The 55,886-nt window shown below is 44.6% G+C and overlaps 1 protein-coding gene across 1 annotated transcript; it reads left to right on the forward strand.

The window, feature by feature from the left end:
- Positions 1 to 6,679: 6,679 nt before the first annotated feature.
- Positions 6,680 to 43,396, forward strand: CCN4 (cellular communication network factor 4). Its single transcript, XM_026113605.2, has 5 exons — positions 6,680 to 7,059; positions 35,110 to 35,389; positions 40,626 to 40,883; positions 42,233 to 42,426; positions 43,019 to 43,396. The coding sequence occupies exons 1-5, from the start codon at positions 7,012 to 7,014 to the stop codon at positions 43,316 to 43,318; spliced, it is 1,080 nt and encodes a 359-aa protein (XP_025969390.2). The 5' UTR covers positions 6,680 to 7,011; the 3' UTR covers positions 43,319 to 43,396.
- Positions 43,397 to 55,886: the final 12,490 nt, after the last annotated feature.

A 55,886-nucleotide genomic window follows, 5' to 3' on the forward strand; every position in this document is an offset into this window, starting at 1 on the left:
GGAAACCTGTGTGTGTTCCCCTTACTCCAGGGGAGTGTGGAAAGCCTTCAGTCTCAGGTTGCAATACTCTGTTCCCTTTCTTCACTTAGGATTATACCTCCTGGCTTGGTACACTACAGTGCTCCAAATGAAATCGCAGAACAAAATCAAAATGCTCACAATCTTCTGTGAAACTGATAACAAATGCCTTGTGCTCAGCACCCTCCAGGGCATAAAGTAGTAGTCTGTTATCTTCATTTTCTGCTTATTGAAATGCTTCTGATGCACATATTTGTGGTAATAAACACAAGTATATCCAGAATGCTTTCCGTATGTCTCTTCTGCTGGCATCTCTTCTAAAACAAGCCTAAGACCCACATTATTACTGTCCATATGAATTCACCTTCCTGAGGCAGAACCAATATTCGTCCATGGGAAGGTGACTCCATCTTTGCACTTTGAAAGATCCTAGGGAAGAATTTGTGAGAGTTTAAATATTTTCTTTCCCAAAATGACAGTGTGAAAGTGGACACCTTTGTTTTCACCCTTTTTGCTTTTATAACTGAGACTAAATTCAGGAAAAATATTGATGTGGGCTGGGAGGAGAGAAGGCTTTAAGTGCCGCTTGCAAGGAAAAAAAAAAAGAGAACTAGAGAGCGTGTGGACTGCGTGTAGCTAAAGCAGCAGTAGTTTTGTGAGCACTACATCAATAAAGCCACTTTCCCCGCAGATTTGTATCTGGTGGCTGACTGCAAACTCCAGCTGAAGTTGTTTTCCTGCAGTGTGTTGACTGAGAAGGCTCAGCTGTGTGGCTTCTCTGGTGTCTAATAGAGCATGAATAAACATGCCACTTTTCCCAAGGGTGTTATACAGCAGTATATGGTATGGCTTCTTCTTCCTCAGGGCCTCTTTTGACAAAATGCACAGGAATGTAATCATCTGTGAGCTTTCTCTCTGTGTCAATTTTGGTTTGATTTTGGCCAAGAAACTCATAAATTGCTGTGGAGGGACACAGACAGACAGACAGACATGAACACGTATGAAATGATTGCATAAGCTCCATTTCCCCAGGAAACCAGACTGAAAGCAGCTCTGTTGAAAGAGAAACTTTTACTAACCAAATACCAAAGGAAAATCTGAATAAAAAGTTATCAGAGTTAGAATGCAGAATTTGGGTACTGAGGCCATAGAGGTAAAACTGGTCCTTAAACATTTCACGTTTAAAGCTGAGGTTTGATCTCCTGAGGGTCCTATCATACCTCTTATAAACATCTCATAAGGTTTCTTTCTTATTTTTTTAATATGCAAAAAATATTTTGTTAATAAATGCATACAAATCATGAATATTACAAAACAACATTTATGGGCTAGAAGGGTAAAATGTTACTTTTGAAGAGAAAAACAAGCACAGCTGAGATAATTGGAGATGGTTATGCCTTTTAACCCTTGTTCTTTTCATTTTATGCAGTTTCTTTAGTTTGTTTTCTTTTTCAGCCAAAAATTTGTAGAATCTAACCCAACCTTGGAAATGCACTGACATATTTACGGTGCTGGCAGGCCTCACTGTGTGACTGAAATGGTCAGACCTGATTCCGACCTTACCTAGACCTGACTGGGAGCAATGACATTGGACACGGTGAATTTCCAGCAGGAGAGAAGAGATTTCCCTCCTCATGTATCCAACTCCATCCCAAAGTCTTGAGAATATTGCTGAATTAGCGGAAGGAAAAAAGGCCCAGATTAATGAATAGTTCTGCAATTCTGTGGTCACTGATCTAGAGAATAGAAATACCAGGGTGTGCACATATCCCACAGTGACTGAAGTCATTTTTTTGGAGCGTGCCATAAAATTGCTTGTCAAGGAGACCATGATATGAAGCAGACCAACTTACGAATGCAGCAGCCTGTGCTGCTTCAGGAATGTCTGTTGTATTTGCTGGGATTCTTCATCCTTTCATAGTTTATTAGTCAGTATATTTTCCTCTCTTTTCGTGTGCATCAAGAAAAACATCAGGAGGCAGGAGGCAAACCCAAGGGTTAATTCCTCTCCTGCACTTCCTGCATTTGTTCAAATAGTTGAACTAATATTTATGAATAATGCATTGCACCCATGAATGCCACAAATCAATGCAGCTCCAAGGACTTCATTTTTATCCCAGCTGAGACTCAGACTCAATGTGTGTTATTAATCCAGCTCCTTTTATTGCTTAGCAAATATTGTGTACATCTTTATTATCAGCAAGGATTTCCCAGAGCTTACACACATTTCTGACAGGTTCCTGATTCTCCGTAGCCCGTTCATTCTGGCTGTTAATTTTTCATGGAGCATGACATCTGAATTGTATGGTGTGTTTTTTTTTTCTTCTTTTCCTTTTTTTTCCTTTTTAATGCTAATTTTTGCTTGAAAGCTTTAATTAGAAATTGTTATTTTGAAAGCAGATATTGGGACAGACCGTTGCTCAGGAAAGACATTTGATACTCTTGAGTACTGTTGCCATCATGATGAATGCCTGGTAGAGGTTCAAAGCCATTGAAACATCATTTTTGCCCACATAACAGTCAGATAAATATCCAGTAGAAAATTGTAATAATTTAAGACTATATGAATACAGTAGATAGGCTATTGTTTTTCAGGGCAAAATCCAGAAGAAAGAAAACTGGACATTATAGGAAAAAAAAATACAATAGTTTAAATAATTAGCATCAGTCATTGCAGATCTAATATGACATCTAATTGTAAATGGACATAAAGTTCCACCATTTTTTAAACTGGAAGTTACAGAAACTCATATTTCAATGGCTCATGTTTACTGTCATTCAAACACTAGATGTTTTTGTTCACAATGGAACAGCTCAGCCGCCGTCATCCACATTAATACTGCTGAAAGCAACAGAGTAGTCACACAGATTGACACCAGCTGAAGAGCTGTCCTAATAAATCTGGGTCTATTTATGGGGAATGAAACTACAGTCGTGTCTCCCTGAAGGCAGTATTCACTTGAATACAAATGGTTTAGGCCGCATGAATGAATTAAATTTTGAAGGCTCCATTTTTCAGACTTAGATAGCTGCGACTTCACCCGTTTCAGTGGATCGGATTTATACCAGTTCATTGGAGAACTAATCATTCGGTCCTGGAGCGCTGACTGTAAGGTTCATTTACCTGAACTAGCAGAGCTATCGCTGTTGGGTGTGTTACCGGTCTAAGCTATATGACAGTGCAGGGAGCGCAAGCCACACAACGCTTCCTCAGTAATGGTACATTTCAGGGTGCATCTCTTTGCATGTCACTTTTTAAGGGATTTTTAATGTAGGCAATGAGGAAATCCAATGAGGGATTTACCACGCTAGCTCATCCCTACACACCAAGTAGCAGCTGGTACCAACTGGTACAATCTGCGTCATGGTGCCGGGAATACAAGTCTCCATAGGAGCTCTTGGCTCTCTACCCTTTGGGTGGTCCTGAGCCATCTTCTTTGGGCAGACTCTTTAGAAAGCAAGAGGGTGAGTCCTCCTGCTGTATTTCAGCTTCTCGCTTTCTGCGATGTCGAGTCTTATCTGCAAAGCCCACAAACTCCCTCAAAATGAGATACTCACCTGTGTTGAAGTGGGGTGGCTGAGTGCTCAGATGCTTGATGCTATCAGGAGTTGGCTAAACCAGATGTTTTCAAACTCCTGCTTCTCAAGTTCCTTTGATATTTCAAAGGGCCAGGCTGATGTAACTCTGCTTCCTATCACCTAATTAACAAGAACAACAACAGTAATAATAAAAAATGGCACAGTTTAACCATCCCATATGAGCCTTTTGGAAAGGGTGAGGCTCCCAGCCTTGCTCTGGTGGCAGGCACGGCTGTGTCCTCACTATGCAGTAGGCAAATCCTGCAGGAGAAGGGAGCCTCCTCCGCCAGGCTAGGTGTGGTGAAAAGCAGAACATGGGCACCCTGATGAAAAGCCAACACTGCTTGTTTGGCTTGTTTAGAAGCCAGACTCCTGACTCCCAGCCTTTACCTTCTATGAGTCAGTAAATACCAAGATGCTCTCTTTCCCCCCCGGACTTACAGACAGACTCTGATCTCACTTGCATTAGGGTAAATCCACTGCAGGCAAGGAGCTATTCCTGCCACACATTTATAAGCAGAATCCATCCCCCCCAAACTCCTTTTCTGTTCTTGCTAGGTCCTGTTTTCTTTGGCCAGCCACAGCCCTCAGTAAAAGCATCAGGCACATCAAACAGCATAAAATAAATCAATCCATTTCCCAGTTTATTTAGTCGAAAAAGACTGTAAAATGGAGCTGAATCAAGAAATCAGTTTATGTGACCAAGGGGCCTGGGGGACACACTGAGAAAGAAGTGATATTAAGGTGTTAGGCTACCAGAATCAGAGCTGTTTTGCACTGGCACATGCTGTTTCCATTTCACTGTGGATGGTGTGAATGCAGGGCGATGGATAATTGCATTCACAGGCAAAATGTCCACAGAGGGTAAAAGGTGACGAGGGAAAAGTCTTTAAAACTACAAGATTGTTTAAAGATCCAGAAAACCAATTGGCCACTGGGACTTAAAAGCAATGTGGCTTCCTTATTTTGCTGAGCAGAGTAAGGGGAGATTTACTCAACCCTTGCAAATTTATATGCTGGAAGAAGGTCCTGAATTCTCATTAGGCAAGCAGACATCGGCAGAAGGATGAAGCTAGCAAACTCAGACTGAAAATAAGGCAGAAACTTTTAATAGTGAAAGCAACTGAACTCAACGGAATGTGAATTTTCCAGCATTTGAAGATCTCAAATTGAGATTAAATCTTTGAATTAGATAGAGAAGTGCCCTTAACGGCTCAAGTTCTTGGAGCTGGTGCAAGATTCTCCAGGACTGAGCGAGAATGAGACATGATTGCACTGATCTCTTTTAGCGTTATTGCTTTTGGGAAGGACTAGCAGAAGCAGACGCCAAGGTGTGAATTGCTGTCCTCACTGTGTTAAACAAGAGCCTAAATGCCCCCATCACTTTAGCCTTAAATGAGGTAGCCTTACCAGTGGTCACCCTGTGGATGCACCAATGTGCTGTGGGCACAGAGGAGTCGTTACTGGGAAGCCTGGTGAGGCAGCTGGGTATCTGCATCTCTGTGCTGGAGCTGCAGCCCACGCCTTGGCTCCTGTCTGATCCACGCTAAGACAGTGTCTGGCTGACGGTCGCCCCGGGACAAAGTCCCAGGATGAAGAGGAGACGAGCTGCGGAGCCGCAAGCAGTTGGATGTCCATGTCACAGGGGCCTCGCCTCCATCCTTCCTGGCACACTCGACTGCAGCGTTAGCACAGGAGTTCACTCAAGGGAATGACAGGCAGGGGAAATGGTCTGAAGTGAGTGGGGTGACTGAGTGTTTTGTGGGGAAAAAATGGGATAGCATTTCTGGTATCACAGAAATGTTCTTTCCTTTATTTTGTAGTCTGATAACTTGGGGTCCTTGAACTCTTGTTCCTCTTGCATTGTAAAGCTACAATGTAAGGCTGCTCTCATGGCCCCTTCTGCTCCCAGCCAGCCCCCTTGCAAGAGGCATTTGCTACCCAGTTTGCATCTGAGCAATAACCCCAGGCTAGTCGATCCACTTTTACCTCTCTTGTAAAAAGGCATCTCACATAGGTTGGAGGAACTGCGCTCCCAAAATGGTCCTTTTCCTTCACAAACCATACAGGGAGTCAGGATCCCAAAGTCAAATACGATGTCTAAATGGCAGACACCTGCAGACGAATCTCAGCCTGGATGACATGAAAATAGCAGATTCTTTCCTAGACTCCTCAGCAGAGAAATAAAGTCCCCATGGCTGAATATTGCTGGTGGATGAGGGAAGAGCATTCAGCCACCCATCGCTGCCCAGCCTGCCGCACCAAGCGGGGTGGGGGGCTTTGCCTAGCTTCAAATTTGCCTCGACACCTCTTTATACCCACCCTGGATCCGAACTGTTTTGCAGAATAAGATCTGCAAAGCTGTTTAACATGATTTTTCTTCCCCTTTGGGAGCACTCATTTCCCTTTTACTATTCTAGGGAAATGGGTATTACTAAGGAATAGACTTCAAATGCTTACAAAATCAGATTTAGAGGTGTCAGGGAAAATATTATGCCCGTGCTTAAGTAAAAAGAGGAGAAAACCTCAGAGAAAATAGTGGTAAAATCCTTCCACCGGGCCAGGACAGTCGTTGCAGGGTAGAGGTGATCAGAGAGCTTAGCTCTGTTCACAGGGAGGTTGCACTCCCGTGTACCTGGGCAGTGATTCCAATGCGCAGAATAGAAATGGAAGAATATAACAGGGCCCCAAAACCTGATCCATACTGTGATGCACACCAGCAAAACCACAGAAGGGATGCGAGCGCGGCACGGCACAGGAATGCGTTCCCGTCCTTTCATGTCAGCTGTGGGTTACTCTTTAAAGAGCAGGGTCCCTAGGGAAGGTGGCAGAACAGCTCCACAGGGCAGGCTAGCTGGACAAACCCCTTTCTGGATTTAAATGAAGCCACTGTTTTTTCTGTGTTTGTGTTTTTTTTTAAAAATATGTTAACTAAACATCTGTATATGTTTGTATATGCTTAAGTTCATTAATCACACGCAGTAAAGCCAGTCTCTTGTCCCAGCTGACTTGCAAAGGTCTGAATACCAGCAGCAAAATTATGGGTAAGTGCTAGGCATTTAAATAGAGAGTTAAAATCTCAGGCTGCTGGACCACTGCGCTGTGACTTTCCCTTTAAGAGCCCTTTGGCTAAGGGCGATGCACTGAAATGCAGGAGGTGGGACAACAACACACGCACAAAAATGAAGAAGTGAAGGCAGGAAAAGTTTCTCCAGAGGAAAAATGCAGGGCTTGTCCTTCACCCTGACGTCAGATCTGTCTTTAATAAAATCCCCAAAGAGCCAAGAGAAAAAGGCAGACTGCCTAGGCTAGGTTGCCAGTTCAGGATTGCTCTGAATTCCCCAAAGTGGTGTTTTTGCGCAAAACGGCTCTAAATCTGGGTTCAATCAATGTATTTAATCCCGGCTTCCAGGGATGAGGTGGCTTTTGCCCTGGATTCTAGCAACAAGCAGCATTTTGCAGGTGAGTGTGGAAACTGGAGGATAGACTCGTCTTCTGCAAACACACTTGCTTTCCGTGCACGGTGGGTAGGGAGAGCTGGAGCGTGGTGGGAATTGGGCAGCAGTGAGTTTGGGGAGGTGGGAGATGAGAGAGTGGGGAGGGAAAGGTGAGCTCTGGGGGAAAGGAAAGGAAAGGAAAGGAAAGGAAAGGAAAGGAAAGGAAAGGAAAGGAAAGGAAAGGAAAGGAAAGGAAAGGAAAGGAAAGGAGAAAGGAAAGGGGAAAGAGAAAAGGAAGGGAAAAAGAAAAGGAAGGGAAAGAGGAAAGAGGAAAGAGGAAAGAGGAAAGGGGAAAAGAAAAGTGCAGATGTGTCCGAGCTGAGTCCATCTCTGCTTAGCATCTCTATGGATCTGCACCGAAAACTCTGGTTTTGGGTTTTTGGTTTTTTTAATTGCAATTCTTCTTCTTGTGAGGCAAAACAGGGAGGAAAGCCCCTGCCCGAAGCGGCCGGGTCGCACTGGTAGGGGAGCGGGTGGGAAACGCAGGGGCAGGTCCCGGCATCGGGGCAGCGGGGGGCGCCTGGGGCTGCACCAGGACCGGGACCGTGCCGGTACCGGGTCCGGGTCCGGGCCATGCCGGGGCAGGTTGCCGCTCGCCCGCTGCTGCCCCGGCGCCGGCAGAGCAGGGGGGTTTGCGTGTGTTCCCCCTTCCCCCCGCCGCCAAATTTCTCTTCGTAGCTGCCCGATTCCGCAGTCCACGCAGGCAGCAGCTGCTTCCCCTCTCCTCCCCTCTGGAAAAACCTGGGTGGAAAGCCACTCATTTCAGTAGGTGTCTCGTGTTTGTCTTTTCTCTTCCCGGGGCGTGCTTGCGGCTTGTGTGAAGTCCCCGGGGCAGAGACGTGCCGCTCCGAGCGGCCGGGGTTACGGGGGCGATCAGCGGGGCGGGGAGTCGAGCGAGGGCCCCTTCCCTGCGGGAGAGCGGCGGAGCAGCCGCGGCACCTGTGCTGCCCCGCACCTCGTCCCCGTCCCCAGCCTCCTCCGCAGAGGCAACGCTGGAGCCGGGGCTTGGGGAGCCCTGGGTGCCCCACAGGAGATGCAGGGAGTGGGTCCCGGGGACACACTTGGGCTGCCGGACTCGAGGCGGCGGCGGTCCCCAAAACCCTGCGGAGCTGTGCCTGAGCACTGCTCCTGTTCAGAGGGCGGCAAAATCAACTGCCCTGCACGGAGGGGTTTTGCTTTGCAGGGCTTCAGAGGTTGGCTTATGCCTAGGCAGATAGCGTGGGGTTTTTACATGAAAAAGTGGCATGCGCGCTGCGGTATGCCAGGTGCACCTGGTGAGAGCAGATGGCAGAGCGATACGTCCTGCGTGAATGTGGAGATGGGCTGATAGGTCCCCCTTTTAGAAAAAAAAAAACAACCTAACAACAAATAAACAAAATTCACCTCTCCGATGCGCTAAGGTAGGACTTGACTTTGGTTTTTGATAAGCAAGTAAAAAGTCACACAGAGGGAGGTGTAGTCCCCCCCCCCACACACATACACACATCCCCCAGTGTTATTACAGAAGAGCTGTGTGAGCCCTGTGCATTTTATAGTGGCTATGCTGGGTTCCCTTGATATCAAAGCTGTCTGGGGGAAAAAAAAAGCAGCTGTAGCATAAAAGTATGTGTGAGTGCATGCAGACACATGCGGCTGCTGTGGGGATGAGTAACTGAGTGCACTCCAGATATTACTGGTGGTATGTTTGGTCTAATGAGTATCTAAAAGAGAATTCAAATGAATATCTAAAAAAGTCTGAAGAGAGTCCTGGGCCTGGGCTGTTTCCTATTCAAAAATTCAAACCCTGCACTGAATGTTGCAGATAGAGCTCTGCCTTTCTGGAGCATCCCGTGGGCATAAGCAGTGAAAGGAGCGGGGATGAAAAGTATGAGCAAGGGCACGATGGATGAAAGGGACTGGGGAGAGCAACTTGGGGAAGAGTATCAATATTAAGAGTAATATTTAAAGGACTTCGGGGAGAAGAGCAGGTTTGGTCTGGTCAGCTTAGGAGCAGGCTGTCTGCGGGAGCAAGGGCTATTGCCAATGGTATGGGATACTGTAGATGTTTAACACGCATGGCCACGCTGCTCATGGGAGATGTCTCGGGTAAGTCACACACGCTGTAACATAGAGAGCTGATAAAGCCCTAACACAGCCCCACCTCACTGTGCATTTCTTTGGCTCTTGGGTGGCATCACCACATTAATGATAAAGATCTTCCCAACGTCCCAGATGCAATCCATGAAGTGGCAGTGCTTTGCAGACCCCTGTATATGCAAAGCCCTGTGGTCTCCATGGGGACATATGACTCCCTACAAGTGCTGCACATATGAAGAAAGATGAAGAGGAAAAGATGACACACTGGGATAGAATGGGTTTGACTATCTGGTTTTATTTTGTATATCTGTACTTGTTCCTAAAAGTAGGGGAGAGGAGTTAATATGGGAAGGTCAGGCACATCTTCCAGGGCATTTAGAGTACAGCTACCAGGTTCTGCAAGAGCTTTTCCCTCCCACTCTCCAATTCTGTATTAAGCCACAGACAGTTATGGAGTTCTTGAACAATTTTATTGACAGTGTTTTTATTGGGGTATAACTGTCCAGGCAGTGGGTTTTGGAAAGAGAAAAATAACTGAGTATGGTTGGAAGTTCAGGGGTAAAAAGCAAGGATCTTCCGCCTTTAGCCCTGACAGCTCAGTAGATATGAGATTCTTTATTCAGATAAAGGAAATTCATTAGGAAGAAGGGCAGCATCTTGGGTTTCTGAAACATTTGAAGTGGGGGAATGAGTAAAGGGCAGGTAAGGGGTGAATGCAATCCTGTAGATTTTTCCTTTAATGGTGCTGGTAAATAGCGGGTCAAATAGCAAAGAATGACATTGCTCTTTACCAAATAAACCAGTAGGCAGTTATTGACACTTTTATTTGATGTGGATGCCCATCATAGCACACAAACTTTGGTTTTTAGCTTTAGTGGGGATGAGGGGGAAGGAGAGAGATGTTCGAAGATGGATTTAGATAGGCACCATCTCCTCTGTGTGCGTTGATTTGGTTAGACTGTCACTGGTAATGACCCAAGCTCAGGGCTGCCTCAGGCCATCTGGAAGGTGGCTTGAGAATTGTAATGTGTGGTTTTTCCTTCTCCTTTTTATAAGATTTATTGGCACAGGTTAGATGCCAAGAATTTCATTTGCAAAATGTTTGGATTTGGTGGCAGGAAAAACTGATTACATTTCTTAAGGCTCTTCCAGGAGAAACCACATTCTGACCAAGCTTGAACCAAAAAAGAAAAACAACAACAAAAAAAGTGGCTATAGATTTATTTATTCACTAATCTATGCTGTCTGCTAGCAGCTGGTCTACTGTTTAATAATGATGGTTCCAGGCACCTTTATCCTTGTCTGCAAAAGTCCCATGGCTCTCCAGGGGAGGTGAGCTGAGCTTTGAAAACTGAGTGCTTCTCAGTGGAAGGTTACAGGCTGGCCGCTCCTCGTAACGGATAATAATGCATGGATTATCTTACACAGCGTATGTGATTTGTCACTCCAGCCTTCCCACCATGCTCGGTTGCTTGACAGCATCTGCTCACCAAAGGCAGGCTAGCTACACCTCTCCCCCTTATAGGGGATCTCATCCTTCGCTTACAGAAGTTGCTGTAGTTGTCGAAACTACTCTGGTTACAGCAGCTGAAGGTCCTGCTATGCAAGTGTGTGTCTTGTGGCTTGAAGCTGGTAAGCATCGTCTCTGCAGGATACGACTGCTTCATATGTGTGGTTTTCACTAAGCTAGTCTTTGATTCGACAGTCCCCTCTCACAAAATCTCCATGCATAAAAAAATCATTGCCATTTCAGAAGCAACGTCCTGAAGGTAGCACTGAACGGTGCTTTAGATGGATCAGAGGTCCAGACCCAAGCCTGTTCCTGATGAAGTGAAGGTACCCCCTAAACACAAACACACAGTGATTTTGTTGAGAGCAGCAGGCTTTTATGCATTATTTTTCCTAAATTCTGCCATTGGTCTCTGAATTTGCTTTGATAGCCACCAGCTGCCAGTCTGCAAAAGTCTCTTTGTTAAGTGACAGCATTAACCATGACAGAGCTGAGGAGAGGACTTGGCTTCCTCATCCCCCTTATTTCCACCGCTCATTGGTTGTGTCAGCTTGGGCAAGTCCTGTATCCCGCTTTATGCTGCATCATCCCCATCTGCAATGTTCGTACTCTGATTTCGGGTTTTCTCCAATGAAAGGCATTATTTAAAGATAATGCCTGTGGGTTTTAGCAAGAGCATGAGATGTACCTGATTATGCTGTCCTTTAAAAGTCACATGTGTTTACGTTCTTCTACCTTCCCAAGCTGCTGGGAAGAGGCATTGGTCAAAAACATTAGAAATGCTCCACATTTGCACAGGACATTTGACTTCTCTCTTCAGAGGCTTCTGGCTCCCCTGTAGGGATGTTAAGAGTTGTGCTAGCATCTTGCCAGTGCTCAGCTTACTGAGAGCTGCTCTTTCTGGAGAGTCTAAGCGTCCCAGCGGGCCCTGAGCATTCCTGTCTGCATGGCCCTGGCTCTCATGCGTGAGTGGAAATGAAGCTGCTTTGAAAAAAAAGACAAAGTTTTCTGCATGCAGACATTGGCAGCTGTGGCTTGGCAAAAGCTGAACACCCACAGCTTCAGCTGAAGATGCTTTTGAGAATCAAGCCTGCCAGTGTCCCATGCTGTGGACCAGAAAGCAAGGTAAGGTGGGGTTTCTTCACTCTTTTGATATTGTTTGCCCCTAGGTGTAGTTAGGCACCCTGTATTAGGATATCCCCCCTTACTCTCCCTTTGCTTTCTTACAGTATAGCTCTACCATCCTTGTTTTTATGGTGCTTATGTTAAAAGTAGATTTTTCTGTTTCTATTAAACAGAAACTTTAAAGCTGCCAGCTTTGCAGTGACAGGTCCAAACAAATCCTACCCATTTACTGGGTTCTGTGAGCTGATGCTCACTAAGACTTCAGCTCCTCCAGCCCAGCTCCTTGGCCTGGGCTTAGGACGCCCGCATTTCCCCATCAGTCCCTCCTCCAGGTTCTGTCCTGCCAACAGTTTGCTGACTTGTGAGATGAGTTACATTCAGCCTGGCATTGCTGCATGTTGGCAGATGGCTCACAGGGTTTAGTTTTACAGATGTGTTCTTGGGCTGAGGGACTCTGAGTGTGCTGCTTCAACAGCTCTGTGCAGATGTCCTTCATTGGCTTACTAGCTGCGGGTGAGGATCACCGGTTCTCCTGCATCCCAGTGGTCTCCCAACTCTGTGAGATGCCTCCACTGGTCCCTGTTATTCACTGCATTTATACTGAAACCACGCATGTTTCCCTCTTGATTGCTATTTATTCTGGCATCCTGGTTGAAGCTTCAGGACTCCTTTTAATCCCTTGTGCCGTCTAATAGACTCCTGCTGGGCTTTGACTGTCATCCCTGCTTCTGGCTCAGGTGTGGGAGAGCAGAAGGGAGATAAGGCACTCCTGTCTCTCGGAGTGCCAACAACTGTCTCTGCTCTGTGCACGATTTTGCTTGTGGATGGGGAAGGAAAGGAGAGCTGTTAGGCTGAAACAGCTGTGGAAGAAGATAACATTTAAACTAAGCTTTGCAGCACAACCTGAATAATGAATTTCTGATACTCAGGTTGGTGATGCATTCCAGGACTGTGCGGTCATCTCTCTGTTCCTTTTCTTTTTCTCAATAGCTCCCACGTTGTTCTTTTGTTTTAGTAGCCTGAGTCTGTCATTCTACTTAACCTAGAAAGCAAATGAGAGATGAGCGTGTTGGAAGGCTAAGATTCATGAACTCCAGGATGGCTTGTAATGAGTCCAAAGAGAAACCTGAGATGTTTTTGTAGAAATAATTGTGGGTTCACGCATCATCCTTAGAGGGGTGTGAGTCAGCTAAGCACACCTGAATCCTGATGTGGTGGGCATATGTGCAGTTAGGACTTTGCTGTTGTGGAGCAATTGCAGCCTTGCAAAAGGATCTTATCCTAAGAGCTTACTTTCTTGCAGCTTTGGAAAGGGTCATAAGAAAAATGACTTATGCTTGGTGATGGGGCACCACAGCAAGGTCACTTGGCCCAGAATTTGATTGACACTCAAATGAAAAGAACTCACAGTCCCTAGAATGCTTTGGCAGCTTTTATACCTTTGTTCTGAATTTGAAACAAACTCCTCCCATTCAGTTTATAGTCACTGATATTTTTGAAGTTGTTCTTTCCCTTCTTAGCATATTGATACCACCTCCAGTGAAATGCATCCAAGTGGATATGAAGCACTGACCTCTAGACTGAGTTAGTAGCTGCATTAGGCTTAGAAATAAGGGACTACTTTACATAGTAACTGTATATAATGGGAAGAATGTAGTAAAATCAGTTGCAAGCAACCATGTAATTCTGTACAATACCTGACACATAACTTGTTCCCTGTCATCAGGAACAGTGCAATTTACATACACTTAACATTTTTTACCAAAATTGCTCTGGATGACTCAGAGAACCTTTTCTGTGTTAGAAGGCAGCAATTTTTTTGAGCAACATCTGCATGGTAGCACTTTCCCCTTTCTAGAATTTACAAATGCATCTCAAGCTTTGATTTTTGAGTGGTTTAAAAGTTTCAGTCCCTTTCTGTGCTCTACTGGCTTTCCAGAGTCCCATCCTGCTTTCAGTTTTGGTGTTTTTGTACTGAAGCTTTTTGAGTAACAACAGACAACAAGGTGAGTGGGAGACTGTTTCTTTTTCTTGCTGAAATTTCTTCACCCATGAACTTAGACTGTGACAGGATGATTAGAGAGAAAAGAACATGGCTTTGCTTAAAACCCATTTGGTCCCTTTCGGAGACAGCATTAATCACCTGAAGTAGTGGTTTTGGTGAATTCATTTTACTTCATGAAGCAGCCAGCCTTCTTGCACTGGGCAGACAGTCATGTACCAGGGCTCTGCAGAGAGGGAACTTCCCTAAAATGTGCCAGCACAGTCTTAAAGCATCTCCTGACTGCGCTCTGAATGCTGGTGCCGTTGTCACTGCCATGCTTTGAGATAAGAGTGCCCTTGGCACATATTTGTGGTGCAGGAGGTTATTCTGCATCTGTGTTTTGCACTTGTGGATCCTCTTTTCTGGGTTGTGAAGTCCTCCAAAATATTCCCAGATGTAGATGATGACCAAACAAGCTTTATCTTGCATTTGTGATCACCAGATAATAGCTGTTGTGACAAAGGGAACCGTCTGCATTTGGTTTGATAAGAAGGCTGAGACACAGAAACCCATATGGGGGGAGTTAAGTGCTGCTCCGAGTGGCTGGCACATGCGCTTGGTGCCTGCGGGCAGCCAAGTGCCCACTTCTGCAGTAACAGCTGGGTCATTTTAGCTGTTTAGCAGGGACAGACCAAACCGCAAAAACTGCAGCCAGTGCTGAGAATCTGCAAGTGGATTACACTGTAAAACTCTTCAGTTACACGTTTATGAGAAAAAAGGGTGGAAAGTTAATTAGGAACATATCCATGTTCCATTAACTAGTTTGGCCATTTAGCAGGCGATTTTTAAGCATTGCCAGCAATCCTTCCTGCTGGCTTTTGGTCTTGGAGGACTAGGTCATAGCCACAGCATGTGTGTGTGGGCCAGTATACACTAATATGAGAAAACGGGAGCAAATTCAGTTGGCTTCCTTCTGTCAGTTTTTCTTCCACCTTGGACCCTAGGTCTTGTAGTTACCATAATTAGTTTAATATATAGTCATGTCCCTGCTGTTTAATGCTGCAGCTTATTTATGGAGATCATTTGCTATCATTTTTCACTGTTCTGTTAGAGCGATAATTGTATATCTCTTTTTTAATTGCTTTTAGTAGACCTTTTGTATAAGGCATAGCTCTCCATGGGTCTGGGGAAGGAGACAGAGAAGCTGCAAGCTGACATCTATGAGGTGGTGGATTACTGGAGGTCACTTGACTTATTTTTGCAGATTTTCCATCAAAATCAATATTTAGCTTCCTCATTGCCCTAGAGTTCCCCAAAGAAAGATGGTCGAACAGTGCTCAAGCAAGCTGGTGAAATCCCACCATCCAGAAGGTCCCTAGGTGTGGGTTAACTTCTGAGCTCGGAGTGGAACTATTACCTGCCTGGTTTCAGGGCTCAGATGCTTCTACTTCTTTTGGATGATAGGCTTTCTTTTGTATAATGTACATATTTTTATATATGTACATATATACACATACATACACACATGTATTTTTATGGTTTGTGTTGGTTATTCCGTATATATTGTACAGGCAGTTTGTTTTCAGCAGAGGATGTGTCTGTCCCACATTTTTGACTGACATTTTTTTTTTCTCCTAGCTACACTAAAATGCTTTCCAGAGTGTTTTCCTTGTGGGCAAAATTCTGGAAGGCTGATTTTAGCTGGAGCATTTGTTAGACGAATAAATGGATATTATGGCAGCACAGCTAAGATCTCTTTAAAGCCTCTCCATCCTAGATAACTGTATCATTTTACAGAGGAATATTAAAGAATTACATCTCCTACCCCCTTCTCTGTGTGATTATACCATTATAAAGCATTGATCCCGGTTTTATAGTTCACCCTGTAAATTAATGAGGAAGCTTTCTTAGAAAAACTGCCTCTGCAGTGGGAGCTGTGTGGGATATAAATATTTTGGCTTAACACCGCGCTCCCCACACGCTTTCCAGGCACAGTTTAGCTGGCACAAGGTCTGTGTGCGGAGCAGCCTCAGCCGGGCGGGATGCTCGGGGGAAGCAGGGTGCTGTGTTTGGGGCTGCTCAGAGACAGCCCGGGATCGTCATCTGCACCTCAGCACTGCCCTCGCGTGTTCATGGCTACCTGCAGGCAACAGGAAACTGAGTTATTCGGAGACGGACAAAAACGTCGGTACTCTTGTAATTAGAAAGTCATCTTTATCCTCCCTGAGACGAAACACGTAGCTGACATAACTCATCTCCTCTGTGGGAAAGCAGAAGCGTTAACTGTTTGAGGGCTGAGATGTTCCCATTTGCCAGTCTGAGGTTGCTTAGGATGGAGAAGCAGCAGAAATTGTGTTTTTTGGGAGAGCCTGAAAGCTGGGGAAATTTGGGTGCAGGTGAGCATGGCAAAGTATCAGTGACTTTTTCCTTGGGACCTGTCAAAGTGCTTCCATGCCAGGGTGGAGGACCCACCTATGTCAGCTGGTTTCAGTGGAGCTGCAGCAACACGCTAGCCTATGGAAGGGTTTTTGGTTGGACACCGTTCGTGGTGTCAGCAGGTCTGTGGATCGGAGAGGGGAATTTTGTCACCCATTCTGTTTAGACCAGCAGGTATCACAGCTGTGTGCGAAACAGAATGAATGATTTGTGGAGCAGGACCCACTACATCACTTCACACGGATGCAGCAGATTGTAAACTGCTGATCCCTGCTGATTTGTTCCATCTGAAGGTGCTGGAGAGGTGAAAGTCCTGTACTTTTGCAGGCATAAGGTGCCTGTGATCTCGAAAGATAAAACACGAAACAGGGAACTCGTACAGTGCGTGCAAGTCCTCTTGGTGGAATGATTTCTTCTGTGCATCCAGTAAGAACTAAACAATTTAGTTTATTAGCTATGTGTAGGAGGAAGGATCGTGTTATGGTTACAGTGTAGGAGCAAGAAATCTCACTGCTATTTTTGGCTCTGCCACAGACATCCTGTCTGCCTTTGGGACAGTCACTTCATCTTTCGGGCCTCAGTTTGGGCACAGATAAAACAGGGTTATTCAACAATTTCCTCCTGAAAAGCTTACAAGAGGTACTGTTTTCCATGGTGAGCAATTGCTCCTGAAAGCAGAACATGTTATGCTTTGATTGCCCTTGCAAGTGCCATGTGTGCATTCCTACCTGGAGAGCTGATACACCTCTGAGTATATCAGCCTTGATTTTTATTGCTTGCACCAGTTATTTCAAGTTCTCTCTCTGGCATCTTTTTTACCAAAGCACTGTATTTCAGTTCTGTTTCCGCTGACTTCAGGAGCAGGAGGATTTGTTCTCCAGCACGATACATAACTTTCCTATACTAATAACTTCACTCTTTTTGTTTTTTCTTCATGAATCTGTGCCAGAAGGCGTTCTAGTTTCACTGCTTGTAATTTCCATTGTATTTAATTCGAAAGCAACGGTTTTGTCCCAAAAGCCTTGTACAAGCCAACAGCTGATCTACTGGCCTCTGTCCTTTTTTTTCTCTTCCTCATTTGCAATGTGTCTGCTTTCGTGTGCTCGGGATGGGAGGGAAGGTACAGAGGCTTTTGGGGGCTTTCTGTTGCATACGGAAAGAGCATCTGAGCTTCAGCCGTATCTGGAATAGCGTTTGTCCTGCAAGGCCCCGACCAGCTTGACAGCTGGCTCTGACCTCTTCCGAGGCCCCCTCCTTCCCATCATCTGAGGTGGATCCCTTTGCTATTTCTGGGCCAGCTATTCAGGAACAGCCTGTTCTCTCTTCATCACCACCCCCTCCTTCTTTTTTATAGCACATTGGATAAGACGCTGTCTGTAGCTATCATGCTGCTGACTGCTGCCCTGCAGTGGTTCCTGCTAAAAAAAACAAATGTCCCTTAGAGGAGCTGTTTGGATCAGCCCATCTGTCAAGCCTTGCAAGTGGCAGGACAGACTTACGTGGGTGGTCTGTTCCCCAAGCACCCCTCGTGCTCTCCGATCCCACTGGCTGCCTCCTCCGCAAAGCCCTGCTTGGCCACTGCTGCCTGCAGCCAAAAATGGAGTGAGAGGACCTGGCGTGGAGGAAAGGCCATGTAGCATGGCCCCGACAGGGCCCTTCTCTCACCCAACATCTAACGCAAGGCCACCCCGCGCCAGGCACATGGATCATGGTGTTACCCTGCTGGTGTTGAGGGCTACAGCCCAGGGCTGACCAAAAACGTAGTTGGTCAACAGCTGGTGGCCTGAATGAAGGGCTTGTCTCCGCTTGTGGCCAGGTTTTCTGCACTTGTAGTAAACAGGAGAAGCGAGGGGAAGGTGTGAGGCTGCCCTTTGACCACAGCGAGCTGGCCTACGGCCTTGGCTGCCCACAGACCCACAGCCTCAGATTACGTCTTGTAGATAAGGGGCTGCAGAGCAGGAGAAGGGCAAGTGCCTGCTGCGAGAATGTGTTGCAGTGTAACGGCCCTGTGAACTCACATCGGGGCTTCACCACTTGAAGTCTTGCAAGCTATTCTGGGCCAGGCCCTGTGTATTTTCAGTAAGGGAAGGAATTATGCTTGTAGCAATGAGCTAGGAAACAAAAGAGTTCAAGACTCCTCTCCTGAAGAAACCCACCTCTGTCAGCTTCTTTGGGTTTTAAATGCAGCACAACACAGAGAAGATGTAGAGAGTTTGTCCGCAGCAAGAGCACAGAAATTAAGGAAACTTGATGACTGTGTGAGAACATAAAGGTGAATATTTTGAATCTAAACTCTTTTTTTCATTAAAGAATGCTGTCAGGTGAATGATAAGAATGCTAACCTGTTAAGAAGCAAATTCTCTGAAATTCAGAGCTCCAAAGAAGGTTTCAGGGCATCTGCGGATGGAGATCTCTGCATGTTCAGTGCCAAAGAAGCACTGTTTTGGAACAGAACTGTTCTTTAATTCTCTTCTCACTAATATCAGATAAATCTATATAAGGTATTTGAATATTAATCATTCTGAAGGTTCTTAAGGTTACAAAGGTACGTGCTGCATCTTAGCAGTTGCCCTGACTTTTTGGCCTCTGCCTGTGGAAAGCCCCAGCACATTTTTACATCTTTTCATCTCTGAAGCTTTTTCCAGTCACCTTATTTCCTATTAGCTCCATTATAACTCAAGTGGTGTACACTCCCTATAGTTTTTACTCATGTTTTGCCAAGCTGCTACCTATACAGGTTATCTGATGCTATTTAATATATTAAGTTCTACTAGATGAAATGATATATCAACATTTACCCATAATGGGGTAATCACCTAGATAAAACAAACAGGATATGGAACTAAATCACTCTTAAAGACAAAAAATAAAGTGAAAATGTGGCAGATCGAGCCACAAACCCAGGCAACCTTCTTTAAGAAGTCACTAAACAAGCAGATGTGGCTCTGTTTCCTTCTGTTTTCAGATGTTAATGGCTGTGTGCTCAGTGAATGCTGGGTGCAAAATCCTGGTCCCCAACCGTCAGCTCTGAAGCTCCCATTGACCACAGCGTAGTTTATAACAAGTCTGAAATTATGTGCCATTGGCATAAAAGAGAGGCTATTGTGAAAAAAAAGTTTTTTCTCATTTTGCATCTTCACTAGAAGACTGCTATTTGTAAAACGTTTTCTTGCTTGTGTGTTTACATTTTGTTTTTCCTACAAAAGGAGACTGAAAAAGAAGTATATTCCAAACGTAATGAGTAACAAAACTCAGATTTTGTTTGCTCATCTTCTGACTTTATGATAAAGCCAAAAGCATCTTCTGACCATTGATAATGTTCTGATGATCCGGAAGGCTTTTAGACAATGAACAGTGTTCCAGGTTTACACAGTACATTGCCTATTTATCAGCCCAACAATTTCTAGTACAGAAATAGAGGGAAAAAACCCCCTGTGTATTACAGTTAAAATGCTGAATCCAACTGTTTTCTTGGAAAGCTAATGGGAACTCAATAGAAAGTCAGGAACCTGAGACCAGATCCACGCAAGCGTTTTAATTTCCTGTTTATTTTCCTTCTACTGTGTGTCTGGATCCAAACTGAAATCAATGAAACTTGGACACTCCTACATCTGAGGACATGAGTTTGGCTGATAAAAGGGAGGGATGGAAAATAAAAATTATAACTTTATTGGGTTATTCAGCCTTGGAGAGTAGAGGAGAAAGAAGAAAAGTGACTTGGAAACCAAGCTATATTGGGTCTGTATGTTGAGAGAAAGACAGAGAGTCGTGGTAGGTCCGGTCCATTGCACTTTGGCCATTTCTGGCTCAGCTTGACCCCGGGGCCTGGCAGTCATCCCTGAGCCAGTAAATTCCCATCAGATGAGACTTCCTTGAATTTTTCAGGGGCTTTATTTCCTAGTGGTGGCCTGGAAAGTGGATGCTGTTGCTGATAAGTGTTGTCCGACTGCCAGCACAGTGGAGCCGGCCCTCTCCTCTCCCTGCACATTGTTACTGCAGAACTTATGCAGTTGATATCTTTCTTTTTATTATTAAATCTCAACTGTTAATCTTCTTGGTGGATTTGGGGAAGAAAAGGACAAGTTAAAAAATGCAGTTTTGAGTCCAGATTCCACTTTCCTGTTGATACAGCTGTATGTTTCCTACTCAGTGGCTTAGTAAACAGAAAGGAGAACAAAGAACATTTTAACTCTTTAAATCTTGTGGTTGTGTTGCTTCAGCATCACAGTGTTCTCTCCTTAGAGCAAACTTCCTTTCTTGTCTCCTCTACAACAGCCTTCTTTTTTTTTTTTTTTTGTTTTTTTTTCTTCACACATCCCCACACATTTTACATCCTGTTGTGGTTCAACAATTTATTCAAAAAGGGCAGGATTTCCTCTGGTGTTTGGTGAAAACACTTTTCACCTCTGCTGAGAATTTCTGCAACCCCCACTTTCTGGTGTTGTGTTCGTGGAGGAGAAAGCAGTTAAGCCTTTTAGTTTTAATTTTAAGTAATTAAAATTCAATCAGTTACTTCCCTGACAAAGAGATCAGCAGAAGACCAGTGTACCAAGTCCAGTAAACAGAATTATGCCTGTATGTGATGAGAAAGCTTGTGTTGGACTTCAGCTTGGGATAAATTACATCCCAAGGGAATTTCAGCCCTTCATACCAGAACAAAATCTCAGTCACATCTGTGTTTCATTCTGGTGTTGCAACGACTACTCTAATTGACGGCATCAGTGGTATCCCACACGCTGGGGGTGAACTGGTTGTGTTTGGAGGTGGCGTCCTGAGCAAAACCTCTGTGCTACTGCTGTGGAGCTGCAAGTATATCCAGGCTGAGGAATATGAAAACACTTTGTAGCCATGCTGGCTATTATGTAGTCAGACCTCTTAAGTGAGCAAAATGGAGAATCCTTGCTTTTGTGCTAGCATGGATGGGTCTGACGTGCTCACTTGTGGTGTCCCCCTGCATTTGCAGTCCACCAGATAGCTCTGAAAGTCATAACCAGCAAATATTCACATGCTACAAACTGAATCCTGTTTTTCCTATGGGAGAGTAGAGCTAGAGATAGAATAGAGATCCTGGGCACGTGACCAGCACAGCCACAGGCCCTAAGCCCTTTTAGCAGCCCTGACTTTTGTACTTCTTCCTGTCAACATAGACATCTTCACAGAGGAGTTCTCTTGGGATCTGCTCTGCCTGTACTTTCTGGCTGGCCATCCTTTTGATGGCGGTTGCACATTCTTCTGTGGTCTGGGCAGTTCTTAGTTTTGAGCGTTCATTTCTTCTAGCAAAAGAGATGCCACTACCCCTGTTCTGCAGACACAGAGCAGTCAAACACTGTCTTCAGGCAGGTGAAGCTGTGCCTTAATCCTTCAACCTAGAGTTTACCTTCTCTAACTTTAGCTGCCTTAAAGCTGGGCAGTTTGCCTGGAGTAGTGATCCAGCCTCTTCTGTTGTCGGTGACATGACCTCCTCTGCTCCTGTCAGCTGGGAATAGCCCATGGGTCCACCTCCAGCTGCTGGGCGTGTTGCTGCTTACACTGAGAAGCAGGGGAAAATGGGACCTTTTACACATAGTCCAACCAGCGCATCCAGTCCAACCTTACTAACATGGTTTCTGCCTTCAGATCTGCAGCCTTTTATAATGCAGAGCAATGAGCTGGTGAGTTGCACAGGGACATTTTCGGAGCCATTGTGCGTGTGCATTTGTTTCTCCATGTTTTTTATTTGTTGACTAGCTCTGAATTAACTTTAATGTGTAAATCATCTGGCTTTCATTAACATCAATATTTTTTTAGGACATTCATATTTTAGTCACGCTGTTCTGGTTGCCATTTATCCTTTTCAGTGATTATGAGAAGTGAACAAGATGCATCCCATGTGAAATAACAGTGTGCCTATGTGGTCCACATTAGAAAGGAACCTTCCTTCTCTTAAGCAACTGCCATTAAAAGCAAGCTGCTTACATTGGCTCATTATAATAGTCTAATTTGTAACTGTCTCTTATTGTTTTAGCACTTGCAGGTCCCAGTCAAAACTGATTTCTTCCCATCCTCCTTCTCCCTCCACCTATGTTCCCAGATAGACAAAAATAAATAAATTTTGTGAGAGGGCTTTTTCTTTCATATGCCTTTTCTGGGGGGAAGATGATCACATATCCTCTTTGCCATGTAAAAACTGAGTAGCTTCCACCTTCCACACTGAAAACAAAAACATCTTTTCTTGTTCCTTTGATGTGATGGACTGACCTTCAGACAGCTGTGTACACCAAAGCTTTGCCCTCCTGATGTACCTGTCTTGAAATCAGCACTTTTTCTTTATTAAGAAAGAAGTGGAGATTTGTTTGTTTATTTGTTTATTGCCTTTTGCCTATAGCCCAGGTGAAGTTAATGGAAAATTTCTGAAAAATAATGATAATAGAAAAGTACTTCATGGTTTTCTCTGCTGGTAAAGTTTGTATTATTAGATGTCCTCTCAGGAATTGTTTTATTGTTTGTTCATTTAACTGGAAGCAGTGGTGGGGTGGATTTCTAGCATGATCCACGGAGAGAGTCTCTAATGAAGAAAGGATTGGTGTCAGACTGACCTCATCTTTAAGGCATGAATTTTATACTGGAGAGCCTTTGATTTGTAGACTTCTGATGTTCTTTTGTAGTAGACCATAAATTATTTGGGCAGGCCTATCTCTCATAACAGATTACAAAAAAAAACTCTGCGTGGCACTGTCCTGGGTCTGGTACATCAAATCTACTCAATTTACGATTGCCTCCTCTCTGTTTACAATCTCCGATCTACTTCAGTGTCTTGAGTACCGTCTAGAAACGTTAACAGATCCCAGATTTGTTTACTGGTTTCTTCCATCCTTGTAGCTTTAGCTCTCATGATTTCCAATATCACCTGCACAAAGGGTCTTTGTATATATGTTTTGGCAGGTAACATCTCAGTTCCCCACTGAGCTAGCAGTTCCTTCAGTTAGGCTGGGCATGGTCCAGGGACTTAGGGCAGATCCTGGGCAAAGTGGGCCTCTAGCTAATGGCAGCACCCTTGTTAAAACGTCTCGCAGTGAATTTGGCAAGATCAGCTGTGCTCTAACTTCTCTTGTAAGCTCACAGTGATGCAGCATCTCTCAGCCTTTGGCTTGCCATGTTTTTGGTGAGATGTCTACCTGGTGTACTGGGGAGCATAATCGCTGGCCATGCTCTGAGCACTTTGGTATGTCTGACCTCATCCAACGCTTGAAGCTACATTGTTACGGAACTTAGTGTTTTTATTTAAAAGTCCTTAGTGATTTTTATATTCTTGGTCTGTGGCTTTCTGTATTTTCTCAAGTCAGAAGACAAAATGCTCAGAAGTGTTGGTTCTGCACTCTGCTGCTTGCCCCTGGTTTTGGACCTCAGATCTCATTGTCACAAAGAGTTTCATATTTCTCCTAAAATTCCTTTTTGGTACATTCTAAAACAGAGTGACCTCCCCCCCCCAAAAGAAAAATCCACTACCAACAACAAAAGCCTTAAATCCATTGAGTGAGATTTTAATAGGCAGTTGTTTGACATTGGTACCCTGTAACATAGCTAAAGGCTTGATATCAGCCTTAGCAAGAAAACCGATTAAGAAGATAATGTGCCTCCAAGGAATTCAGTGCTTCATTCCCTTTCAGAAGTGATTTAAAGCAGCATCTGCTCTATGGTAGGTACTCTTTTCTACTTTTCTTAAGATCCCTGAACCTGAAGCAGGTTATTTGGATATGTGTCTATCTGTGTGCATCGCAGTTTATAGCACTCAGACAGATGTAATAGAAATATTTGCAAGGATTTTGAAAGAAGCAGAGGGGACTTAATGTGCAGAGCGAAGTCAGAAAACTTGATGATTAGAAGCAACGTAGGCCAGGGTGCTTTATCTGTTGTGCTGCCTGTGCTGCCTCTAATGCCCCCTCATCACCCATAAACTCTATATATAGCAGTTCTGCTTTGGCACTTTGCTGGTGAGAGGAAGAAGTGTCACAGTCCAGGAGAAAGACAGAAAGGGGCACATTTGATTGCTCCTCATCCTCATTGCTGAAGCAGAGAAGCTGCCCCAGCACCCTCAGGGAAATCAGGTTGTCTGTGTAGTTGGGAGCTAATGAGAGGACGGGGCCAGAAGCACAGCAGAGCCAAGCTGGGCCACACAGAGTGGTGGAGACCAAAGCACAAAACTGATATCCTCAGCACCGCAATTGCACAGATGGGGTTTAGCATCGTCTGTCCTTAGAACTGAAGTATTACCATTATTCTCTGCTACTGCCCAATATAACATCCAATCTGATGTTACCTGTCTCCCGCACTGGGTTTCAGAGGGTTTCTGATTTGGTTTTCTAGCAACTGCCTCAGGCACCAGTTGGATACTGCTTGAACATCTGGATTCTGTGTTTCTGTGAGGAAAAACGGATTTCATTTCAGGAGTAAGGCTGTACTACACCCAGATCAGATGATCAGGCTGTGAGAGATATCAGTGTGGATGCTTTTGTTTCAAACCTACTAATGCTGCTTTGCTGATCTCTCCGCACACACAGAGCTAATAGACTTCAGATGCTACAGGAGACTGTTGCCATGATTTTGCCTGGCAAAGGATAAGACATATCATTTCAAGCTGGGTCATGCTGTTCTGCACACAGACTCTGAATTAGCTTCAGGTCCTCCCAGTGTCTACAAAAGGCTGATGTCTTCTGTTGGTCCTAAGTATGTTACTGACCTACATCTCTCATCCACATTTTCTGTCTAATAGATCTTACGAAATATTATGAGATAGAGGTACCAAAATATGCCACACTAGAGCAAAAAATTCTCTATATGAGACTTTTTGCCTGGAGATGCTGCTGTTTATTCAGTCATGTTGTAGGTTCCATCTGTTTTTTACATAACTACAAGGATTTGGCAATGCAGTCTTACTGCTCATCTTTCATTGAGAGTCTTGAGGTGGCTTTGATATAATGATATAACACTGTATTACATGGCAGTTGTGTTTTTTGGATGAATCCACACATGCCATGCATTCCAAAGAGGCCATCAAAGTAGTAGTAGTAGCAGCAGTTTCTTTTTCCTTCTATTATCTTGAAATCTGCTAGCTACAAAACCAGACTTCTGGTAGGTTTCCTCTTATCAGATAAAATAATAATTAGGTACCAAATATATTTATCAGATGTGCTCATGATATGAGAGGAGATGGACCTGCAAGGTAGATTTCTTCTGTCGGCATTAAATGTACTGCTTGACGAAAAAGATTAGTTTTTATTTCTCTGCGCAAGAACCAGATTTTAGGTAACACAATGCAGGGCTGAGCTAGTGAAGATGTAGAGTTGGCTGTTTGGGTTTATGGCCATATCCCACACGTGGTTTTGATAAGGTATGCTAGCATAGGGACCTAGAAGTGTTGGTTGTCAGTGCCCTCTGGAGGTCTCCAATCCAACGTCCAAGGATGGAGATTTCACAGCCCCGCTGCATGACCTGTCTCAGTGCTGCCCCACTCCCCTGGTGAAGCTGCTTTCCTGGCGTTCAGACTAAACCTCCCCGGTTACAATTTGTGCTGAGAAGAGTTTGGCTCAGTTGTTTTTAGGTCTCTTTCAAGTAGCTGTAGGCTGCTATTAGATCCCCTGTTAGCCTCTTCTTTGCCAGACTACAAAAGTTCAGCTCCCTCAGCATCTCCTCTGAGCCCACGAGCTTTAGGTCTCTGACTAGCTTGATTGCCCTCTTCTGGACTCCCCATTTTCTCAATATCTCAAAATGTTCTGGAAATATTGGCAGAAAATTGTTGACACTTGAAAATGTAGATTTCTATTCTGAATGGAAAAAACACGGAAACCAAGATTTTGAGAAAGGCCACCAAACTGCACTATTTTTGCGATTTGGAAAAAAAAATGTAGCTTCTTAATTTTCTTATTTCCTTTATTTTTTGCCCAGTTGGGGACAGATTTTCCTCAAGAGAGTAATAGGACAGAATGAATCATCCCCTTTGACTTCAGGGCCATGGCTGAAAAATAAGAGACAAGTGAATGCAGAACATGGTTAACTGCAATGTAAAACCCCTGCTAGAGCAATCTGATCTTGTCTAGAAGCTGGAGCTATGATACTGCTATTGTTATCCAGCTTGTGGCTCATGTGTCAACATCCTGTTCTGTACAGTTTTAGGATGATTTGTAACCCCATGACCTTGCGCAGTCTGAATGTACTCCCAGTTGTTCTCTACACTTTCCTAAAATTAAAGACTGCTTACTCCTTCCTTCTGGAGACCCTTCTCTTTTGCTCCCCCAAGATGTTCCCTGTTACTTTTCAAACTCTACTTGTTTTACCAGATGAGCTCATTATCTGCACAGATTGAGCATGTGCAATGCTGTTTAATGCACAGCTGGTAGAGGCCATGGTTGTGCTGTTAATTTGTTAATGATATCCCAACATTTTAGGTGAGCTTACTCTAAGCAACTGCTATTCTGACTAGGACAACATATATGATACATCAGGTTGCTTTCTAATAGGGATTTTTTTTTCTTTCTGAATGTTCAGAAAGATGGACAAGGAGAGCTTTATGGAAAAAATGTGAAAAAGCTGTGAGGCCACACTGAGTTTGCCAGTGTAAGCAATATTTTGGCAGAGATGAGTATATGTAATCTTTACTTTATAATTATCTAAACTGAGTTAGAAAAGACTATTCCAAACATCTGCCTACATTCTTCCCAGAGATATATCTCCCAAAAAATGTTATGGGAAGTTGATTGTTCCTCACTCACAGATGCACAGAAATATTAACTTTCCTTTCTGCTGAGCCTAAACAGTACACAATAAGAATAAATCTGCCCAGCACCTGAAATCCATAAAACTGTCTTATATTTTCTGTGTTCAGTCTGTTATTTTATGATATGTTGAGGAGATTTCATGTCTGGGATCTATTTTAAACTATCTAGAAGCTCATACGTGTGATGGGGAACCTGAGATCCTATTAATCATATCTTCCTCCTACCATTACGTGTCCTGTGGAATCTGATTTATATCTGTTTGCTGATGCTACTGCACTTGTGGCTAGTATTGTCCTGTGACAGAATTTCTGAGGGCTCACAGGGCCTTGGAGATTGGTGGCAAGAGTGTAACAGTGAGGAAATGCTGATGGTGCTGTGATTGCTGCTGATCTCACTGTAAGAACGGTCTCTTTGTCAACCCATCCATCTTGGGTGTAATAATCATGCAAATATGCAGTAATACAGAAGTCAGAAGTCCAAACTGAGACAGATAAGAAACAAACTGCTTTGACAGCCTGGTTTAAGCCCACTGATACAAGCCAGGTCCTGCTTTTCATCTCTGATGTGCATATCAGTGACCCAGAAAGACACCTTTCTCCCTTGACTTGTAGTGACTATTGCTTCTCCTATCACACCTCAGGAATACGTAGCGAGATACCTTTTCTCTTGAACTACACCTAAATTCACATTGACCCACACTGGCTCCTGGGGTCTATCTTGCAGCCCCTTGAAACCCATTAGCTTTCAAAATATTCCTTCACCGGCATATCTGCTCCCCTGTCCCCTGTATATGGTCACAAATCTCAGATGTGTTCTGTCCTTTCTCTTTCCTTTTTGTATCTCAGGGACATTTAGGGAACTGGGGACAGATGTAAGGCCCTTTCCATGGAAACTGCATAATGTTTAGAAACTGGTGGGTTCTCTTGACAAGATAACCAGTTGCTCCAGCAGATTGATGTTATTTGCTGTAGCAATGGGGTCCCAATGCCAGAACGTCCCTTTCCACAGAAAGACCACAACCAGTCTGGCCTTTTAGATTCATTCTGTTATCTTACTTATCATACAGTGCAATAAAAACTATCCCCTTTCCATGTTTTCCTTTTCTTCACCTTAATTGCATTCAGGAATATTTCTTCATGAGGGAAGTACTTTGCAGTGCTGTGGAATGATATTTGTTGGAGGGGGAGATAATATGAAGTTTTATTCTTTGTAGGCTTGAAAGCTCCAAGATTCCCAAGACCTTCAAATTGGATTATGAATAGAGCTCTCATGTATCAGCCAGGGTTGATATAAACTTGTCTTCTCTCCTGTGTGGTTGTGTGGTGGCCATCCCTGTATTCCATGGACAGGGGTAAAAATGCTTCTATCTACAGTATCCGTAAGCCTGGGATTCGCCACCCTTTTTTAGAGAGACTGGAAAAGAAGCTACTCTCTTAACACATAATGACTTGCTTAGACCAGGGCTGTGCCCCCCATCCAGATATCTAGGCAGCACAGCTGCCTTTTTAACTAGATATGAAATCTAGACCTTCAATATTGTTAAAGCAGATGATTAGTCCAGGTTGTGCACTATCAGTTGTTGGCATCTTTCTACCCCAGGCTGAAACCAAGTAGTCTTTGTGTTTGCCCAAAGTTGTGACTGAGCAATGGAAAGGTCAGTGGCTTCACTGAATATATTATTTGTATTTTATTTTGTCCTTTCTGCTTTCAGTTCTTTGTTAAGTTCCATCCGCTGTGATCCCCTGAGTGCCATGTTAGCTCAGGGCACTCTTAGGATGTTTGCAGTTCTGTGAATGTGGATGTGAGTCTTCCGGGGTGCTTTTTTAACCAATTTCAGTGTGTGAGAACTTCTAAGGCGCTGCACAGTGTTGGAGCTGGCTCTGCTGGTCGCGTAGTCTAACTAGTTCAGCCAGCAGGTGGACCCACAGGAAAGCAGATGCGTTGCCTTACCGGCGACAGTACAATTTTGCAGTGCTTTCCTGGGAGTCGCGTCCCTAGGTGTCCGCTTTAAGTTGGTTTATTAGCGTCAGGGTTACTGTTTAGGACAGCCAATCTTGAAAAAAAACCCAGTTATTTCTAAACAAAGGCTGATGCTGGCAGGGCTTGGCATAGGAACTCCCACTCTAAGGCTGTTTGGGTCAGGCTGCAAAACAGTTGATTTGATCAGAAAATCTCCTTTTTATTGTAAGGATGACATTTTAATAAAGATTTTCTCACTGACTGCTTCTCTTTTGTGAATGTGTCAGAGAAGCAGGACAGGAGATAATCCGGATCACATTGCATCCCTCCATCGATAACATCTGGTGCTTGTCCAGAAAGGTAGCATCAAAAATATAGCTTAAAAATATTCCTTTAAAGTGTTTTAATGTTGGGAAATTAAAAGAAATGCACACCATGGCATGCGCCCTGAAAACCGCAGCTCATCCTCGTGCAGCTAAGAGGGAACTCTCAAAAGTCCTTCTTTTATAGCAACCTGCAGCCAAGGGAAAAACAGTGCAAAGGGATAAAGTGTTATAATTTGAACAGACCACTGCTTGGCAACTTCTCATAACCCCTTTGCCTGCTCTGACAATAGCAAATGAATTGAATTTAGGACACATCACTGACCTTTCTGGACTTCAAAATTTTCCCTAGCAGTAAGCTCTGGGGTGGAAGAAAACAGATAACTTCCCTCCACCCTCACCTGGTCCTTCTCAGAGCATTTGTTTAAGTCAGGAACAAAGGCCAGTTAGATTGTAACGATGCTCCCTATGAACAGGAGCAATTCCAACTTATGCTAGCTGGGAATTTCGTCTGATAAATATAAAGTATCAGGGCTGTTTACCCAGAGCTATTGATCTTTGCACAGACTGCACACGGAAGGTGTAAATCCCATCAATCACTGATCATAGACGTGATGAATGGGACACAACCATGTAGTTTAAGCTCATGCCAGTGAGAGAAATATCTGAAAGAAAGAGATTATAAGAGTAAGATCTTGCAGTGCTAAAACAGGGGAATGACTGTACTCATATATATTTTTAAGCATGAGTAAGATCTGGAAGTATAGAAATTTATTGTCGTGTATTTGGGGCTTTGCTGCTTAAATATAAAGCTTGAGGTTTCCTTATGCATTATGTAAAAGCACAGCTATATCTCTGCTTGGCTTGCATTTGGACTCTCTACACTAATTTCAGCACTGTAACTAGCTGTTTCAAGGTTTCAGGACTAAAACAACCTTATAATTATAGTATTTTCCAGCAGATTGGAAATATATTTTGCCAATAGGTAGAAAATGCTGCTGAAATGCTGCCATCTATTTTATATCTTTAAGCCTTGCATATTAAAACTCCTTCCTCTTGTTAATATTGAGGCTGTGGCCATGTCAGGCTGTCATTTATTATTTTTTCCTTCTCTCTTCTGGAATGTGAACACATAAGTTATCTGGAAATTGTTTCTGAGAAATATTATTCTCTGCAGGTGCAAAAAGAAAGGCCTTTCGGTGCTTGCCAAACACAAGTCATGAGTGACTTTCATAGAGAGTTATCAGCCATGGCAAGGCGCAAAAGGTTTCATCTTGATTTAACGAGAATTAGTTTGTAGCTCCAAAAAAAAGCAATATTAGAGCTCATAAATAACTTGCGGTGGAATGTTTTTTACTTGGCATCCAAGATAACAAATCTGCAGACCCTGAGTGTGAGCAGTAATTATACAAAATAAGTTAATTACTGGTACCTGAAGAAATTATTTTCCTAGCAGACATATTCTTTCACCTTTCTCATGTTTTAAAATAAACTTGGCAAACCCCCATCACTGTGGTAATCAGTTTTAAGTTTCTTTTCACTCTCATTATGAATTTCTTAAAGAACCATTGTTCTCTTATGTATTATATTGACCCTAAAGACATGATTCCTGAAATCTTAACTTAAAATGAGTTTTGTTCTTTTTTTTTAATTTTATTGTAATTAAGGTTGGCCATGGATGAGGGCCATTATAGTGTGATTTCTTCTTAATAGCATCTGTGAAAGGAGTTGTTTATACTGTGTTATTTATAGAGCATTATTGCTCATGGTGTCTTAACTGTGGTAACTATTAATAAGAGAGTTCCCATATCTCAAAATGTTCTGGGATATTGGAGTATTGTGTCTTAATGACTTTTCCGTAGGGATTTGGATACGCAACTGATGACAGCTGACCACAAAAGAGGAAATGCCAAGAATTTTATAAATCTCCAGAATTGTTTCTCCCATAGCAAAGCTCAGAGTGGCTTAAAAGGGGAGAGGAGGAGAGTGAGGAAGAGGTACAGCTTTTGTACTTGTTCTGGTGCCTGGTGGACAACCGTTTCCAAAGAAGGTCTGAAGATGATGGAGCCTAGGACAGGATGCTGCTTCCATCTTTCCATGTTTTCCCTGTTTGTAAAATAAGGGAGTCATAATATTTCAATACCTGTCCACCCTGATTATTGTGAAGATGTGCATGTAACTCACACTAAGTGTCCTTCTTATGGCTTACTTGGCTAACATCACTTGACATCTCAGCCAGCATGTCCAAGATCCACAACAGCTACCTACAGTCACTATAAAGATCCCAAAGCTTCCTTGATCAGCTCAGGCTTTAGACCTAGAGCAAGGACTGTTAAATAATTTATTCTGAACTCCTGCCTAACACAAGCCATAGAATGGCCCCCAGCTACTCAATCCTTTATAAGAATTTAGCCTCGGTCCTGTTCATATGACAGTCTGAGGTTGCATTACTGAAGTTAGTAGGACACCTTTTAATGTGGAAGTCAATGGCAAACCTTGCAATGTTGCCTCGCTGAGGGTCTGACTCACAGTGAGCAATCGGGGCTATGTTCTGACATGGCTTTTCTGCTTCATGCAAGTGGTTGTCCATCTCCCCCATGGGTAAGGCCTCCTGAAACAAGGGTGGTCTGGGCAGAGCCCAGGAACTGCTCCCAATACGCAGAGTCACCACTTCCAGACACAGAATAATTTTGGCAAAACTCTTATGCTTCTGCAACGTCTGAGCACCAGAGCAAACATGCTTTGAGGGCCCGTAGTCCTGGCCTGATGGATACCATCACCTGCATGTGCAAAGAAGTTATGGTAGGGCCATATGTATGATCCTCACTGGGTGGTGTGGACTACAAACACTTTGCTGAAGAGGACATGGATATACATGTACCTCAGTTTATCATCCAAGTCTGGTGAGCTAAAACCACAGGACTTGCAGGGCGTATTGTTTTCCTCTTTGCTACGTGTGTTGATTCACAGATAGTCTCATATCTACACAGGGCGGAAGCTTTTTAATTCCAACCAGCATGTCTGCATGCTTGTGTTGAGAACAGAAACAAGGGACTGTGAAGAGATTTACTTACAGGGTTGGACCATGGTAATGGGCTCTTTAAATAGCTGCACGACTTCTGTCTGTATATCTGGATTGGATTATTATGCACTTTTTTTAATGATCATCAACAAAGCAAATAGGTTTATTGCATTTGAAGAGGCCTCTCTTCTGAAGTGACAGATTGTTGCATCTGCTCAAATTGTTGGGTGTGGAATGAAAAATACTATCATTAAAGGGCCTGGGTTTTTCATTGATCCAAATGTTCCTCTTTTAACAACCTTGGCATCATCAAGGAGCCTTAAAGTGGGAGTAAATTATATTGGTATGTTTTAGTTTAAACATGAGTTTAAATGTGATTTTTAGACAACTTTAAGGCCAACTCTATGTAAAGGATCCTTAATGGAGCTGGGAATTATGCCCAGAGAAAACATATTGCCTATCTGGCAGTGATTAGCAATGTGTTAACAATTTAGTTTTCCAAATAAAGGGTAACTAATTACTAAGATACTTAAATAACGTCTTCAAATACTGCAGTAGCAGATTTAGAAATATGTTTTAATTAAATCTGAGACTGTTAACAAGGAATCTGTAGAAGACGGTAAAAGGGCAGCTCATGGGCTGTGGGATGGCAATTCTTGGGGGCACATTTCCTAATGGTGCCTTGCGTTGGGGTACTTTCTCCACAGTGCTGGAAAGCTTTTTGTTTGGGGCATCTGAAACTGCAAAGAGGACAAATTGCTGGGGAATACATAGCACAGTGCAAGGCAGCAGGGAATGGATGGGATTGCCCGAGTAGCCTCTAGACCCTGACTTTCCTTGCTGTGTGCATTTTGCAGGTTGTGCACTCATCTTTGCAGCCTGCACATCCTGTCACTGGAAGGGGACTCTGGACTGCGTGTGCCCAGGCAGTGTTGTCTTCTAGATGCTGCTGGTAGCCTGTAAATAACTCGTGTTGCATCTGTGCCTGAGCTAGTGTGCCCTGCTCGATGCACATGGGCAGCTCAGGTTTTCTGTACTGGGCTGATTTGCATGCTACCTGCACCACGAGCATGGCTGGTGCTGTTTGAAGTCACCCAGAGCTTGGTCTTCAGGGACTGGATGAGTGCAGAAGGTGATGAACCTCTGCTCTCCGTGGGTTTGCTCTCTGACTTTCTATGAACTAAGGTATCCCAGCCCTTCATTAATCTCAGTAATGGTGGCTTGAATGTGTGTACTGGAGCAGCATCACTGCCTAACACAAAATCCCTTTTCTACCTCTATTTACAATAGCAGTTCTCAGATATTGCACTGACTTGCAGTTTTGTTTCCTCTTTTATTTGCCAAGAAAATGGAGAATGAGAAACGGAAACTTGGCAGCATATTCCCCATAAAACTTTTCCCTCCTTGCTCACCATGTTAGCAAATATTTGTGCACTATTAATGAGAGAAACTCTAATATTATGAAGTTTCACTTATACTCATCAAACTGCTAACTCTCACAGCGACTCCACCTACAACAAAAGAATGTGCCAAGAGATATAGGAAGAAAATCACTGTAGAAATATCCCAATTGTTTGATTTTGTGGGCCAAAGCAGTATTGTGGGAACTGCAGTGTGAGACCTGGAAGAACCCATCACCAGGCAATGTACAGAACAAAGAGCCTCATGACTGCTTTAGGAGTCACAGATAGCATCTCTGCTCTATGTGGCAGTCTGGATACTGCAAAGGAAGAATAAGGGTGTTTGTCACATAGTGCTTAGAGGAAATATGTGGTGGGGAGGTATTTGTTTTGAATATTATAGCCAGAGCATAGCTGCATTGCCTAGGCCTGGGAACCTGTCAGGGAGCTGAATTGTTCGTGTGCTGTGTTATAGCAGTGGAGAGAAGCAAAACATTTTTCAGACAGAGGTGGGTGAAATTGTTCATTAAAACATTTACAGCCAGTTAGCCAGATGTGGGGTTCTCAGGTTATCTTTTTTCCCTTCTCTAACCTAGTCTTTATCCAAGTCAAAGGGCTTGGATATTGCAGGAAGGCAGTTGTTGCAGCATTAGTGGTATTGCTAGAAGAGAGGAAAAGGCCAAGCCATCCTCGGGAGGTCCATGATGGAGTGCTAGGCCTGTGGGTTTCAGATCATCCTGGTAACACAGAGGTTCATGCCTGGGTGTCTGTGAGGAACAGTGTGCTCATAGGCCTCTCCCTGTCTCTTTGGGATTTATGGGATCACACATTTTGGGTGCCAGACCCACACAAATGATGATAAGCCTGAGGAGGAAGCCAAACAGGGCACAGCTCATGTGCTTGCACGCTGCAACATTGCCTCTGTGACTTGAAGGGCCAGCTACTGCTGGCTGGTGAGGCCTTTGGGAGGAGAAGAGGCCCTAGAGACATCCCTTAGCCAACGGGCACAACAGCTTTGGGGCAGCACGATCTCCGCCAGAGCCAGACACCACAGGGTGGCACCAGCAGGAGACACACCACACCATGCAGTCATGTTGGAGAGGTCTTGGCCCATGCGCTTATGTCCCTGCAGGGAGAGAGACCTCCATTTAGGGAGAGGGAGTCAGGCCTGGGAAAGGCTGAGTGCCAGCAGACTGGGGCTGTGTGGTTTGGATGCTAGTCCAAGCTGTAGTGTTTGCCCTTGGCTGGTGACAGAGGGTGTTTACAAGAGAGCAGCGACTGCTCCCCTTCCATTGCTCTTTGACACTTGTCCTTTGGTTCCTTGCAGTTTCTTGAGACATGATGGGGTTTTATGGAGGACTAACCACCACAGGGTTCAAAGCCTCCTTCTCTCTGGAACAGATTCCAAGCTTTGTTTCTTTGTTTGTAGGCCATTGCCCAGACCTCCACCAACATGACCCCCACCGTCCCTGCCACGACAGAGGCCTACACACGGACTCAGTACTGCAAGTGGCCGTGCGAGTGTCCGAAGTCCCCACCTCGGTGCTCGGTAGGAGTCAGCCTGGTCACAGACGGCTGCGATTGCTGCAAGACCTGTGCCAAGCAGCGTGGAGAAAGTTGCACTGAGGCCGATACCTGTGATTTTCACAGAGGCCTGTACTGTGACTACAGTGGAGACAGACCTAGGTACGAAATAGGAGTATGTGCACGTAAGTGATGTACATATATTTTTGACTTAGATATACAGCACTGGCAGCTCCCCCGGTCTTATTAAATACGTGACTGTAAATCCTTCAGCTTCTCCTTTCATCCTGTTCTATGTCCTTTTAGCTGTTTTCATTCTGACAGTTGGCTGGATGAAAACTGACCTCTGAATTCTTGCTGTTTGAGTTGCTACAGCCGAGAATAAGAAGGAACCAGCATTTGAAGGTCTTCAGATTTGCGAGGGGATGATTCTGTAATCCCCGTAACAGGAGGAGGTTCTATAGTGGGTTGGGGATGAAGAAAGGATAGGCATGCAGTTGGCTTTAAAGGCAAGTAATATGGATGTCTGCCAAAAACCCATGCCATTCAGGAATGACTTTGGCTTATTCCCAGCCAAAATGCTTATTCCTAGATCCCAAGAAAGAATAGAATATGGAATCCTACAAGAGGGTCAGAGGAAGAGTCATCTCCTAGCCAAGTTTCTCATGAACAAGTTGAGGTCCCAGCCTTAATCTTGTAACTGCTTCAGTCAGGTTGGGTCCTATGAAGCAGAAGGATTTCTTCCTACCTGCCATAGCACATACTCGGTGGGACAATCCATGTGACTGGAATGTTTTTATTCAAGAAGAAGACTAAGAGGAAAAGGAAATGAGGTAGTGTTTTGTGTGCCAAGGATGTATTCTCCTGTTCTATGGACTAGAACATAGAGGGAATTAGACCTGTTGAGAACCTCTGGGAATGATTAAAAGGGAGAGGAACACAAGGGCTATTACAGAGATAGTTGATCAGAAAGGATCAGAAAGGAAACAGACTGTTTACTGAGTTCTTGGAATTTATGAGTTATGGTTTTAGATTCATAAACAAGACAAAGCACTTAATGGGGAGAGTCTTCTAGACCAGAATATAACCTGGAATGAGGTACTAATTGAAAATGTAGAGGTGGAAGGAATCCACAAGGAGAGCTGACTTTGAAATGATTGAATAACTGACTCACAGAAAGGAGAAAAGGTTGCAAAACAAAAAGAGTGGGCTTCAATAAACTCAGAAAATCAGTAGAAAAAAATTCATAGGGGGCTAGTCTGAGGAATAAAGAAGATCAGGGTAGCTGGCAGTTCCTCAGATAAATGATACTAAGGGTTGCTGTTCTTCAGCAGAAGAAGGATAGGAAGTGTAGTAAGAAATTAACTTGGCTTTGCATTAGCTTGGACACCCAAAAAAAAAAAAATGCAGGAAGTGCAGTCTGACCAGATTTCTGTGCGATACATATAAAATAACAGCAAGAGAAAGTATGTGCAAAACCAGAAAGGGCAACGCACACAGCTATTGGAAACCTCCAGGGTAATAAGAAGTCTTTCTGTAATACATTAGCAGAAAGAAGATGACAAAGGGAAGTGATGATGTGCTAAAGAAGAGAGGAAGGAAGCAATTAAAAGGTGATTCTGAAAATTTTGAAGTGCATAATTCTTTTCTTCATCAGTGCCTATTAGAAAAAATGTAAGTTCCACTGCAAGTAGAATGCAAAATGAATGTAACACAGTAATGGCAACAAACACCATAGTGGAGTGAAATCTCCCTCTAGGATGGAGAAGACATTAGAGGACTTGCAGCTGTTTTTAGACCAGCTTGAGTTGATGATGTTTCTATTAAATGCCTTATGTAGCCCGCCTTATGTACTCCTACCTGCTAGGTCTTTCAGAAATTATGGAAGATAGCTAGCTAGAGGGTGGAGGTGATAGAAAGGAAGAAAGAGAAGCTGGAGAATAAAGAGTTGCCAATTCATTTCCAGAAAAAAAAAAAAAAAAGTCATACAACTAATTATAAGAATGTGGGAGATAAAAGGGAGATGCTAAATCCATCTAATTTCCTTCTATGACAAGGCAAGAGGCTTTTTGGTGAGGGTAGAAGACTGGTTGTTGTATATCTTAACTTTTTACTAAAATCTTTCACTTTTTCACATGATACTCTCACAACCAATCTTAGAAAATGCAATCTTGATAAAATTTCTGAAGGCTGGGTGCAAAACTAGTGTAATAACAATATCTGAGGGTATTTATCAGTGTTTCACTTTCAAGATGGAGGACATATCAAGTGAGGTCTGGCAGATGTCTTTTGTGGGTTTGTATTGTTAATGAGAACATTGCCAATCTGGTTGATAGAACAGTAATTTCATTTATTAGATTTCCATAAAGCTTAAAAGGATAGGCATTGCACATGTGTTGGAGGACAGGATTAAAAATCAGATTGGACTTTGCAAATGAGTGATGGCTGGGAGGGAAAGGAGGAAATTCAATGGAGAAGTGCACAGTGCTACACTAAGCAGGAATAAACTCACATAAATACAAAATGGGAACAACTGGTTCAGAAACAGTAATTTATAAATAAATCTGGGAGTGGGGGAGTAGATCACAGGCTAAACAGGAGTCAGCAGTTTACTGCTGTTGTGAAAAAAATGTAAACCTTATACTGGAAGGAGTAAGCAGAACAGTTGCCCACCAGCTGTAGAAAGAAGTCTTCCTGTTGCACTTTGCAGAAGACTCAGTGGGAGAGCTGGGTCTAGTTCAGGTACCATGCTGCAAGAAAGATGGGACTGAACTGTGGAGAGTGGAGGAGAGTAATAAAAATGATCAAAGATCACAGACATGTGTCTGATGGAGAAATTCTGAAAGAACCAGAGTTGCTTCAACAAAGAAAGATGGAGGGGGATTCAGAGAAGACCACGAAGGAACCTATTTAAATTTTGAAATACAAAGAAGTTTCTGCAGAGCCGACGGATGCCGTTCTCCATGTTTGTGGTAGACAGGGCAAGGATCCTCGACCTTAAAAAGCATTTTTCAAGATTAGAAAAGATCTAAGATTAAGCAAAGGGGATGTGAAAGCATTTAAATGGCTTGTCTGCGGTGTGCGTGGAACCACCATGGGAGGTCAGTGAAAATGGGTCAGACAGGCATCTGTCAAAAGTGACATGGTCACAGATGGCTCTACATTGGCGTAGGAAAAGAAGCCGGATCTTGTCTCAAAACTTTTTTAAATGCCTTCTTATTGCTTCTCATTTATTTTTTTATTTGATTGTCTTTTTATTTGTATTTTTTATTTGTAGTCTTTACATACATCACAGGTATTCAATATGCCTGCTGCAAGCCAGCACTGTGATGTAGGAGGGTTGGTCCCCATTTTTCCAATGAGGACTGGAAGAATTCCAATCCAGTGTACCTTTCAAGTACTTTCAATGACAACACATTCCCTATTACGTGACATTTTGGGTTATTTGGTGAGGGTGCACATTGTGGTGTGCGTAGCTGAGGGTCATCGGAAGTAGGTCCTTCCGTGATTAGTTGGCTCATCTCTGGCTGCCATAGAAAGCCATGATCTTTCCCTTGCTTTCACCGAGCAGGTGGATGCAGATGACAGGATTTGCTGACCTGCTCTTTCTCATGAGCTGGATCATATATAGGCTGAATCACTGCACTCTGAATACATAACCTATTGCTCTTGCTGCAGGGTCACTCAAGGCAGGACTCCCGTGTTGGGTGTAGGGGACTGTAACTGCTGTGGAGAATTTTCTTTTCAGCTAGATGCCAAAAATTAACTAAATGCCAAAAATAGGGAACGCAATGCGTGCACAACTACAGGAGCAATATAATTTATGGAAAATAAGGATCCCAAAGGAGCTAGGAATTGGTGTTTGTAAAGGGTATAGGGTGAAACTGTGGAAAATTCAGGCTGTGTCTGGACTGGCTTGCTGAAGTATGTCCCAATGCCCTGACCACAGACATCAAATGGGAGGCTGATGGGCTTCACTGCAGTTCTCCCCGTGTTCCTGGGTTTCCTCCACACTGCACCAGAGACGGCAGCGTGCTGAGTACGTGTCAAGGCAGCTGTGAATACCTGGAACCAGGAGCTAGGAAGTGCTCCAGGTCACTGAAAGTAGATGCAAACTTAGCGTAGTTCTGCGTTATGGCCTTGTGCGTTATGGCACCTTTGTCTATGTCTGGGGATTTTCTCAAGATGAACCTCTTGATATATGAGGCCTCTATGAGGCTAAGTTAGCAGCAGGGTAAACTTGTAGCAAAAAAACAGGAAATAGGGCATTTTCCTTGAAATGTCATATTCTGTGTGTGCATCCACAAGCTTAACTGAATTCTCTGCTCCAGCTCCAGCACTGAGTGATGTCTGTCGAACACAAAGACTGAAGCTTATCAGAATTGGGGATGAGCATGACCGAGAGATCTGAATCTATACTTCAGATTCCAAAAAGTCTCATTTCGTGGGGAGGAAGGGATTTGGGTTTGATGGTTTCATTCAGTCCATTCTAAAGATAAGAAGCTTTTTCAGAATTATAAGCCAGCATTTCAGTTTGTACTAGCCCTGAAGAACACTACATTGCAGCTCCATTTCTGAATGGGCTTAAAGCTTGAGAGATTGGATCAGTGTGTATGCACTGCCTCCACGTGATCAAGTGAGAAATTGAAGCTTGAATTTTCCATTGGAAGATTTCTGTCATTGCTTTCAAATACAAAACAACCTTGCTGCTTTGTACAACTTGTGTCCTATTTCCTGGGTCAATGCAATTTCTATTTGTGAGCAATAAGAAAGTTTGATCTTTCATGGGTTTATTTAAAAATATACTTCAAATATTATTTTTCATGGCAATAAAACATATTATTTCATTTTCTATCAAGAGTTTTCTATGATAAACTGAGTAGGAGCTAGTTGCCTAAATATAAACATCTAGTGCCATTTTAGGTGCTCCTTTCTACCTCGGCATCTTGCTACTGCTGCTTCAGAAGGGTACAAGTGTCCTCTTTGTGCCATATTTGCAACTCCATATAGTTGTCTCAGAGGGCACAGAAAATCTCAGATGTCACAGAGTGTCTGTTTTAATTACTTGGATTGTTCCTGTTGCAAATAATACTTGCCAGCATATCATGAAATAATTTTTTTAAGGGAGAGTTTGTACGTAAAATTTGTTTTATTTTCTAACTTCTTTTTTTTTTCCACAAAGCATTAAAGATTAATTTTGCTGTGATTCGGACTGAAAACATTTTCCTAAATGATGTGACCATATTTGGCTTAGCATGATGCTGAACACATCACTCCATGGCGAAACAATGCTGCCAGGTCTCCGTGCCAGCCTTGTTAACCCGCTGAACAGCTTGGTAGAGAAACACAAAAATGCTGTTCGCTATTAGCATTATTTTAATGGTGCTCCATGTGTCTTTCTCTCTTCTCCTTCCCTTTCAGAGATTGTTGGTGTCGGATGCGTCCTCAATGGAGTCAGGTATAACAACGGGGACACATTTCAGCCCAACTGCAAATACAACTGCACGTGCATTAACGGGGCTGTGGGCTGCATTCCCATGTGCACAAACTCACGCCCTCCCCTAGTTTGGTGCCCGAACCCAAAGCTAATTAAGATGGCAGGAAAGTGCTGCGAGCAGTGGATTTGTGACGACTCCAAGAAAATCAGGAAGACATCTCCACGTCACATTGCCTCTGCAGGTATGGTGGGAATGTTGCAGGCCCCTCCTTCATTGTCCAGGGACCAGAGTATCAACCCGTACTGTCAGACCTGGCGAGAATCCAGTCTTTATGTGGATCAGGTGCAGAGACTCCTGTACAGCACATAGCAAAGAGCAGGACGTGCAAATGCCAGGGTTGTGCTTAAACTCCTTACCAGCAACGTGAGATTCACCAAAGATCCCTGTGTGACAAAGCCAGCTCTCCAACACACATCTGCTCTTGGAAGATGTCATAAGTCCTTCTTCACCATTTTTTCTTGGTCTGGGCCCTCCAGAAAATAAAAATGGGCTGAGTCTGATTTGGGACTAAGACTTTATTGCTGGGCTTTACTGCTTTAGTATTATAACTTAAAGTCCCAGGTGCCCCAAACTCAGATGCAGCTTGGGCACAATTATTGTAGTGGAAGATTCACCGCCAATTTTGTAATTGGTCTAACTAGTCCTTGTGTCAGTGTAGCTTTTTAGCAATTCTGTTTAACTGGACTGATGTAATTGTTGAACAACCTACTTCGTGTATCACATGAAGTATCTTCTTCCCCCATCCCCACATTCGACAGTGTTGGATCGTATAGCCCTCTGCTAAAGCACAACAGAGCTTGACTCAAACATGGCCCCAAAACCCTAGGATGTGCCCACATTGCCATGTCACGAATTTACCCTCATAACACCCTGAGAGGCCTGGTAGTGACATTAGCCCCACTTCACAGATAATCCCTGCAGAAGTAGAGCTCAAGGAGACATAGGACACTTGTGGTATACCAGGGAAAGGGAACTGGAATTTTGATTCCTTGGCAGTAGGGTTTGCTACCCAATCTTTGGGCTTTATTTTTGTCATACAAAACAAAGGCCTCAGTCTCCACTTGTGGTTTAAAAAGACCAGAGCTTCGTGCTTGCTTGTGTCCCTGGTAGCTTTGAACTGTGAGGGAATCAACTGAATCGGCAGAGAACTGAACTTTCACAGTGAGATCAGATCTCATCTCTTTTTTTTTACACTGACTGACGCAGGCTTTTATAATTAAGTGTTTGTACTGTGGCAGCACCTGGGCACTCCGCACAAAGACCTCCTTGTGCTAGGCTGTAAAGAGAAATAAAGAAATGCGTCCCGGCCCTGAGCACTTGCAGTGCTGGAGGGGCTGACACAAGGAGGTCAGCGGCAAATGGGGTGGGATGAGCAGGCAGCAAAGCAAACAGATTCACAGGGGCGCAGAGCCTCTGCGCTGTGACTTGGTGATTTAGGTTAGCAGCCTGAAAGTGTCATGGTCCAGGGCAAGGGCGTTTATATGGAAATTTTCCTGGCTGAATAATGTCCTGTTAATCTGGTCTCTGTAGCATATGAGGGAGAGGACGAATCCTGGCAGAAAAACTGCATCGTTCACACCTCACCCTGGAGCCCCTGCTCGAAGACCTGTGGGCTGGGCATCTCCACGAGGATTTCTAACGACAATGACCAGTGCCGGCTCCTGAAGGAAAGCCGCCTGTGTAACATGCGGCCCTGCGAGGTGGATATAACCAAGCACATTAAGGTGGGGGCTGTTTCTCTGTGTGTCCCTCAGTCCTTGAGCTGGCCTGGGACACAGGTCAGTCCTTGTTTCTCAGCATTCAGACCTCTGAGAGCTGCACTTTTGAACCCAGAGGTCATTAGCAAGAACACGTGGGAACACTGTGTTGCAGAGAGGTCAAAATGTCTCCTCCCTGTGCTCCCACGAGCCATTATGAAAACCACAAGCCATTATGAAAACCTGTCTCTCAGAACTTTAATTTTAGCCAAAAGCTCCTTACAAGTAAAAAGAGGCCAAGTCCGCTGTGTTAGATGAGTCTGCAGAGCCAAGGCTGCTGCTAGATCAGACAGACCTGTGCCTCAGCTAGAGGAAAAGCAACGGTGCAGTGCTGGTCATGTCTGTAAACTGTATTTTGGAGCTATCCTACTTACAGCTATTGGGTTCGTATGTCTAAGCATGTAGATCTGTCACACCCTTTAGCTCAGAGGCTGTAAAATGCTTTCTAACAACTTCAAACCCTTCAAATGTTGGGAAGGGGATTTGCATGTGCTACCTGTGTCAGTATGAACAGCGATGAACATTAATCTGTCTCTGTTCCTCTTCTTCTCTAATTTAGCCTGGGAAGAAGTGCTTGGCTGTCTACAGGGCCAGCGAACCAATGAACTACACTATCTCAGGATGTGTGAGCAAAAATTCATACAGACCAAAATACTGTGGCGTCTGCACAGACAACAGGTGCTGCACACCATACAAGTCCAAGACTATTGAAGTGAGGTTCGAGTGCCCAGATGGAACTGAGTTTTCCTGGAAAATCATGTGGATAAATGCTTGTTTTTGCAACCTGAACTGCAAGAACCCCAATGACATCTTTGCTGACTTGGCTCATTACCACGATTACTCTGAAATCGCTAATTAGATTGGCTGAATGCTGGAATTGACCCATTGCTCTGATTTTACAGAGGTTTTTAAATAAAAGGAGAATCTTTCATCCAGTGCCAATGCTCAATTTGTTTTTTCCTGAGTTAGGAATTTAAATCTCTTTGCTTTGCCACACTGTTCTTGGAGAGGCCTTGAACAAGCAAGGTTTTCAACTATAGCAGACCTCCGTCCGTTACTGGCAGCCAGAAATTCTTCTATGAGCAGATTCCAGGACTTCAGCGACAGTCCTGTTGGCACTGACGTTTGTTAGGCCAGCAGTTTAATTGCCCAAAGAAAAGAATAGTATGCTGTTATGATAGCAAAAGTGTGGCTGTCAGTAGTTTAGACCTGAGGATATATAGGCTTCAGACATCTTTACTGTCATCTCTTGAATAATGTGATCTAAGCTGGAATATAAGCACTGATACATATATATATATATATGTATAAAATATATAAAAATGTGTGTGTGTGTGTGTGTGTGGTTGGTGACCCTCAGGACTACATTCTGGTCTCTGTCTCATGGAGATCTGTCCTAGAACCCCCCCATGCTGTCATTATCAGCCAGTTCCCACTCCATGGTGAAGTCCATGGGAAGAACCTAAGGAGAAGAAGATTTATCACAAAATCTCTGTGCAAAGAGTCCCTCTCTTACTGCACTCAGCTGGGTCATATATCCTCTGTGTCCCCTGCTTCTTGGGCTCACATCAACCTCTTGTAGTATCTTGTGCCAAGGACATTTTCACGGGTTCTCTACCAGCTCTAATTTTGAACAGCCTGAATTCATTGGATCCAAAATAACCTCCCCAGAGGCCATAGCTTCAGGATAGATCCTGTTGCCCATGGCTTATTTATTGTTCACAGCTTAGCTTTGCAGATCTGACAGAGGAAATGTAGCAAGTCAAACAAGAGATGTGGGGCAATAACGTGTGTGCTCCTTTCCTCATCTAGAAACGGTATGGTCAGTGTCTGGAGTCCACCTCCTCCTCCCCGTGGTGTTATCGCCAGGCAGGTCCTGCTCCCCATTTACACCTTCCCAGTGGCACTTATCTATGTTTTGCATGGCCAGAGTAGAGGAAAAGCAAGTGGGAAAGCAGACCTTACGCTTCCCGTCAGCTCTGTGGATGAGTGGGTGTGAAAGGAGAGGACAGCCCTTGGCATAGCCTCTGGTGTAACATTTGCAAGCGGCCTACCGCTTACAATCAAAACCAATGTAAACATTTTCTGTAAGAGTGGTTTCACACCCAAATGACAGATAAGAGAAGAAAAAGCCTGTCATTACCACTCCAGGCAATAATTTCTCATCACTGAAGCATGTTGGAGCCAGTTATTCTCCAGTGAGTAGTTGCGACAGCCCCTCAGCACCCTGGCACGTTTGCCATTGCTCCGCTTGGGAGAGCTGGGTGGTAGAAATGTGTTTGTGCCTGATGTCTGCATAGGGAACCATAGTGTCTGCTTTCAGCCCCCCGGTGATGTCTTAAATCAGTCTTATTTTGCATTTGTTCTAGTCGGAAAGTTGTCTTTCTTCATCTTGATAACCCAGGGGAAGTTAGATTAGCTCCCAGGAGACAAATCTTTCTTGCTATGATAAATTAATGCTTCCTGGGAGTAGGTGAAGTATGTGTGTGTGTGTGTGTGTGTGTGTGTGTGTGTGTGTGTGTAGATAAAGTATATGCAAATGTATCTGTGAATATACAGGTGTATATTTACATATACATATTCCTATGCTGCAGCCTGTAATACATGAAATAGAATGTATATATAATGTGCATATTTATATGTACAATCAGTCTTTCTTGCTCTTACATGTACACACAGGGAAATAAGAAAACAGGATCAAAGGACGCAACCAAAACTGTGGTATTTAATGTGTTTGCTTAACTTTGCAATTAGCTAACACTGTAAGCACTGTAATCAAATGCTGCTGTGGCTGAAACACACAGTGTGCATTGAGAGATAAAAGAAACTATTGTAAGCTAATGAATGACCAGCAGCTCCAGTGCATGCCAGTTCTTAGTGAAGTGAATGACTAGAAACCCCAGATCTTCCACCCAAGCACCTAATATAATTCTGCTTCTAGCCTGGTTTCCTGAGGGAACAAGGCATAAGCAGTCATGCTGTCCCTTTGCTTGTCTGTCAGTCCCTTGTGGAAGATTTCAGAGAAAGTAGGCAGTGAAGTAAAGAACTCAGAAGCATTATGATTCCTGATATAAAAAAAATGAAATAAAGGGAACACTGTCCCTATCAAGCACATGCACAACTTCCAGCCAGCCAGCACATTTGTAGTGTGGCCCAACCACAACAACAGCATTGATGGATTTTGAACAGATACACCAGTGGGAAACAGCCATGGAGAGAGGAGAGCTGAAGGTATCACGGAAGGGTCAGGGATGGAATAGGGACAGTGGTTAGCACAGTTGTAGAGGAGTTTGTAAGGACATTAAACACAAATCTATAGGAAACCAAGAGCTATTAGCTCTGCTTCTTGTGGAACTCCTTGTCTTTCCAGTGACACCGAAAGGGCAAGACTAATACTTGCAATCAGTGAACCTTGCTTACTGTTTGTGGTATATTAGAGATCCTATATTTTAATGAATGCTTACAGTAAAATTTGCCTCATGACTAAGGCAATGAGCTAATCTTCAGATTCAATTCTTGTGAGCTTGGGCAAATCATGTATCTTTACAAAAAACCTTTTTGTGGTTAAGAGGCATAAGGGTGCCATTTAAATTCACTGAGGGGCTAGATACTCAGATGTTTTAGTGGATCCAGCCCTTTGCTTTGCTTTTCCTTGTTTCTTCATTAGTGGAGCTAGGACAATGCCCTACTGTTCATCGGCTCTATTTAGAGTACAGACTCCTCCAGCAGGAACTGATGTTCACTGTACATTTGTACGGTGCCTTGTACAATGGGCTCAGGTCTCTGCTGGGACATGAAAGTGCTATCATCATACAAGAAAGTAACAATAATACCATTGAGGAGATATCAGGCTCTGACTTAGTGCAAAACTTCTTTGGTGCAATGGTCCAGGGAAAGAGAGAAAGGATGCCAGTGGCAATTTTGAAATCCGTGCTAAGCTTAGACAATTTGACCCAAGTCCTGCTTACCCCAATAATCCCATTGGTCCTGTAGGCTAGGACAAGTATAGAGGATGAGATTTTGAGGGTCAGCTCATGCTGATGGTAATGGCAAGGCTCTAGTTAGCTCAAATGACGACAGCCACTTGCCTTCAGTACGGGCTTTACCTCAGCCAGTGTGGTGGCTCAAGCTGCCTTGTTTTGGAGGTCCAGAAAGCAGGACTTACACTCATTGCAAGATTAAAAGAAGCAAGTATATAACCTTAAAAGGTGCCTTTGCATGGAGTGTTGACTAGAACTGAAAGCACCAATTTAGTCTACATGCAATGGGAAACAGGGTGCAGTGCAGTTGCTTTATTTTTGATGTGCTCACTAAGATTGTGCTGCATATACAAAAAACACTGGGGAGACCGTCACATTTAGAAACACTATGCCATCTTGTAAAATAAATGCCTGTGATTTTTTTTCCCCAGTTTTTTGAAGGAATTTAAGACCAACAGCTTATTAAACTGATGGGGAGACAGTGTGCTCATTAACTATAAACCTATCTTCATCGATACACATACCTTTTCAAACTGTGACTTTCCTATTTAAATAGTCTTATAGAGCTATTTTTGTAAGTTTAGTATAACAAAATATATGAAAAATTTATAGGCAAAATGGACTCGTTTGGCAGTGGGCAGGCTGAGTTGCACCAACTGTGTAATAGAAGTTACTAGTTTGGACAGCATCATGGTGAGGTTTCATAGGTGGCACGTGGCTGTTACAGTTTATCAATATTTAATAACCCCATAAATTGTTAATGGTTAATGAATCTATAACTGACACTTCATTAGAAGCTTAGGCAAGGAAAAATAGGCAAAATATGTTTACCATTGACATTTTCTTCTTCCTCTTCCAATCTCCTCACCTGGCTAATGTCCAAGTGGGAGTTTGTAATGTGTGAAAAAGCTCTGAACTGAAGGACACATAAAGCTAAAAATAAATAGGCATTAATGTGGAAACAAAGGATGTCCTGGGAGCATTTCCTTTAGCGTGAATACTCTGGCAGCTTGGGAAGCCCAGGTGTTCCCCTGCTCACATCTCCTTGCTTGCTGGCGTGCTTGTGGCTGCTTGAGCTAGTCAACCTAGACCCTTGGAGTGAAGTCACATATGTTGTTCAGCTTCTGTGAGCATGTCTTCTTTGCCATCTCTCTTGAGAGGTTGCAGGAATGACCTGTTTGCAGCTGCCATATGGACAGAAATTGTCCAAGCAAGGTTATAGAAGATGAGGGGAAAAGCATTTAAGTTAAAGAGGCATTACTTCACACCTCAGCACTTACATGCCTTCAGTGCTAACCCTGGTAAGGATTCTGCTACTGAATTCTGGAAAAGATAAATGATCATCATACATACTGAGGTTTTTCACAGTTCTGCAAAAAAACAGATTTGCCTTTTAGCCTGAAGTAGGTTAGTTGTCTCAGCAGTCACTTAAAGACCTCCAGTGGTATCTTGTCCAGTGAACTGACTGGTCGGTGGTGGGCTTGCTTATGGCTACTGGGGTCATTAGGTAGGAAAGCATCTTACCACAAGGCTTCTCCTTCTCTATGTCTTTTTCTTGGCTGGAGAGAAGTCTTCTGTATTTTACAGGATCACAGAATCACAGAATGGTTGAGGTTGGAAGGGACCTCTGCAGATATCTAGTCCAACCCCCTTGCTCAAACAGGGTCACCTAGAGTATGTTGCGCAGGACCCTGTCCAGGTGGCTTTTGAATATCTGCAAGGATGGAGACTCCACAGCCTCTCTGGGCAACCTGTTCCAGTGCTCTGTCACCCTCACAGGAAAGAAGCTTTTCCTCATATTCAGATGGAATTGCCTGTATTTGAGTTTGCGCCTGTTGCCTCGTCCTGTTGCTGGGCACCATTGAAAAGAGTCTGGCATCATCCTCTTTACACCCTCCCTCAAGATATTTGCATACACTGATAAGATCCCCCCCCTCAGTCTTCTCTTCTCCAGGCTAAACAGGCCCAGCTCTCTCAGACTTTCCTCGTTGGGCAGATGCTCCAGTCCCCTAATCATCTTTGTAGCCCTCTGCTGAACTCTCTCCAGTAGAGCTATGTCTCTCGTACTGGGGAGCCCAGAACTGGACACAGCACTCCAGATGTGGCCTCACTAGGGCTGAGTAGAGGGGGAGGATCACCTCCCTTGACCTGCTGGCAACACTCTTCTTCATGTACCCCAGGATACCATTGGCCTTCTTGGCCACAAGGGCACATTGCTGGCTCATGGTTAGTGTGTTGTCCACCAGGACTCCCAGGTCCTTCTCTGCACAGCTGCTTTCCAGCAGGTCAACCCCCAACCCGTACTGGTGCATGGGGTTCTTCCTCTGCAGGTGCAGGACCCTGCACTCATCTTTGTTGAACTTCCTGAGGTTCCTCTCGGCCCAACTCTCCAGCCTGTCCAGGTCTCTCTGAATGGCAGCACAGCCTTCTGGTGTCTCAGCCACTCCTCCCAGTTTTGTATTGTCAGCGAACTTGCTGAGGGTGCACTCTGTTCCTTCATCCAGGTCACTGATGAAGAAGTTGAACAAGACTGGACCCAGCATTGACCCAGGGGACACTACAGGCCTCCAACCAGACTCTGTGCAGCTGATCACAATGTTCTGCGCTCTGCCATTTGGCCAGTTCTCAGTCCACCCCACTGTCCACTCATCTAACCCACACTCCCTGAGCTTACCTATGAAGATGTCATGGGAGACAGTGTTGAAAGCCTTGCTGAAGTCAAGGTAGACAACATCCACTGTTCTCTACTCCTCTCCCCAGCCAGTCATTCCATCATAGAAGGCTATCAGATTGGTTAAGCATGATTTCCCCTTGGTGAATCCATGCTGACTACTCCTGATCACCTGCTTTTCCTCCACATGCTTAGAGATGACATCCAGGATGAGCTGTTTCATCATTTTCCCAGGAACTGAGGTGAGGCTGGCTGGCCTGTAGTTTCCTGGGTCCCTTTTTGGCCTTTTTGAAGACTGGAGTGACGTTGGCTTTCTTCCAGTCCTCAGGCACCTCTCCTGTTCTCCATGACCTTTCAAAGATGATGGAGAGTGGCCTAGCAATGATATCCGCCAGCTCCCTCAGAACTCGTGGGTGCATCCCATCTGGGCCCATGGATTTGTGGGTGTCAGGTTTGACTAAATGATCTCTAACCTGATCCTCCTTGAGCAAGGGAAAGTCTTCCTTTCTCCAGACTTTCTCTCTTGCCTCCAGGATCTGGGATTCCTGATGGCTGGCCTTTGTAGTAAAGACTGAAGGAAAGAAGGCATTCAATAACTCTGCTTTCTCTGTCTCCTTCATCACCAGGGCACCCACCCCATTCAGCAGTGGGCCCACATTTTCCCTAGTCTTCCTTTTGCTATTGATGTATTTGAAGAAGCCCTTCTTGTTGTCCTGGACATCCCTTGCCAGATTCAACTCCAAATGGGCCTTGATCTTCTTAGTCCTATCCCTGCATACTTGGACAATGTTCCTATGCTCCTCCTAAGTGGCCTGTTCCCTTTTGCACATTCTGTATACTTCCTTCTTCTGTTTGAGTTTTGCCAGGAGCTACTTGCTTATCCTTGCAAGTCTCCTGCCCCCTTTGCCTGACTTCTTACTCACAGAGATGCACTGATCTTGAGCTTGGAGGAAGTGATACTTTAATATTAACCAGCTTTCTTGGACTCCCCTTCCTTCTAGGGCCCTAACCCATGGGATTCCTCCAAATAGGTCCCTGAAGAGGCCAGAGTTTGCTTTCCTGAAGTCCAGGGTTGCGATCCTACTTATTGCCCTGCTTCTTCCTTGCAGGTTCCTGAACTCCACCACCTCATGGTCACTGCAGCCAAGGCTGCCCCCAGCCTTCACATCTCCAGCCAGTCTTTCTTTGTTTGTTAGTACAAGGTCCAGCAGCACACCTCTCCTCATTGGCTCCTCCACCACCTGTGTCCAAAAGTTATCATCAGTGCTCTGCAGGAACCTCCTGGACTGTTTGTGCCTAGCTGTGTTGTCTTTCCAGCAGATATCAGGGTGGCTGAAATGCCCCATGAGAATCAGGGCCTGTGATCATGAGGCTACTTCCAGCTGTCTGTAGAAGTCCTCATCGACTTCCTCTTCCTGATCAGGTGGCCTGTAGTAAACACCCACAACAGTGTCACCCATATTAATCTGCCCTTTAATCCTTATCCATAAGCCCTCTACTCGCTCTTCATCCACCACTAGGCAGATCTCAATACATTCCAGTTGCTCTCTCACACAAAGAGCAACTCCACCACCTCGCCTTCCTGGTCTGTCTTTCCTAAAAAGCACGTAGCCATCCATGACAGCATTGCAGTCATGTGAGCTATGCCACCATGTCTCTGTAACTGCAATGAGATAATGGCCCTACAACCCCATACAGATCTCTAATTCTTCTTGTTTATTCCCCATGCTGCATGCATTGGTTTACAAGCATTTCAGAGAGATAATCGAGCATGCGAGTTTCCCAGGAGGGGTCAAGAGGATTCTCCATAGTCATGTCCTGTATGCACTTCCCTGGCTGCATGCACCTGCTGGAGGCATCCCGACTCAAGCCCCATCTTTCCTGGTTTAAAGCCCTCCTTACCAGGCTGGCCAACCTCTTGGCAAAGACATGCGTGCCCTGCTTAGTGAGGTGGATCCCATCTCTCCCCATCAGTTGTCGATATTGAAACAGGGTCCCATAGTTGTAGAAATCAAAACCCTGTTGCCAACACCAGTGACACAGCCAGTTGTTTACTTGGAAAATTCATCTACTCCTTGTCCCATCCTTCCCCTTCACTAGCAGGATTGAGGAGGAAATGACCTGGGCTCCCAGACCCTTGACCACCATCCTGTGTGATGGTTTCCAGTTTGCCCTTGGTATCATTAGTGCCCACATGCAAGAGCAGCAGAGGACAATAGCCCGATGCGTGAACAAGCATTGGCAGTCTTTCCATGGCATCTTGTATTCGAGCCCCCGGCAGGCAACAAACCTCTCTAGACAAGAGGTCAGGCCAGCAGATAGGCACCTCTGTCCCCTGCAGCAGGGAGTCAGCCATGACAATCACTTATTGCTTCTTCCAGGTTTTCCCGCATGGCACAGGGTCTGTTGGCCCAGTTGCTTCCCTTGAAGCCATGCTCAGCTCCTTGTCAGCCTGGAGGACACTAAACCTGTTCCTCAGTTGCAAGCCTTCAGGGGGAGTAAGAGCCTTTCTCCTCCTATGAGAAGTGACCAGTTTCCAGCCTTCTTCTACAGTGTTCTGATGTACTGTTTCACACGGCACAGAGCTCTCCGGCAACTCCACTGCTGTGAGGGGTTGGGACTCCTGGAGATGTATGGTTTCCAAGAATATCCTATCTCTTTCTCATCTTCACAGACACTATGCAGCCTACTGACTTCCTCCCGTAAGTCTTTTACCTGATGACATAACTGGTCAACAGCAGCACACCTGCAGGAGAGCTGACCGTCAGCATGGGCCTCACGGAGAGGCCCCAAGCGCTCCCTGCAGCCTGAGACCTGTAGAGCTGCATCTGCTGTCGGAGGGTCTGTCTGGGTCGAAGCATCTGCCACAGCTGATGGAGCGACTCCAACAGCTCCTGGGGAATGTGCTCTGCGGCATGCCATGACCACATCTGAGGAAGCGTACACTACTAGGACTGGAAACGAAGGTGCCTTCTTGCATCCTTCTGTGCGAACTGCTGTGCAAACTGCTGCGTCTGTTCGCTGCCTCTGTTAGCTGTGCTCTAAACGCTCTTAAGCATTCTCCTGCCAGCTGTGCTTCTTGCAACAGATTTTAGCAAAGGTAGCACATCTTCCTGCCATCTCTGCAGGCATCAGAAGATCTGACTGTCTGCTGCTTCTTCTGCTTGCACATGTGGCAGCCTCCAAAGCAATTCATCTTGCATGTAGGGCTCCTTGGCTGCTTTCTCAGACACTGCATTTGGACTAGTCTGGGAAAACCATCATCTGATAAGTACTCTGCATTTTGCAAATAAAATAGTGACCCTGTGGCAATTGTGCTAAGTTCTACTCCCATGAGACCTTCCCCCATTGAGCCTCTGTGAATGGCAGGCAAGGAATCACTGCAGGATCAAGACGTTAGCATTGGCCGCTTGTGGTAAAGAACTAAGATTGGTTTTTTTTGATTTGGTCACTGGCTGTCATTAAAAATAAATGAAATCAGATTGCAATCAGTCAATAGTTGACTGTTTCCCAGTTAGCAAGATACAAGTGTGGGCTTGCAGTAAAGCAGAGAGGTCTATCTGGATTAAAATAGGGTCCCACATCTGAGGTGTCAGGGGAGATCCTCTGGCCCTGTTATACTGTTACTAGGACCTCTGTGCACCACAGCTGGAACCAAGAGAGGGGCTGAGCACGCTGGGTGCTCATGCACTTGGCCAGCACAATCTCCTTGCCACCATCGGAAAGCTGCAGAGGGGGATGAGGGCAGCCTGAACAGCTGGCCGAGCAATGAGCAATCCCAGCGAATAAACCAGACCTCCCTCCTGCCTCATGGTGGCTGCAGCTGCTCACGGGATTTCAGCCAACCCAGCGCGCATTTCTGTGGCTGCCTGGTCCAGGAGGGGCACTGGCCGCTGCACTAGTTGTGCCCGAGTTTTCAGCCCTTCCTTGACTCACACGCACAACCAAGGGCTGCAACCCCCCCCCGGCCAGCGGTGGCTCTTGCCGTGCTTCCGAGACCCCCGGGCAGCCTCCCAGCACGGCTGTGGGCTGCGCACAGAGCTGCCCTCCCTCCTCTCGTGCAAAGCCCTTCCCTGCCCCCAGCCTCTTCATGCGCTGACCTTGACCTGAATACCATAATCCGCCCCCGCCACAAGCAATTGCACAGCATGGAGGGTCACCTGGGGATATATATATTTTTTTCCAGCTATGCTGAATTCACTGCGATGGGTCTGACTGCTCTAAGGGTTGTTTGGGAAGAAAGAGTTGCCTGCTAGCAGCTCTTCCAGCCCCGGAGATAGGCAGTCAAGTCCCTGTCCAATGTCTGCTGAGTCTTTAAGGTCCACGAGCTTCAGTACTGGAAGGATGCAGGGTTTTTTGCATCAAGAGATGCTCCTCTGGCTGCCGGGAGGTGCTGGGTGAGCAAGCCGATCCATGCTGGCTTGCAGGGAACAGACATTGAGCTGTTTGGTTGTTGCTGTCAAAAGCCTTTTTTTTTTTTTTTTTTTTTTTTTTTGCCTACACTGGTCAGCAGCTGTGTTGTTTATAAAATGAATGCAGCCCTTAACGAAGCAAGAGCTAGAAACAGTGAGAGGCTATGTTTGTCTGCTGCCAGGGGGCGAGGGGGAAGGGTTGATCTCTTAAAATGCCCTGACGTCCTTTCTCTCGGTTATTTAAACACTAGATATCGTGGTTATCAGCTCACAACATAAAGCCGATACTTGGCTCAGTGGGAGAACTAAATCCACACACTGAAACAGCTGTTCATATATACAGACCTACAGAGAGAGACCTTCAGTTCCATTAAACATAGAATAGTGGGGAAAAAAAAAGTAGCCTGCATATAAGAAGGGGGAGAGTGGACCAAGTTATAGGCAAGGCTTGTGAGACACTGCTGGAAGAGTCGGTGTGCTGAGAACAACTAAATGCGTTAGCAGCACACCAAGGACCGTGACAGATATGCCTTGCCTAAGAAGCAAAAACAGGCAAGAAGAGGATTCCAGCACTGGAGAGAAAAATAAGCAGCTTTGCTATAAATTGCTTTTGCTTCAGCTCAGTCCGTCGCTTGCAACACGTGACATTAATCACGAACGCCCAAAACATCTGGGTTAAAGTTTCCAGCTGTTTAGTCTCCAGGGACTCTTAAAGAGGAAATCAGCATCCTTCAGCACAAAAGTCCTGTTGCATCGGCATGGTGTCGTCACATCCTCTTCCAGCCCAGCTCTGCAGGGATGGGGAGGGGGAAAGCTATACTGAAATTTAGCCAGATTTTGGCATAGTAGATGTTGAGGCCCAGGCAGAGGTGGAAATAACTCAGATTTCACCACTTACACCCTTTGTACCAATGGGTTTGAAGAGCACCACTACAGCGAAGATTTTGTACTGAGCTGCATTAATGCAGTGAGGAAGCCTGTTGGTCCCTGAAACACCATTCACCTCTCCCACCCTTCGAAAACATGGTCGGGGTGAACTGTTGCATTTCTGGTAACCTCCTTCTATCCACACAGACTTGCCTCTTTGCAACAGGAGCATCTTGCTCTGTGGTGGACAGTCATGCTTTGAGAAAAAGGTGAAATACCACCTCATCTTTTCTGGTTTGGTCACCTTGCAGTATCCAGGTTAACTCTGTCTCCAAGAATAATGCAGAACTCAGCACCTGAAAGCTCTAGACTGAACTTCCATAAAAATTCATGAGAGCTGCAAGCCACCCATGTCTCTTCAGTTAGAGCACAAGTGAAGGATGCGAGGAGAGCTGTACTGCAGATGAGGAGGAGCCGTGCCTCTTTTTAAAAGTGGACCACCACTCCTCTGCACTGTCCTCCAGGCTTTCTGTACAGGTACATGCTGTTCCTCACCAAATGAATGCTTTTTGTTTCAAAGCTGACATTTACACTGGTCCTAGCAACTGAGAGCTGCCCAGAAGTCCTAGCAGATCTCTTTGTGCTGCAAGAAGGATTGGATGCATTCCTCCTTGTTAAACAAAAATTAACTGCTTAAGCCTGACAGGCACACCATGGTGTCCTTGCAGAAGGAATGATTAGCCATTCCCAGAACAGCTCAGGCAAGAACATAACTTTGCTCTTCTTTTGTAAGATGAGTTGGCACCGGTTCCTCCAGTTTTCACTGGCAGTGGCAGAGCCTATGGTTAACCTAATCAAGCTTTTTGCTTCCAATCACTGCTGCTGAATAAGCACATTCAGCAGAACCTGGGCTCAGGCATGCCAAATATTTGCTTTTGCCTCTTCAAATCAGGATGCTTTTTCTTTTTTCTTTTCTCTCTCTCTCTCTTTTTTTTTTTTTTTTTTTTTTTGATACGGGAAGGAGAAGCCCAAAATAGTCCCAGCAAAACCACAAACCCACTTATCCCTGAAACCCCCAGCACATTAAAGCAGCCACAAGGGAAGAGCACCACATCCCTACCAGGGTCTCCATCCAGAAAGCAGAGCTGAGACACTTTGGTGACCAGGCTCTGTTGTTTCCTATCCTGGCCTCCCTTGCTGAGCAGCAGCAGCCTTCCCCAGCTCCCCTGCAACACATAGAAGGACCTTCCCAAACCTGACTGGGATGCTCATCAACCAAAGGAAGCCTATGTCTAAGGGAACAAGAGACATTCTTTTGACAGGAAATCGCCAAGGTAAATCACACTTGAGGTGAGCAGAATTGTCTACCAGCACTCAGATTGACATTAGAAGGGAGAACTGTACTTCTGCGTACAACAAAGCATAAAACAATGGCTTAATTCTTTCCTGCATCCGTAGGTTCCACTTCCCCTCACATGTTGGAAGTCCTTTTAAGAC

Source organism: Dromaius novaehollandiae, chromosome 2 (genome assembly GCF_036370855.1).
Source record: "Dromaius novaehollandiae isolate bDroNov1 chromosome 2, bDroNov1.hap1, whole genome shotgun sequence".
NCBI classification, from domain to species: Eukaryota; Metazoa; Chordata; class Aves; order Casuariiformes; family Dromaiidae; genus Dromaius; species Dromaius novaehollandiae.

Bases quoted from the DNA above. Each gene is read 5' to 3' on its own strand.
- CCN4 (XM_026113605.2), top strand. From the start codon at position 7,012: ATGAGGTGGCTTTTGCCCTGGATTCTAGCAACAAGCAGCATTTTGCAG. The intron at 7,060-35,109 runs GTGAGTGTGGAA...CTTTGTTTGTAG, and splicing joins CAACAAGCAGCATTTTGCAG to GCCATTGCCCAGACCTCCAC. The intron at 42,427-43,018 runs GTGGGGGCTGTT...TCTCTAATTTAG, and splicing joins ATATAACCAAGCACATTAAG to CCTGGGAAGAAGTGCTTGGC.